General features: G+C 46.3%; 1 protein-coding gene across 1 annotated transcript; it reads left to right on the top strand.

The window, feature by feature from the left end:
• The first annotated feature begins 15,699 nt into the window (after positions 1-15,699).
• LOC142585007 (cuticle protein 10.9-like) lies at positions 15,700-30,855 on the top strand. The gene is made up of 3 exons (XM_075695427.1): positions 15,700-15,984; positions 20,380-20,436; positions 30,383-30,855. The coding sequence occupies exons 1-3, from the start codon at positions 15,982-15,984 to the stop codon at positions 30,650-30,652; spliced, it is 330 nt and encodes a 109-aa protein (XP_075551542.1). The 5' UTR covers positions 15,700-15,981; the 3' UTR covers positions 30,653-30,855.
• Positions 30,856-60,948: the final 30,093 nt, after the last annotated feature.

Genomic DNA, 60,948 nt, shown 5'->3' with positions numbered 1-60,948 from the left:
GGCTCCCTACAAAGACAACGACGACCACCAGACCGCAAGGGGTTCCCCATTTAAGGCCGTCCTGGTCCCCGTGTTAATCAGAACCGCTTGACACTCGCAGGAGAGTCACAACGATGTATCAATGTGCTGAATACAATCTTTCCTATTCTTTTTCATCATCACGATGCCGGGCTTTGTCGTCGTTTCCTGATTCTTGTGGTGAAGACCCACCTCCCCCGGTCGAGATCGTATCAGTGCATGCTAACGAAACCCAGGGGGTCAAAATTAATCCAAGGTCTCCCTGCCCTCGGATCGGGCGACTTTCTCCCTGGACACAGAGACGCTCCTATCACGCACAATGAACTTGCGAAATTCTTTTACTTAGAGAGAAGGGTTTTCCCGCCGCCTCACTCCAAGCTAAGCAGGCCGCAGACGGTCACGTTGAGACTCTTGCAAACGAACTCCTACCCAAATCCAGCGTCCCTTAACAGCATATATCCCGAGATTTATTCGAATTGTTCTTGCGTGGCCTGTGGTGAGGTTGCTACTTTGCCTCATATGCTCTGGGAGTGCGGGTCGCTGGGCCCGAAGTTCACCAAGGAAGAGTGGGACGCGCTCCTGTGAAGTCCCGTTTTTGAGGACCAAATCCTGGCCGTCCAGCACGCCCGCGATCGGGCCGGCAGACTAGATCTGCCAGTCCCGTCGTTGGATTAGCCGGGTGCGCGTTTTATCGCGTTTTGCTGGACCCAATAAAAGCGTGTCGCGTGTCGAAGCTATAATGATGATGATGATGAAACGACCGCAGCGGCATCCCAACGATCGTATGACAACGCATGCATGGTGATGACTGTATGACGACGATGCAGTGACAGCGCTGGCATGACCATGGCATGAGGACAATGAAATGACAACGAGTGTATGACGACAATGCCAAGACGATTACTGTATCACGAAACCTGCATGTCAATGACGGCGATGCAAAGGCCACGACAGCACGACGACCGCAAACGCGTATCGAGTGGCCCAAGCTATTAGGCAACTTAGACCGCTGTGTCGGAATAGAAGGCTTAACAACGATAACATGACGATAGTCTGATCCCGAGGCTGGAATGACGACGACTGAACAACCGCGACTGCATAATTTTGCCAGTGTGACAGCGACTGCATGACAACTGTATGGCGACGATGGCATGACGACGACTGCAAGTCGAGTGTCGGATAACATAGCTATAGAATGACGGCGGTGCAACGACCATGACGTAATCGCGATCCCGAGCCCATAGCTAGTGGCCTAAGCTATTAGACGACTTGGGTCACTGGGTTGGGATAGAAGGCTTGACGATGACTGCGTGACGAGAGTAAGATCGCGAAGCTGGAACGACAACAGTCGAACGACCACGACGACATAAAACACAACTTGGGCGACTGGGTCAGCGTAACAGGATGATTGGACGGACGAACGAACGAACGAACGAACGAAAGAACGAACGAATGACTGAATGAATGAATCAATGCATGAATTAATTAATTAGTTAATCAATTATTAATTAATTAATTAATAATTTAATTAATTATTTACTAGGCTGGCTCAGGAAGGCTGAAGTAGGCCAAGGAACGCTATTCGCATTATTAACATTTACAACCAACCACAATGTGCGAGCTGTATTATATACGCTCGGAACCGGTTATATTCGCTTCCCTTCATTCCGTGGTCTTCAGAGGCAGCGTTTAGTGGATGGGCACTTGTGGAAGCGCACCCGTGCTTTTCCGCGTAGGAAAAAAGGCTTGCGGTGCGGGAGGACTCGAACCGTTCATACGAAATTAGCGCCGCATGTCACGCACGTGAAACGGCATAGGAGGTCGCTCTATAAGCTCTTTGAGATTGCCAGAAGGCAATCTGAAGACGTATAAACGTGACTATATTACATTAGGCAGGCTCTCTCAAGCCGTAAACAGAAGCTTATACCAGATGTATGAGATGTGGTTATATAATCACCGTGTTTTGCCAGTATAACCTATGGTTGGTAGGGGGCAGGGATTTTGGGATAACAGAAATTTCTAAGCCCAGAGACGCGCGTTATGTGACAAAATGAAAATTGGTAGGCGTTGCCGTAAGAGAGAGCTATCATCGTGCATGCGTCGCCGATGACACGAATAAATGAGCACCCTAACTTGTGGCTGGCCTAAGATTGCGCCAATCGAGCAAAAATTTTCCGAGATGCATACGAAACCAGCGCATTGAAGAGAAAAAAAAAACAATAGGAGGGACATTTGTTTTCCGAATCCTGTGCTGACAAGTCTAGAGACAGGCTTGAAAGTTAATACGGAGGAAACTAAAGTGACAATTTATATGCTTGCGAGGGAACAAAAGGTTTATTTTGGTAGTCAACCTTAATAAGTAGCGATCGAGATCAAGTAGCCATGGATGGCGGAGACTATGCAAAGAAGCTGCGCAATAGAGAACACCTTGTATAGGGTCAGGACCATAGTCAAATGTCATGAGGACCTTTAGTCCTTATCTTTGAGTGTACTTGCATGCGATGTAGGGGAACCAATAATTGTAAATAAACAAATAAAGCCAACAAGTAACGTTAGGGAAACACAAAAACATGTTGAAGTCACAGGCCTGCGCTGTACACGCAGCACAGTCACAGCATAAGCTGGAGGAGCGGCTACATAGGAGCTCCATTTTCGGCACCGCGTACTACAGGGTCTTCGCGGCGAAGTCTCTTCGCGTCATTTTCACGAGAACGATCTAAACTGTCCGCCCGGCGTCGATGGCGAGCTGCGGCTTGGCCCGCTTCTGCACAGCGGTCTGCTGAGCCCGATGTTGCCTGGTTGCAGCCGCGCGTGCAGCTTTACGATTCGCTTCTTCCGCAGTGGTTCGAACTTTGCGCAGAGACGCCATAACGTGTACCGAAGAGTGAACACAGGTGTCGAGACTACGTGGGGCACGTACCACATCCCTGGACCGGTGGCACGGTACGTTGCTGTTGCCGTTGATGACGATGATAACGATGTTTAATTGGCATCCCCTACAGAACGGGTTGGTGAAAAAATAGCCACCTAGCCTGCTTTAGTTAACCAAGTCCAGCTACGCGCGCAGCATGCAATTGCTATATGAAACTCGTACATTTCGAGACACCTTGTGGAATATAAGGAAACTGCAATGAAAACTTTGTATGTATCAACGCTACGCGGTGCGCATGTCACATGGCACGATACGATGCTAACGTTGATGATAGTTTAATGGTATTCCTTTTAAAACGGGACGGTGAGAAATAGTCATCTAGATTGCTTACATTAATCAGGTATGCCACACATGTTTTTCGTTACATCCATATTTATACAACTCCATTATCTTCCTTTTCTTCCCTATCTACCATGTACGGTTACCTCTGCAACTGTTACATGAAGTGCCTCCTGGTGTAATAATGCGCAACTGCAAGGCAAAGCGCGCACGTATAGACGCTACGCCACGGGCATCTCACCTCGCAAGGCAAGTGACATGAAATGATGGTAATGATGATGATGATGATGATTTATTGGCATCCCCATTGAAACGCGGTAGTGACATAGTCACCTAGTCACATAGTCACATAGCCAGCTTGATTTATTCAAGTGCATAATATATTTTCTAGTCTTGTCGTATACATCTCCTTAAACTTCTTTTTCTTCACTAAACCTTCTTAAATACCTACGTGTTCATCTGCTACATGGCATTCTACTTGGTGTAATAGTATGCAAGTGCAATGCAAAATATGCACGCATCGACTCTACACGGCGCACATGTTGCATCGCGTGTCTCCTCGCACGCTAGGACGCGTTTGTAGAGCATTTTTCCGTGGAATGCTAGCAAGCGCTTTTGAGATGTGATGCAAAGAACCCTGAAAAAAGAATTCCTCATAAACCCTATTGGCATAAGCTACCTACCCGTGGACAATGAAAACGGAATACCGTATTATATAATCATACTTCTGGGCCTCCATGGCTTGTGGACAACACGTATTGCCGTCAGGCACGCTGACGTTAACACTCGATCAGCTAGGGAGAATTTTGGGGAAAGTGTGTTACATTCGCCATGTGTATCGATCACAAGCTGAACCTCCTCACTGTATTAATCTATTTAACGAACCGTCAGAAATGAAAGAGATTTAACGGATTTTGTCCCCGCTTTATGTCTAGTTGTTGCAATAAAGAGTCTAAAAAAGCGCTGGCGTGACTCAGTGGTAGAGTAGCTGACTCCCAAGCAGTGGGCCCGAGTTCAATCTCGGCAGGAACTCGATAGTTCTTTCCCCATTCGCGGCGATAGCTGTTACGGACACCGGCGGCGGCGGACACCATCACCAACTGAACCGGCTATTGGAATGAGCCCATAATAGTTTACGCTGTAAAATACGTCGAAGTGCTTTTGGAAGGACATACTGGAATCTCAAATGTCGTGTGACGAATATATTTGCAAAGTAAACGGCATAATCGCTGTATTTCCCGGAGCTGACTTGCAGAAGTTGAAAGCTTGAAAGAAGGGCGACCACTACGCACTGAACGAAGTAGAGGAATATGAGTGGTGTATAGGTACTTTGATAGACAGAAAGAATGCAGCATAGATTATGGATCAAACGCGAGTAGTCAATATCTTACGTGTGATTATGAGGTGTTTATCTCTGGGATAACTGCAATTTTCCGATTTAAATAAATATTTAACAGACATGCTCCCATTAAAAAAGAGCAGTTGAAGTGATTTGAATGAAAAATCCGGCCCTTCAGTTCCCCTTCTTTTTCTTTACTGAATCAAATTTGTTGCACTTAAAAGAGAAAACCAAATTCTGATGACAGGCGGGACTTAGTTATTTATTCCGTTCCTCACATCTGTTTACTTAGGTAGCTGCAGCTTGGTAAAGTAAAAAAAAATCAATTTACAAGTTTTTAATCATGTGCACGTAAGCAGATCTCAATTCTGTAAACTGTATTTGTGAGCAAATCCGTTGCGGATAAATATGATTTATGATTTACAGCTTACACAAAATAGTTCCAATCTTTACTGTGAAGCTGTTAGCCTCTCAGTGGTCGGCATTTTGCGTGTCCATCCTTGAACAAAAATTATCGTCAGCAATGCTTCATACACCCGTAAGCAAGCAAAAAATTGCAATGGCTCGCCCCCCCCCCCCCCCCCCCCCCGTAATGCAGAGGCTACAAGCACACAGCACAGTGAAACGAACAGCGCATACATTCATTGGCATCACCCATATAAACACACAGAGCAGCATACGTTTCAATAACGGACTAGCTAAAAATAATCATCTATCATCATCAGGAATGGCTAACATACCCCCCTAAGCAAGCTAAAATGCAATGGTTCAAATAACCGTAAGCAATCGCTCTGTAAAGCAATCGCTCTGTAAGCAATACCCCTGTAAAGCAGAGGCTACAAGCGCTCAGCAAAGTGAAACGAACAGTGCATACATTCATTGAACTCACCCACACAACACAAAGAACAAAATACGTTTCATACAGAACGAGCTCAAAACAAGCATCCGAACCATCATTAAAACATTGCATACCCCACTCAGCAGTTTTAGTTGTGGTTTTGCAACAGCTTCGCTGGACATACACTTTCGCGGGGCCGGAGTGGCAAGTCAATTTTTTCATCTGGTGACCACTGATATCAAGTTATCGCTTGGCGTCAGACGCGCCTACTGTAGCTGAATGATGTATCCAATTCTTACAGCGGGGGATTTGTCTAACCGAATGGTGCGCATGATGCAGAACGTGCTGTACAATCTCAAATGAACGCGAACGCCGGCAATTTATGGCGAGACAGTTATAAATAGACGACGAACTTCATATGGGAATTCAAACTTTCTAACCAACGACTACAGTCGACGCTATATCGTTGTGGTTTGAGCATATTGCTTGTTTTTCTGGGTGCAAGTTCGCCCGTTAAAGGGTAAATTCTCAAATCACAGCTCTCGTGGTACTTGACTGCTCCCTTTCAATACAACGGGACAATGCATACTGCTGAGATGATGAAACTTTCAGGTATAGACCCTTCCAACAACGGCTCCCTAGACTCAGCACTGACCTGCACTTGAGGCCTCAGCACTGTTGTAAACACGCGTGAGCATCTTCAAAAGCCCTGTAGAGGCTTCAAAAGTAGTGTAGAGCTCGTGCCTCTGTACTCACGCGCTACAATACATATAGGAGGTTCATATAGATTGCCTCGCCACTGGCCTCTCGAGGCACTTTGAGTGTATTCGCGGGCATCTTTCACGCTCGGAAAAACACTTCTATGTAGCACGTATTGAGCAAGAGAAAGCAACAGTTTCTCATGTTGCTCTACAGTTTTGTAATTGACACTCTTCATCTAGATATAATAATTCAGAAGGTGAATAATTATTTCAGATTAGTTATATAATTTGGCGGAATGCGGGAAATAATCTGAGTGTCTCCAAGCGGCACCAAACAACATTACGTTGGTGCTGTCCAGCTACGTAGCATTTACATATCTTTGAATTTTGACCCAAGTTGAGTCAAGCATACAGTACACGAAAACAGCACGCAGCACTAGCGGAGCTCTGTTTGCGTAATGCTGCTGTGAATCGCGCGCACGGGTCACCCACGCGTTGCTTCTCGCGGTCTCCCGATTAGCGAGGCAGTCGCCCCACACTTCGCTCTCTTTGCAACGTGCCGCACGAGACAGATTTGTCCGCGCCAGCTGATGTACAGCGAAACAAAAACACGTATAGAGCTGCGCTCAAATTTCGCATGACGGAATGTCGTAATCGTCCGTGAATTTTTTTTTACAGCGAAGCTGTTAAGGGCTAGTTCCCCCATGATCGTGTCCGTGTGTAGACAGAAAACTCCCCAGTCAGTCTCACTGCTGACGGGGGGATGAGAAAACGGGAGCGAGGTGCATTCCCACATTATGTGTGTGAGTGCCCCTGTTTGTCCGGTCCGGGGACGTCGACCGACAGCTTGAACTGGTGGACTGGGCGGAGAAGGCCAAGCAGGCCCAGGGCCAGGGCCTTACTTGAGCCCGATCCCTCAGCCGCCTCCCCCTTTCCCTTTCCCCCGTTCAATAAAGTTAACCACCTCCACCACCACCACCACCACCACCACCACCACCACCACCACCACCACCACCACCACCACCAAAACTCCCCATATGCCAGCCGATCCCGAAGATAGTGTTTTCGTTTATCTGTGCCTTTAAAGTTTATAAGAGTCAACTATTTCATCTTGTACTGTCACATACTTTAGGCATTCTTTGAGTTCTGTTACCTTACAAAGTCCGCAAGCTCGCTTATAAAGTATATTGCACATTATGTTTAATGTAGAGGTGCAGGAAACGTGAACTGCTGTTTACGACCCTGGAAGGCTGGGTTTCAGAAACTGCGTACAAGGGTGGTGAGAGCTGAACAAAGCAGACGGCGGCGTAAACGTGCAGGGTAAGGACACGACTTCACGCCGAATCAAGGCTTCAAGCCAACCGCTGCGCGCAATTACTTTCGCGTAACCTTGCTATACGCACAAGGTCGTCGAGTGGGTACGTGCACAGGGCCATGGCTGAGGGCATCTTCGTGGCCTCCATTGTCTACGGAAAGAGGTGGATGCGCAGCTAAGGCAAATTCTAGTGTTTTTTCCACGCTCTCACTCACTAACTTTCATATTGTGACGTGCGGGATATGTTGGCAAGTGGGTCGAAACCAATCAAGAGGTCTTTATGACTAAGTCTCTCTGTTGCTTTAGCGTTTTAAACCTAATCAATCAAACCATACTGGCAACCGATTCTGCAGGATAATAAGTTCAGTTGGCTATGCCGTGGCGAGCTGGTGCAGTGTAATCGAAGTCATTAAAGCAATGACTTAAATAAAATAAAGCGACGTGGGTGTTCATTGGATAGTGTGTGTGCGCGCGCGTGCGTGCGTGTTTCCACTGTGCTATAATTTCCCGCAATATTTACCGAAAATGAGCAGCAATGTTTGAAGGACAGAGAACTTAGAACGTGCAGTCGAAAACACAAAAGGAGAACGATCAGTTGCGAAGGTTGGCCCGTGAAATTCGTGCTCAAAATAAACAACCAGGCGCCGATATTACAAAGCTTTTCGTTTGTAAGTGATGTTTGGGATCAGATGAACGTCTTTGCTGATATGTTTGACACCACGATTAGGTGGCATGTGCTGCGAAGACGGGCCCAGAATGTTTGCACAAGAAAGTTTAGGTTTGAAGTATTGAAAAAAAAATTTTTTGGCTCTGTTCACTGAGTCGATCGGTGGGTGCTGCCTCTAAGAAAGGGTTTCTTTACCTACCCTCTATCGACAATAAGCTGGTCACGTGCTATCGTAATTTGTTCGACGGCAGCGAAATTTGGTTGGTCTGTCGACGGCCACTGAGGCAGAACAGTTTGAAAGCGAGACAGACGTTCTCGAAGCGCTGAGCAGCTCGCAGGAAACGGATCAATAGCTCACTTACCGAACTATTGCGACAGCATGCACTATGGTTCTTGTCATGCCACATGCGAATCAAACGCAAGACTCGGTGGAACCGCGCTCAAGTGAACGCACCGAGTTGGCGTGTCATCTTTTTTTTCCCTGTTTCAATTCCGGACACCACGCTCACGAAGCCTCGCAGAAGGCCAGGACGCATCATTAAGAGCGCGTGTTTTTCTCGTAGAAAGATGACGTCTCTTTCGCAACAGTTTGCGGCGCGCCCCTTCTTCGGGGCGTAGTCCTAATTAAGTGAACAGCTTCGATCGACCCTCCGCGCAAGTAATTGGTGATGGATATCTGTTTGCGGTTGTTTACAGCAGCCCTGCACGGCCACGAAGAAAGCTGGCCTTCTGCGAGCACGAAATTTTCCCATGAACCGAAAGTGCGGTCGTTACGTTCATCGATTCGCTGCTCAGGGCAAATTGATGCCGTGGGCAGCTGCCAAGAAATCCTGAGATGTCTCCCGGCCAACTGCCCTTCGTGTTGCAAAGACTTGCTGAACGACGTTGTAGGCACGAGGAAGCGCGGTATCGTGAGGATCAAAGCGAATACACGCGAGGTCTACACACGGCGTTCACGTGACGTATTGCGAGCAGACACTTGGAAACATGTACGGGCGTAGAAATCGCTGAAGCAAATGACACCGGAGCAGCGCGCGGATGCCCGGGACAAGCGCGCGGATGCCCGGGACAAGCGCACGTGGGCGATCGTTCTTTCTTTCTTCTTTTTACCACGCGAGTTGTCATATGGCATATTATAATGCACACGTGTTTTCTTCATTTTCCAACACGCGGATGTTGAAACATTACGACACGACATTCTGGATAACCATGAGCGCGCATCGTCACACTAAAGTCCACTTTGGTGTAGCCATTGTCATGGCGAGCGCGATCTAGTGGATGCCTACATACCCCACCCTTCATTCCCTCCCCATTCGGTGACCGCTTGTCCTTGCTCGGTAAATGAAGGACTTTATTATTATTAGTTTATCACTCCTCACTGTAACGCCTCTGGTGTTCATAGTGTTTTAAATAAATAAATAAATAAATAAATAAATAAATAAATAAATAAATAAATAAATTTCAGTGAAAGCGTGACGCCTTCTTGATAGACAAGCTGCATATGTGGCCTGCGTAGCTTATTGTCCAAAAATGACTATTCATATGTGGGCTGGTTTTTCCGTATGCCGGCGCCTCTAAGCACTTACCTCGTGATCCTAATTTCTGGACGTAGTCACACGAGCTTTACTCTGCTGCTTTCTTCTGTGGAAAATTTCATACATAATGTGTTGGCGATAGGGCCTATTCACGCTATTAAGTGCTTGTCCTGTCTTCATATATGGGGAATTTGCATAGCCTATTGCGCCGAGCATCTCTGCACAAAACGAAAAAAAAATGCAACCGGTCACTTAGAAGAAAACCTTATGGGCCGCCCGAGGTAACTGGCAGCTGGGCCGATGGTGACGCAGGCACGACGACGAAAACGCCATCGTGACAAACGTCATTTCAAATTCCATCCGATTCTTGGCCAATACCACATAGCGAGTGCACGGCCATATCCGAAAGGAAAGCCAAGCAAATCAAGTCAGCAGTGCCTACATTGGCTCCATGGACGACGACGACTGCACTGGCGGCACGAGAATAGTGGAACTCCGGCTAAAAGGTCAAAATAAGATTCTGTTTTTCATCCTGGATTTGCTCAAATACCGGTGCATGCAGTTATGCAGTAGTCAGAAACGCTTATCCTTCAACTATATATATATATATATATATATATATATATATATATATATATATATATATATATATATATATATATATATATATATATATATATATATATATATATATATGTCGTGGCACGACCTTCTGACGAAGACTGTGCCACGGCCGAAATTTAACGAATTAATTTTCGTAAGTGTGCTCCTTCGTTTCTTCAACTACATATGCACCGGACCTACAGAACTTTTCTTTGAATCATATATATATATATATATATATATATATATATATATATATATATATATATATATATATATATATATATAGGGTGCTAGTCTGGCCTTTCTCAGCATGTTGTGCTTGATAGCCTGAGCCTCTGGACACAGCCACTGCAGGTGATGAGCACCCACCGTAGGCGCAAGAGCCAGGCACTTGGGACACGTTCCAGTGTTTTCGGCTGTTTTAGACAAGACCTTGGTCTTAGCAGGTGTCACTGCCACCCCAGGATGAAGCCTACGAAGACAACGTTTCTCCAGGCGGGGATTGTTTCTGAAAAGTAAACAGACCAATTCTCAGTGGGTCAAGGAGCGGGTCATTAGGCCCTGAGAAAAAGCAGGAAGAATTACGTTTAAACTAAAAAGGTATGTTAAAAGAACACAAGCAATGCTTAAGAGAGTAATCAATATTGCAAGAGAAGAAATGTCTATGAAGAATATCCAGCCTATAAAATTGAGAAAGGACGTGCTGTGTTGTCCTTGGGTGACGTGGCGCATACTCGCTATGGGGCACTGACCTAGAAATGGGCTGTGGAGCAGAAGCTTGCTCTATAGAAAAAAAAACGGGGGAAAAAAGAAAAAGAAGTGATGATAATATAGGAACAGTAAAACGCGAATATAAAAGACGAAATGCTGCCAGCGTTGAATATGCTGCAATATAGGGTGCAAGTATTAAAAAAGCTTGAACGGCACCAACACAAACATTTTGTCAATTTGACCGCTTTGAATCAAAGGAAACAACAGCTCTATACAAAACTGCCAGAACGCCCCTAGTACCAGAGCTGTGTCATTGCTGCTCCGTCTCTGTCATGTGCAACGCTGTTGGTTTCCTTTGCGCCGACATATACTAACCAGCTCCACTTAGCACTTTCTTATATATCCTTGAATTAAAGAGAAAATACTCAAAAGCTGCTCGAATATCTCTGCAACAGTAATTCTAGTGTAGGTGCCCGGTATAGCTAGGGTTTGGTATGGTAGAGGTAGGTGACGGCAAAGTGTAGTTTATAATAACTGTTCACGTTGGGAAGATAAGCGGCCGCAGTACAAGAACAAGCGGCCAATCGTTTTACTGCAAAAGCCAGGAAAAAGCCAATTCCGTATACTCGTGGGTTCCCGCATATACCTAAGAATGTCTCGAAACGGTGTGGCGTAAAAGACGTTTTTGCAGCACCTAATAAACGGAGAAATATTAGTGGGATAATTGGAAGGGCATTGTCTAATATGTCGGACATAATAAGCATGCAAAAGGGCAAACTGAAGCACTCCTTTGCACTCCTCTGGCATTGCGCACTTAGTGCAACTATCTTACAGCTACATATACGTACATAAAACAGTCGGGAAAATCTATATATCAGGATAATGGAACAGAGGTGTTTATAAAAAGGCAATTGGGGATCACAGATGGCGCAACACTGCAGTCAGTGCCGATACTCGGCATAATTCAGTGATAACTGAAATTGTCGCCGAGCGCATGTATTATTTGGCGATAGAGATAGTTGAGGAATAAGTAGACCCTCATGAAAAAAAAAAAACGTCAAGTCAGTTAAGTCAGCCTTAAATTGGGCTGGATGGCGCTGAATTTACCTTTTTTCTATTGCTCGAACGGGCAGTGTTATCGCTCCCACATGTAGCGAATTTTATGCTTAAAGGAAGCTTCTTTGTTTTTCTGTTATCTTAGCGTCCTTCTCTTTATTTAAATGTAAAAAATGAGTCGTTTGGCCCCAGATAGGTCTAGCTAGCTCATAATCGCAGGCAGGAAAATCAATGGACAATAAGGTTAAAGAAAATGCAAAACACCATGAAATGTCTATAACATAACGGCAAAACACTAAGAGAGCAAGTCCGTGCGTCAAGGCGGGAAGAATGAAAAAAAAAATGGATTGTAACACCACAAAAACCACACATGACTGAACAGGTCATATGAATACAGAGATTATTCAAAGTGCACAATAATTACTGTTCACAAGGATTTTATCAATTCCCTGCCTCCGAGGAAAATCTTGCAGAGGCTTCAGAGCTAGTCTCCCTTCGTTGAGGCACGACCAAGGTCCAAGAAGTTTTTGCGCAGATAAATAGCATTACGCCGACGCGCAATTGCGTCAGCATTGCGTTCTTTAGCGTCAACACTTGGTTGGCGTGCTTCATTTTTTAACCAAGAGGCCAGGGGAGGTATTCTGTAAGAGTACACCTAGTGGACTGTCCATTTCCGCCGCTACTGATTGGATGCAGCTGTATGAGCGAGGAGGAGATGAGCTGCGGAAATGGACAGTCCACTAGGTGAATTCTTACAAAATATCCCCCCTCCCTCCTCCAGGTGGGCCGATCCCGGAGATAGTGCAGTTCACGGTGTAATTTAACCATTCGAGTGCTAACCACGCCCGTACCGTTAATTTTATGTGACTCGTTCTAGCTTCTTGTCTCGTCGAGACCTACTTTTTGATGCCGTTTGCGACTCGCTAAAACACCGCGAAAGTACGAAATGGCTTTCTTACTTACAATTAAGCTGTTTACCTCTAGCCCCCGTATGCATTACCAGCATACGCTCCCGCGTGGGGGGGGGGGGGAGGGCATGGCTGGGGAGGGTACCCGCGGCTTACGTCCGTATCACGGCGCGTGGACAGGGATAGGCGGGCCGATCCCAGAGATAGTGCAATACCAAGCCGACCCGCGGTGAAGGTGAAGCAGGCTTCAAGCACTCCACCAACCTCCAATAATATCTTGGGTCCAAATAGAACCACATAAATTCACCGTCGTAAGAGAAACACATGTATGCCTTCAAGCGCTTTCTTTGTTTTAAATCCTGTTTGAAGAATATTGAGAGGGAGAAAGAGTGTGGCGACGCCGCCTGTGCACGTGGCCTGCGCGTCTGTGGTTATGACGTCACGCGCTCGGAGGTGCCGGTGCGGCTGCAGCAGCGGTTGCGGCAGATGCATGGGAGGTGCGGTGACCGCGGTGGCCCTTGTGTAGGCGTAGTGTAGTGCCGTATGCAAAAAAAAAAGTATGATTTCATAATGCATGCAGCCCATGTATGCAGCATAAACAGCGTTACTGGTAATGCGGTCCCATATGAATGTTGCGGCCCCACGAATTTATACGTCAGTAAACGCTGTAACAACATCTGTACGTCTAATTAGAAATATCATAACTAACTAACTAACTAACTAACTAACTAACTAACTAACTAACTAACTAACTAACTAACTAACTAACTAACAGAACTAACTAACTAACTAACTAACTAACTAACTAACTAACTAACTAACTAACTAACTAACTAACTTACTAACTAACTAACTAACTAACTAAACAAACAAAACAAATAAACGAATAAACAAACAATAAACAAATAAACAAATAAATGCTGTGGCTAGCACCATTCTCTAGAAACGCGAGCTGAAATTGTGTCCCAGCATTTTTCCACTCAGCAACAAACCTTTTCTGGCGAAATTTAGCTTGAATCGCAATCATTTATAACGTGCATTAGTAAATGTCACAAATATCCTGAAACCCGCTGCCGCGAATGACGTGTTTCTGAAATAATTACGTCATTCTTGATGTAGTGCGCTTAATGATCTTTGGTAATGCACCGATATATACTATATTGGCATATAATTAGAAAGACAATTAACAGAACGCCGACCATTTGTTTTGTCGAAGGGGCTAATCGGTGGTCGTTCTGTTAACTGTCTTTCTAATATGAATCTACTTTCCAAACGGAGGAGATGTCGTTCAATTATGGATTTCATTTCGCTATATTGGCATGGCGGTAATTATTGCCGGGGACGTACGATGAGAAGGTACAAATAGCAAGCGTTGTAGTATGAGCAAGTGGAGTAAAAACGTGGATACATTAGACGTAACCCACCTTGACGTTACAATGCGGTGAACTTCGCAGAGAGAGCGTTAGACACTGCGTTGAAGCCTGGACTTTGGTTTTGCTTCATCATGCTAGAACCTGAACTTTGAGATTCAAACGGTTTTGCTTCATTGTTCTAGTTCCTGCCGTACGGGTTACGTAGCTGCCTTGAACCGCAATTTGCTACTTAGCCAGCTTATTCACTGACCTGTGCGGAGTATCACCATAAAACGTTCAGTGAGGTCACAGTGAGGTCAATTGAGACCGCTACGATCTTTCCTGCTGATTCGCTTATGTTTGGCCCCTTTACACGGTGCAGGAACTCCGATCCTATACGCAGGAGAAACATATCGCTATGTCGCCGCATTTTCGATATCATGAAGCACACCACGAGTTGATGCGGCTCAGGAGGTCAATGCCAAAAATCTCACGTAATCAAGGAACCACGGCCCAAGTTCCCCAAGAGAAGGAATTAACGTTCGAAACTTATGCAACCACCCCGGCGTTTCTTCATCCGACACATCCCACCGTGGCGCATCGTCATCTGTCTCGGCGCCAATTAACCGCTTGCCTTTTAACCCTCGCCGGTCGGTTACTGCTCGCGCTTGGGGCACGCTTTAACAGGTCCCCATTCTGTAGTACAATTGAGCGCGCCTTGCTGGCGCGCCGGAGGTCTTTCCCAGCGTCGGTGATTGAGGCCTGCCAACCGGGCTTCGCCTTGACCCGACGATGGCTAAGACGGGGAAGAACGAAGGTGAAGCCGGCATACGTTCGCCTCTGAACAAGTGGTGCGCACTCTACTCCCACACGAACAGGAGGTTGCACGCAAACGAGCAGCAGCTTTATAGGCACACACTTTTCCTTGCCGTTGTTTTTTCGCGCTCGTTCGCGCTGGCCTCACGTTTACCGGCAAGTGGCGGTTGAAGGTGAAGGCCACGCCGCGTCAGCACGCGACGGCGGCCCGAACGTATGCGCGACTGGGCCGCTAAGGAAGCGCGCGCACACATTGGGGAGCGTGTAATTCGGGTCCGGCCGTGACTGTAATGCATGCATCTGCAGCTGATAGCTCGCACTGTTGAACCTGTTCGCAGGAAGGAAGAGACGCTATAGCTACTACGCATGGCGGCTACTACGTACAAGCTAACAGCGGCCCTCCTTGAAGCGCGGCGACCGACAGCGATGCGCTAGCGTCTCGGAGGAGGGACACCATTATGTCCTCCCTTCGTCTTCTTCCTGCACTCTCGCTCCTCGAAATGATGTTGTGGTCTTGGCCCCTCTCGCCGCGTCTTCACTGTCTCCTCCTCGACGGCATTCAGATCACACGCTGCACGAAACGGGGCTGTTCTTGTGTGCGCGCGCGTGTGCTGCTGCGAGTGTTAAGAATGACGTCTTCGCGGTCAGCGATGAAAGGGGGGGGGGGTGCAGAAAGAGAAAGTGACCGTCTATATGTATAGGCTACCGGGGTGAACAGAAGGGGTTCGAATAGGAGATTCGGCGAGGGGGTGCATAGGACTTTCCCGGCTCCGTATAAAGGCCGGTGATCCTCCAGGGCACGGCGTCACTTTGTGCGAGCTCTGTGCGCAGGTACGAGCAATTCCGGAAAGTCCCGTCGTGGTTACACTGCTTTGCTGTTTCGTCACGTGAAGCCGTTCAAGAGGAATATGGTGAGCATGCGCCGTCCACGAGCATTGCACTGGATTATATCACGACGAGGGGCGGTACGCCTGCGGTTAACTTAGTAGGATCCATTGCTACAAGGATGTATGCCACTGAACGTTGTAACACGAGAGGGATGCAAAGTTTCGTGGATCTATGAACTTCCTATGAGCTCTGATCGGCTACTATAGGAGAAAAGACAGATCGCTGAGCAGCTGGGAGGCGATGGGGTATCGGAGTTCGAACAACATACCTGTGACTTGGAATCTCTATACTGGAGACTTGGGCATAGCTTAATTTGCGCATCGATGGACGGAATAGCGTAGTGAGCTGCGAAAAATCGCCGCCTGGCTGTGCTCTCTTCACTCGGCGCACACAATAGCAAAGAAACAAGAAGTTTGCGAATGAAACCGCAGGAAACAATGCAATCATCTGCAGATGTAGATGTTTCGATAGCGTTCTACGTGTATCACATGTAACACGCTAATGCGCGCGGAGGGATGACGATGGCACACCTTTTTCAGTGGCGCAGCTTGCCGCACTAAAGTTACTGACGGGAGCATAATTCTTACGAAAATCCGGCGGTTCATTTAAAGGCATATTTCCTTACATGCAGCAGTTACCTGACTTGTTTTTAAACGACACCTTAACTATAACACAATAAATAGATCGGGATTTTGACGGGGAAATAATAGGGACAGCGCGAAGCAACTGAGCCAAATGTATAGAGTGTGACTCACCGGAGTGTGCATTGTAGGAGAAATCGGGAGCAGTTTGCAGATTTTACTCAAAGTGAGAAAGAATCAGCACACTGTACCTTCAATTAGCCTATTCTGTATAGGAACATACGGTAAATGGGGTGTAGAAATTTAATGCAATTTTTTTATTTCGTTTAAACAATATTAAAAAAATAACAGTATTGCGTTATGCGTTATTTGTGAAGCACAAAAAGCACAAGGTGAAGCACAGTGCGCAGTGTTAGTACAATTTTCAGCACAGTTACATGCGCGCACGATTAATTTTGGAAGTCAGTGCGTCGTAGAAATTAAAAAGTGAAGAATAAACGTACCGTATCTAAGTATCGACAAATAAGAAAAAAAAATTGCATTAGGCGGCAGTTGCGGAAACTGCTTTGTAATGTGTTCCACTTCGTAGCTCCGTTTTAGGTGCCGCTTCACGATGCGGGCCGTCCTTGCAGTAACGACAGTCCTTCTACTCGAGTGCAATTTTAGGTCAGATCTAGACGCTGGCGTTCTATATAACGCTTGCGATGAGTCCGACCAACTCGGCATTGCTTGCTTAGCGAAATATTGCTCTTTCACATAGTTGGATGCTAAGTTTTCTAAATCTCTTTCGGAAGCCGACCATATGTATCTGTGTCCAATATACGGGTTGTATTTGTGCCGTCCTACGCAATTTATTTTCGAATTAATCCGGTGCGAAGGTTGGATAAGTTGAAGTGGTTTAACCATTGCAATAAGAGTATATAATACGCTCCCGCTTCACGGCATGAAGTGTATACTATGCGATTTTGATAATTTTCACAAATATCAGAGAATTATCCGCGTGACACCGCGCCAAAAATTATTCAACGTACGCTGAGAGAACTTCCAGGTTGGCGCAATTTCGTACACTGTACTGGGAATACGAATTCATGTTTATATACAGTGCAAGCAAGGCTCTCTGAGTAGTGTGAACAGCGCGTTCTTGACGTAATGGAGACAATTAAAAAGTCTTTAGTGAATGTATAAATAAAGGGAGGGAAGCCTAGTACTTGACAGCGCTTGAAAGAACGACCGTTATTGTTTTTTAGACTTGCAAGAGAATCTGATTATGACGATGTCAAAAACAGCACAATAACAGTTGCATCAGCACGAGGATACATGTAAAAATGTATCTGAAATCATAGCAAACTAATATATAGCTAGAATAACGTAAGAATAACTTTGTTCTCTATGTTGGTCTTCAAAATGTGGGTAGCGCGAGGGCTCGGCGTTACAAAACTGCTCAACCACCAAAGCGCAGGTACAAAAAAAAATATAGAAAGAAAAAGAACGCTCAGATACTGACTGGCATCTATAGCGTACAAATGTGTTGTTGCTGCATCAAGAGCTGGAAGTTCGTGTAATTTTCTTAGTAACATCTTTTAGTAATGAAAGTGTCTCACGTCACGTCATATGTGCGACGTGGATTACAAATAAATCATTTTTTTCCCCATTGCATGCATTTATTTCGGGTGACTTGAAAGCTTGAGGAAATTAGCTATTGTAATTCATGCCGTCTTCTAGCTTCAACCGCGGAACGAAACACTATAAATACGGATAAAGAGGAATCACGCGCGCTTTTGCCTGCTTGTTTTTCGGTTTGTGCCTCACAAGCTTCCTATACCAAAATGCGTCACGAACTTTTTCCGTCGTCACTTGTAGCACGCCATTACAGCACTTTCGGTCATATTGCTCTCATGTGCTTCACCCGCTCGGTACATATTTGTTGACGCGTTTTGCCGCTGGGCGCTAGGTCGTCGGTTCGGTAACTTGTTTCGGGCATGAACGTTCACGCACTTAGCCAATGTGCTTGTTAAGAAGCCCACGATCGTCAAACTCCAACACGACGTAAACCTCTTAGCCCGTAGAGTATATGGGCGATTAAGGAGAGGTGAGGCCCCATCAATTCAATGCTGCACACTTAACTCACTGCAGCTACGACTGCGAGTAAACGAAGATTCGCCGACCGTTCACCCCTGCACTTCTTGAACTGCCGTCCTACTCTGGCAGACTCTTGCAGCCATTTCTGTTAGTAGTTCTTTCTTTCACTGTAACGTTTCATGACCAATTACTACAATCGCAGACTTACTTTTCAAATAATTGAAAACACTTTATCGCTGTCAGAAATTATTATCGTTTTGCTTTTTGCATTTAGCGTTTTGCATTCGAATTACTTGTACGTGGGCACAGACTGTTGAAATTCGAACTTCCTGAGTTGATCGACGTGGATGCCTCGGGGCAACGAAAGTACAGGTTTTGAGAAATTCCACAGCACAAGTATCCGGAATAACGAATACATTTAGACGCGTGCTTGCGTTATATGCACAAGGTTTTCTTTTATATGTTCTTATATTTTGTCTCGGTAGCAATGCGGTCGCTGTGACTCTGTGCCAAACCCGAGACCCCATACTCTGCAGGACGGCGGAGGCACTCAGCGTCGGCAACACGCCGCACATTACGACTTCATTTACCCCGGAATCAGATTGTCATACACAGTTATTTTTCCTAAAGAACAAGGTTGTAAATGTGCATTTAGTGTTCGTGTAGTAAAGATTGCACGACCACACACTCATTCGAAATGTTTTCAACGCATGTAAATCATCATATTTTATCAGTGTGGTTTAGACGCTGGTGCCATTAGGACCAGGCCTAAGCTATTCGTGCCCACAGTTACCATATTCGGTTTATTAATAGCCAAATTGGGCTACTTCTTGTCCGAGTTGGCGCCAAACATTTTCTCTTTGGCTATGTGGTTGTTCCTGGGATGCATTTCTTGTCTATATCATAAGCCAAAAATATATATAAATTATGGAGTTTTACGCGCCAAAACCACTTTCTGATTATGAGGCACGGCGTAGTGGAGGACTCCGGAAATTTCGACCACCTGGGGTTCTTTAACGTGCACCTAAATCTAAAGTACACGGGCGTTTTCGCCCCCATCGAAATGTGGCTGCCGTGGCCGGGATTCGATCCCGCGACCTCGTGCTCAGCAGCCCAGCACCATAGCCACTGAGCAACCACGGCGGGTACATAATAAGCCACCACCGTTTACAACTCGTCTCTCCTAAAGCGACTAAATAAGCTACGCCGAGGAGAGGGCGGACGCCAAATCATCATTTTACCGGATGATCATTTGAAGTTGTCCCTCGCCTACGAAATTCGGCGGCACCAAAAATGTAGCAACTCATCGATGGGGCTGCAAATCACCACCAAGTGCACTGCGTTGCTGATGAATTTAGCAAAGTATTGCAGTTGCCAGTGTGTTAATATTTCTATTTATGAGGTGCAGTAGCCATCTATTTTACTGCATTTTGTCTTGTAATCTATTGTATTGTTTCGTGTAATGTGATGCATTGTGTTTTTGTTAAATGGTCCTTAGCTATAACTATCGAATTGCCATTAGCTGTAAAAAAGAAACAATCAAGTCTGGCAATTTCGGGTCTATTTATGATTTTCGCTTTTGGCTATATTGTTGGCCTGCTACGCATGCCGATTTGGTGATCTGGGATTTGAGTGGTCTAGTAACCCTGTTCGAGTCTGTGACACGCCAAGCGAAAGCAAAGCGCACCGAATATCAAACAGAAAAAAAAATGTTGAAAGTTATTTTTTTTTTGCCTAACGTTATAACTGTTGTTGCAGGGCCCCCTGGTGAAACTGTTTCTTCTAGCCGTTCTGGCGGTGGCGTACGCACAACAGGTAAGACCGATGACAGCAACCGCAAAGGACAACGCTGTCGACAGATGGTTAATAATACAACACACAGTCATGGGAACTAATTGAAGGCAGCTTATGTAGCACTTGTGCGCTTTAAATAGTAACCTACATTTTCCCTTGAGTACTTACCCTGTTAAGTCACAGAAAAATGTTTTTGTTTATTTATAAGCACAGAAAAATACATACATGTATGTTGATCAAGAAGTACTCTCTAAAGAACAGTATTAATGCAATAGCCTTAGGGATCTCGTGCCGCAGAAAATCCGGCGTCGGCGTCCTACGTCAACAGTCGCATCGACAAAAATTATTCCGAACTATGCAAACCCAACCACGCATACCCGACCACGCAGACCCTCCGTCTAGCGCAAAGAAGTTACTGAATTAATTGAAATTTCCAAAGTAAAATACTTCAGAAAAATCGTAAAGTACGACTTACACGCAACCTACAGACATGATAGCGTCGGATTGTAATCTGAATATGCGAGAAAATGTGATTCTGTTACGTGAAAAGTAAAAAAATATCCCTTTTCCGGCGTTTCTAACATTCATAAACCGGCCATGGCACCCGAGATTTGCGCGCAAATCTCGGACACCACGAAGCGGCGCCGCCGTTTCCTTTGAACACCTCCAGATGGCGCTCGCCTCAGCCGCGTCGCAGACAATGGAACGCAGTCTCTCTACACTCTAAAAAAGTTTGCCTCTTTTGGGGTGTATATCTGCCACAGAACAATAATCGTCATCTGCCTTGATGCGTTTCCTTTCTTTAACGCTGCGAGCCCGGTAATTTCCAGTAACGAACGGCATGCGCGTTATCAGCATAACATAACATTCCCCACAGGAAAGTAGCTTGCACGGCGTTTTCAAGAAAAGAAACGCATCAAGGCAGATGGCGATTATTGTTGTGTGGCAGATATACAACCCGAAGGGTGCAAACTTTTTTTAGAGTGTATGTGACCGGAGAGAGCGTGTCAACAAAGCACGTGGAATGCGCGCAACGTGGGGAGGGGGTAGCGGGAAAGAGCTGTGCCTACGTTGATGCGGCCCAAAGGAAAAGCAGGAACGCAGGTGTCAATGCCCCTTGTAAAGTCCAGATCACACAGAAAACCATGACAACGGGTAGGAGGGAGAGTCCTCTACAGTAGGAGAGAGTGAAAGAGTGATTATCGCCGGCGGCTCAAACCTGGCTAGGTGCTCAGAGGTAATTATGAAGAGGGTGAAACGTGAGAAATGAGTCGCACCATGGACATTTCTAGGACGGACATTGGGCACTGTCATGGAGCGAGCAAGGGCAAAGCCAGCGGAAAGTGCCCACGGAAGCAACCTTGTCGTAGTAGCAAGTGAGCTAAACGACGTCCTAAACAGATGAGGGACAGGATTAGCCCAGCACTTAACGAAGGAAATAGACGACTTGAGCGAGCTGTCCCCTTGGGTGCAGCTCGTGGTGCCTGTACCTGATAATATGGTACAAAGAGCCGTAGTGACTACTAATGAGGCTATATGGACCATGAGCCGAGAGAAACATTTCGAGGTTGTAGAAGTAAATGGGGAAGTGAGAAGGTGCCGTGGTTTCAAACGATACGGGATCCACTTCAATCACAGTTTTGGACGAGAAGTGGGCTGGCGACTTGCTGGTCGAGCGGCTGCTTTTTTGGGAGGCCCACAGGCGATCAGCAAGCCACTGTAGGCAGCAATGAAGAAGGCCCACTAGGAGCACATCAGAATAGCATCGCCGTCAATAAGAGAAAAAGGAGGAAAACAAGAAAGAGAGCTCGCCATGCAATAGGCTACATAAAGATGCAGGGTGGTAGAAGAAAGGAAAAGTGGGTAGAGATTCAGGGGCAGTTAAATAGAGAAAACATAGTGGTTATGCGATTGCAGAAACGCACTTTAGAGACTCAGAAGAGCCGTCAGTAATTCAGAATTATGCATGGAAAGGGTGCAACAAAACTAGATCGCAAAGAAAGGGACAGGGGGTCGGAATGCTCATCCATCTGGGAGCCAAATGAGAAAGGAAATTCTGAATGTCAAGAGCATCTCTGGTTATCATGTACAATGAGTGGAAAGAAACTTTGCCGGGGCGTAACGTATTTGTGGACCGAAGATAATTGCAGAGAGAAGAATCAAGAGTTAGTGGATTGTCTAAGTGCCGGTATTAGGTGTTCCGGGAATGGGGCCGAAATTATTCTATTAGGTGACATGAATGCCCACATATAGGATCTAGATTGCTATACCGACGACAACGGGAAGTCAGTGCTAGATCTTTGTGAGCAACATAACCTCGTTATCGTGAAAACAGGCCCTAAGTGTGACAGGCAGACCACGTGGGACGTGGGAAACCGGCAATCGACCATTGATTACTGTCTGATGACAGAAGGAATTTATGATAAGTTGAGAGAAATGGTCATTGACGAGGAAGGGTATAGCAGCATAAGGAGTTAATGGAAATAACTTTATTGAAAATCCTGCAAAGTTTAACGACCCGCGCTCAGGTCTCCCATGAGGGGACTTCGAGACCTTGCCTCGTCGCGGCCTCTCGGGCTTGTTGGCTGGCCAACTCTTGTGTCTGGAGATTGGAGCTGCACAGAGCGGCAGCCGACTTCGACGCAAGAGCCTCGGGAGCTACCGCCATTTTAGCTGCTATTACAGGACACTCCCACAACCTGTGCGAGAGCATCGCTCCAGTTGCCTGACAGAACTTGCAAAGAGCACTCGGGTATTGCGCGGGGGAAATGTGCCGCAATCGCACTGGACTGGAAGGTGGTCTGCAGTTGTCGCCAGACGACTGCCTGGCGACGTTTCAGTTTGGGGTGAGGTGTGGGCAATATACGACTGCCTAACTGGTAGTGCTTGGTGATGTCGTGACCATAAACGCATAATTTTGAAAATGGAATATGTGGTTGGGAAAGAGAGGAAGGAGCCAAGAATGGCCAGCCCAAATTTTAACGCTAAACAAATAACATATATTGTCACAAGAGTCGACGAATAACTTGGTAAACGACCAAGCAAAGAGTAGGAATATAGTGAGCTTTCAAGTGTAATAACGACAGAAATACGGAAAGAGCAGCAACATGCTCATTGGAAAGGAAAAAAAAAATAAATCGTTAAGGTGGTGGAACAGGGAGATACGAGAAGCGATCGCCGAATGACAAAAAACACCCCGAGAGCACAGGCAGGCAAGCAAAACGCAGTTGCGGCAGGATGAAGTAGCCAGAAAATCCGAAATATACCGGCAGTAAGAATGTGCAGTTTAAATACTGGTTCAAGCTAAGGTAAAAGGTGAAAGTGAATGTTGGTTATCAGAAATACGTGAGAAAAGGAAGGCGGCACCTAAAATATTGTGGCACCACATAAACTTATTTGGCAGGAAGTCTGGAACAATACAACAACATATCCTAGACGAAGATGGAAACAAACTGGAAAGCAGCGTGTTAGTAAACTACATCCGAAAAATAACAGCCGAATATTTCCAGGACAATGACGAGGTCGTACTTGAGGAAAAGAAAGAGCATGAAAGATAACCAGATGGAAAAAGAGCTGATACTCACACATTTCAACTAGAAGAGAGCCGAAGATAAAATTACGAAGCGCACAGCCACAGGTCTGGGCAAGGTTCCCGTGAGGCTCATTACTGAACTACATTCAAAAAGTAGGGAAGCTGTGTTGCAAGTTGTAGAGAAAAAGTTTCAAGGAAGACGAATACCAGACAGTTGGTGACAAAGTAGAATGAATTTAATTTATAGAGGTAAGGGGGAATAAGATAGAATTCACTCATATAGGCCGTTGACCATTACATCGGTAATGTACAGGTTAGCAGTGTAGGCAATTAAAGCTGCAAGCATGGACAGAGAGTAATGGCATTTCGGGAGGACTTCAGAATGGCTTCAGAATAGTTAAGCGTCTGGATGATAACTTATTTGTCTTTACTCAGTGTATTCAAATACCCAGAGTAGAAATCAGACCGTTATATGTGGCCTTTTTATACATTGCAGGAGCGTATGACAAAGTAGACCGTAAAATCTTGTGAGACATTCTGGAAGGGGAAGGCTTGGGCGGCGATTGTATACATATTCTGCGAGAGATTTACGTAGAAAACACAGTCTGCATTGAATAGGAAGGAATGAGGAGCGAAGAGAGAGTTCATATCAACAAGGGACTGAGGCCGGGGAGTCATTATCCCCACTGGTGTTTATGATGTGCATGGTAAGGATGGAAAGGGCGCTAGAGGGAAGTAATATCGGGTTTAATCTCTCATACAAACAGGCGGGTACAGTAGTAGAGCAGCAGCTTGCAGGTTTTGTTTTATGCGGTCGTCATTGTGTTGCTAGATAACAGGCAAAGTGATATGCAACATCTGGCTAACATCTGTGGACAGGAAGGCGAGAATTTAGGACAGAAATTTAGCGTTAGAAAACAGGTGTTAAGGTATTCAATGAAAACAGTGAACAGACAGTGTCGATTCAGGGCCAGAAAATAACTCGGGTAAAAGAAAGAATATAAATACCTTGGTATATGGATAAACCAAGGCAATAGATATATGGAAAGACAGGAAGAAAGAATAACAGCAAAAGGGAAGAGAAATGCGGCTATAATAAAGAACAGAGCTCTATGGGGATACAAAAGGTACGAGGTACTCCGGGGTATGCGGAAAGGTGTAATGGTTCTAGGACTCACATTTGGAAATGCGGTTGTTTGCTTTGAATCATTTGTACAATCAGGATTGGATGGCAACCAAAGGTCAGTGGGACGCCTTGCAGTGGGCGCTCACGGGAAGACTACGAATGAAGCTGTGCAGGAGGATAACGGCTGGACAAGCTTTGAAGTGAGGGAAGCTCACAGTAAAATTGATTATGAAGAGCCACTGAGGAATATCGGAGAAAGTAAATGAACTGGGATAGTTTTCAGGTATTTGCACCGGAAAAACATTGATTTACAACGGAGGAAAAAAACTCGGAAGCTTGCCAGCAAGTATGCGACCTGTATGGGGAGCAACATGGCAGCAGAGAACGTCAAGCGGAGAGGCAGGGAGACTGAGATAATCTCATGGGTGGCAGCAACCGAAAAAAAACCTGCTATGAGTAGCTACTTAAGGGGAAAAGACTAAATCAGGAAAGAAACAATTTATGATGACTGGAAGGGAAGCTCATTACGTTTCAAAGCGAGATCAGGATGCCTCAAAACACGCCCTTATAACGCGAGATATCTGTAGGAAGAAAAAGCGTGTGCTTACTGCGGTAAAGCTAGGGAAACGATGGAGCATGTTTTATTGGAATGTGAAGATATCTGCCCAGTGGTCGATTTAGTCATCTGTGGCTTCCTTGAAGCCCCTGGGTTCACCGAGCGCTGAGGGAAAGTAAACATGTCCGCAGCAGAGATTAGTAAGCGGCGATTGGAATATTGGTGGTAGTAGGAGAACGACAAACAACGGAGGCGTGCAAAAACAGAGTTCACAATATATGGGTCAGAAAGTTTGGTTACTGGGAATTCATCGTGGGTTTATTTTGTTACTTTTCTTTTCCTTTTCTTTTTATCATAGGTAATGCACTAGGCAATATAGTAACAAAAGCTTGGTGGGGTAACCCACCATCCCGTTCCAAAAGGGACCCTAATAGCATCCATCTATCCACCCATCCATCCATGCAATCGCGGCCATTGAGTTTCTCCCTATATTACCTAGAGGGAAATCTGGCGCTGCTGCGCTGTGGTATGCATGGGAATGCCGGTATATTGTGACTTCGGATTGGCATCGTTCTCGGAGAGCGAGGCAAGCACCGTTCCGTCTGTCACGGTGATTAAGTTTCTACTGAAACAGCACCTAAAAAGCTGTTTTAGCTTTATGATTACACAAAAACATGTTTTGTTTAACTATGAGAACTTGTTATTGCATGTATAATTATATGAAACGTAGAAAATATCAGCGGGCCGCTAAACTGGGAGGACAGACGACAAGATTCGCGCTCTCTTTGAAACAGTTTGTCGTTCGTTCTTGCTTTTCTTTGCTTGGTTATGCATGGTAGAGGAGTAAACTTCACTCAAAGATGTAATATGCGCGAATGGAAACATTTTATGAAGGTTTTACTTTAAGAACGCGTTATTTCTGCAGCCATATCCACGTTTTAGACGAAGCCTCTTACAACACCAGCCAACACAAGCCTCACAGGCACATATACCGTCATTCCCATGACGTCACAGCGCCCCTTAGGAAACTCCCATAGACGGTTGGGCCAGATTTCCCTCTAGGTGTTATAGTGAGAAACACTATGATCGCGACCCACGCAAGAGGCCACGTTTCTACCAGAAAGGTCGCCTTCGTGCATAGCGTTCGCCGCCAGCGTTTTCCGCTAAACATTACGGTTACGTAAGCTGCAGTTGCCGGGAAGCGTGAGAAGCAATCAGGAATCTTTTAATGCTATCGCGTTCGGCTCTAACGAAGCTTAAGTGTCCTTCAGAATTTTTCTTATGGTATTTTCGACTGGTCGCCGCCATCCCCCAAAGCAGAGTCGAGCATAACCGGCGTTCCCCGAACTCAGAGGTAGAGGACAAGCGCGCAAAGCTAACGTTCTACTCGCTATCGGAGAAGGAAATGGCAGATGCGTAACCGCGTAACTACTGCCAACGTCCGACGTTTCGCCTATCCAATGCTCCCGGCGCTGCCGGGGAAACCGGCTGACGCGCCGGTCGTACGAGCATTCGTCGAGACGCCAGCATGCAGGGGCATAGGTTGCTTAGGTTACGGTGGACCGTCGCCAACAACGGCGACGCTGTGCTTTGATGTCGTCGCGGGAAACGCTTCAGTCTCGACGAGTGCTCCGACGACAGGACTCGGAGCGCCTCGGAGCGCTCGAAGATGGAGGAGAGCGATGGAGAAGAACCGGCCGAACGCAAGGCGCGCACCCTCTTTCAACGAGCCGAAGACAACGCCGCTCGCGAGAGCGGTCTAGAGTGCTCCGAAACGGCCAGCCGAAGATGCCATTAGTTTCTTCGCTCAGGGAACGAAATCTACATTTGGAATACTTCAGTGAGGAAGACAGAGACAACATTTGTAGTCTTGCGCCGCTTCTTCAGAAAAATACTCAGCGAGCTTAGATTTGCTTAATATTTAAATAAATAAATAAATAAATAAATAAATAAATAAATAAATAAATAAATAAATAAATAAATAAACAAACATAATTCCATGAATCCCCACACGAGCAAGGGACCGTAATTTGAAGCAAAATTGGTGAATATATGTTGCAAAGACAGATTCCATAATTGTACAATGGCATCGCAATCGGGTTCTTATATTATGCTTCATTTATCCTACTCGTCAATGCGAGAGCGATCAAAGCGCGTTCTTGTAATGTCTTATTATGCCGCCTCTGCTTTGATCTAGCGCACATACCAGCGAAAAATAAACGCATATAAGAGGAAGTTGTGAGCGGTTATTGCGGGCCTCGATAACATAGAATAACACTGGAAGGAAGCCCGTTGTTTTTGTGGGACGTGCCACGCGCTGCCGCAGGCGAACACGACACACATCTATCACGCGCGCACTTGTTTTTGTACTTCATGTACACACTTGAGTCGGCTATATTACCGTCCCATCGCGGTACAGAAATTACTGCGTTGTGGGACTATTTATGAGGGGTTAATAAAAAGCCCGGAAATTATCTCTATTTTTATCACCCGACAGCGGCAATTTTGCTTCATTATCGATTTCACCTTTGCTTTCGATATATCTTCTATTGCCTATCTGTAATATATTTGCGTGCTTTTCAGTTTCTTAGAGGATCTTGCTTCGTTCTTGGTCGGCAGTTGGACAAAGAAGTGTGTTAATGTCTTGTGAAGTGTTGCTTTTACTGCAGATTTCATAACCTCCAGCCAATGAATCAATATGCAATATTTTGGGAATATGGATAGCTCTCGTAGCTTTTGATCATGACGTCAGCTCACAAGGTCAACTGATAAAGGGAACTCGTGGGTTCAGTGGGTAACGCTGCATTTAATTACATTATTACTTTTTTTTCTCATCGCATTCGTATTTCTTTAAAATTATGAAATATTGCATGCCAAAACCACGATCTGATTACAAGGCACGCCGAAGTGGGTGACTCCGGAATAATTTGGACCACTTGGGGTTCTTTAACGTGCACCTAAATCTAAGTACTCGGGTGTTTTCAAATTTCGCCTCCACTGAAATGCGGCTGTCAGGGCCATTCGTATTCTTCATTCAGAAGTTCATAGCTGTGCAAGGGGCATCCCGAAATCTACTTTATTTTGAACCTAAATACAGAAACGACCGATCAGTTACGCAGTTGATAAATAAATAAATAAATAAATAAATAAATAAATAAATAAATAAATGGAATGGCACTGTTACAGCAAGAATTTCTCGGGAAATGTTACCGTATTTACCGAAATGTCATGTTCTTGCTGATCACATATGAGCTCTAGTGCTCCTGGTTTTGCTTCTTTAGCTGCCTGCCTGGAGTCCGTACGTTTCCAGTGTTCATTTGAGGATTTCTCCTTTTATCTTTCGAGTCTTCACATTTTTTCAAACCTGATTGCTTTTGTTTTGTTACCCTTCCCTTGCATGTTCAGTGCTGTGTTGCTATTTATTTATTTATTTGAAATGCCTTACACGGCCGCTGGACATTGTGCGAGGGGGCGCCAAAATCCACTGTACGCAAAAACAGTGTAAAAACAATGTCAAAACAGCGTTAGTGTCAAACAGCGTCAAAAAAAGTGCATACACAATCAGAATAAAAAAAAAGTGAAAACAAAGTACAATATATGGTAAATAAAATTTGAGCGCATAATCGCAGTACAGAAGAGAAGACCAAGCAATGCGAAAGTAACAAGAAGAAATATGCAATACCAGTTAGAGCACACGATTAAATAGAAAGAGAAACAAGAGAAAAAAAGAAAAAGCTCAGGGCACATGGATCAGTGCGCAATCCATCGAAGCAAGACATAGCACAAGTAGGGCAAACAAGAAGATGGCCAGAAAAGGAAACGAAATGCGTAATAGGAAGTCAGAAGTAAAAAAGAAAAATATTGGGCTACCCTATTCGCAAGTACAACGCAAACGTTGGGTGATGCAACATTTTTTTCCCTTTCCCACGTGTATGTTTTCCTTAATGCGGCGATGAAGTGATACGTCAGACAATACGAAAGGACACAACACCACACTTGAGGAGCGGGAAAAAAAAGTACTTAGTTTGGGTATTAAAAAAGTAGAAATCAGCAAGCACTATAGTAAACAATTACAATAAGTACACGTAAAACATATAACTATATAAGGTGTACTCCTGCATGCTGGCGGTAATAATTTGATAGCCCTAGAAGCCTGTTTGTCACTTATTTACATATTTTCGTTTTGCTTAGAAGGAAAGGGTACATCATTGGTGCCTTTTTGAGGGTTCTTTTCAACAAAGCGTTTGGCGAAAAGGAATCATCTTAGAAAATGAGAATGAATGAACTCCCATATTCAAGTTACCTTTGAAGTACGAACGATCGTGGGTATACTTGTAATGAATAATTACAGTCCCTGGAACAAATGCGTTCGCAATAACGTTGAATGTACTTGTGCGCGTTAGGATAGTGAGCTACTCTCCAAGAGCCTCTAGATCGGGCTTAAGCTTAAGCTTTACCGCTTAAGCTAAGCTAACGGCACAGCGTTCCGTTTATAATCAATTTTCGTCACAGTTAGCACGCCGCAGTCTGCCCAAGTTGGAGGGTGTTTATTTTTCCTGGTGACATCGTAAAGTGTTATAGCATTGCAAGCAGAAACGGATAAACAAGGAGGCACACAAAGGCGCACGCCACTCTTGTTTTGCCTTTCTGCGTCTTTTCTACGTCCTTTTCCAGCTTCAGCAGGTATCGTGCCTCACGACGTCGTGCTAACGTTAGCCGGCATTGCAAAATCCGCTGCCCCTTTGAACCGCAGGACTACGACAACTCTCCGCCCGAGCCGTACGAGTTCAAGTACGACGTGCAGGACGAGGAGGGCAACACGCAGATGCACCAGCAGTCCAGCGACGGCTCGGGAACCGTTCGCGGCTCGTACGGCTACACGGACAAGGACGGGCTGTTCCGCATCGTCGAGTACGTCGCCGACGCTAACGGGTTCCGAGCCATGATCAAGACCAACGAGCCCGGAACCAAGTCCGGAGGATCGGCCGACGCACCCGTGGAGTCGTCGGCGCCTCAGCAGTAACAAGCCGACGCGCTGACAAGGCGCGGTGTACTAGAATGAAGGCGTCGAGGGTAGAGGAGGAGAGTAGGGTAGGGTTAGGAATTAGAATCAAACAAGGGGGCAGTTCATTTCGTCACTCCACCTGCACACCGCAGCGTGACGCTGACTGCGTTGCCTTCAATCGGAAAAACCAGCAGAACTCTCTTTGTCGCGGCCGCTGTAGGGAGCCTATACATGCAAGCGCTTGCACGTACGCTTGCATGTAGGCTCCCTATCGCCGCCGGCTTTTACTGCGCTACCTGACGGGAATGGAGCGTAGTTTACGCGGCATGTGTTTCTCGGTTCGCCCAGGTAAACACACGGAAAGATACTCGTGTCTTGGGTGGGCGTGGTCTAAGCCTAACGCATGACGTTCGGGGGGACTGGTTGCGCTCGCTTGCGGTTTGCCGTGCATCCATCTGGACTGCCGGCACTCGTTCCGGTGCTTTGCCACCCAGCTGAGGTGGCGGGGCGCCCGGTGGCATCCGGTCCGTGTCTCGGTAATAAATGCTTGAGAGTAGACACGCTGGACACCGAAATTGCCGAGCGATACCTCGTGCCTGATGCGTTCGGAGTATGCAGCGTTTATCACCGACACACAATAAAAGGTTGGTAGCGAATTGATCACTTTAGGGGCACTCAGGTCTATAGCGTTTAAGGGCTGGACTCGCTTCCCTGCGTTCAACCACAGTGCGTTGTGACGCGTCTGGCGTTTCGCTTCCAAACATGAACGATGCATTCTTATTTTACAGCCGGAGCTGCGTCGACTTGCGTGTAGGTTAAAATTTTCGTAAATGGATGAAAGTGCGTTGGCTCTGTATTTTTTCTGGTGTCGCGCTCCTTAATACTGAGGCAGGTTTTGAAGCAGCCTGCTGCGAAGAGCTGGCGGAGGCAATTGCAGTTCAGGGATAAGGTCGGGCAGCGTCAGAGTACCTGTATCCGAAACGCTTCTCTGATCACCAAATGCAAATGCTTTTTCAAGTTGGCAGGTTCCATTTAACTGCTAAAGCCTTACATTCGAAAAAAAGGTGACTTGTTCAGCTTCCTGTCTCTGCTTGTAACATTTAAGCACTGCTCCTAAACGGGTTTTATTTCTCTCATTTTTGTGCAACACGGCGCGCACAGGAAGAGGAATTGTTATGTGATACACGAAGTTTGCCGTTGCGGGTGATCGCGACTGCTTCTTTTTTTTTGCTTCTGTTGCTTTTATTTTCCTTTAACGATCCGCGCGCATTAACGCCCGTTTTCTACTGCCAAATGCGACTAACCGGGACAAAGTGCAAGCTTTGTAGCTTTTCGTGCGCGTGATGTGTGTCGTCTTGTCCGCAGTGTCATTGTCGTCAAGAGAAATTTATTTATTTATTAGCGCTTCTGTGATGTCAACGGGAGTATACTATGTCGCTTACATATCTGTGATGTGCGTGCTTTTAACAAGGAAAAGAAAAGTAGTTCCTGTAGTAGGGGTTTATGTTGTTTGCCTACATACTGGTTGTCGCTGTTGTGGTACGCGGTAAAGGGGTTCTTGTGGGCACAACTTTTTTTCTTCTCCGGGAGTCATGAGCGTTATCCCACCTAACACTTTTGTTTGCTGCAACAGTTTGCTTGCTCATTCATTACGACCAGCACTGCTGCAACCCTCCAGCAGATAGATACTTTCTATGTGGTGATTAACATTGCTTTCGTTCGTTTTGTCGCGGAAGTTACTTTTCAGCGCACCTTTGGTGAAGTAGTGTTCTGTTCTTGGGCCTGTTAGTACGCTTAATAAACTTCTATTTTCGGAATGTTTCTTTGCTTTTCTGTGTCTGAATCACCGTATACCGACTGGTCCCTGCCTCGAACGAGCGCAGAAGCCCGAAGAATGGCGTCGTGCTGTCAATAGGTGACAATGAACATCTTGCTTAAGAAAAAGAAAATATAGTAAGAAATGAGTTAATTATACAGCTAACACAGCAAAAGAGGGATTTATATTTAATGCTGGCTTAAAGGATAAAGGTTAATTCTGACTTAAATGCACTTACACACATCACTGTCTTTTTCTTTATTAGGGGAACTTAACGAGATATCGAAGCCTACAGGGAACTATCGTGTACCTTTCCACTGAGGTAATTGTGGAGAAAGCGCTGCGACCATTAGAACAATAAAGCGAGATCACTTCCATAGTTCAAGAATTACTAATTTCCCTGGCCAGATCGCAGATGTGGTCCCCGCATATGAGTTCCACATTTCAAACAGAACACTGGGGAATGCAGAAGCAAGTGCCATGACTGTCGTGTAGAAAACGCGTCGTCCGCGTGCCCTGAAAATAGTCGTGCATCGTATCATATATGCATACGATTCAGTCTCAAACTAAAAAAAGACTGAAATTCTCATTGAAGGAATGTTCGAAACCATGTTATCGCAAGCACAACCCTGAAAACAAACGTGATATTGTTATGCGAACAAGGGATTAAACACTGAGGGCTATTTACAATGTATATTTACAAAAACAACTACAGCGCTGGCCAGTTCAGCCGACAGCTCGAGGCCCACGAGCAGTTAGTCTTCTTTGTCGGGGCATCCGCGCGCATCGTCCAAAAGAAAATAAACACGCAGTATGCATGCAGCAATACCCCCGCGGCAGACGCATCGACCTGGTATGTTTAAACGTCGGTGTTAAAAGAATAACAATCGGGTATGAGGCACGCGACACGAACAACGTCAGGGGAATGCGGGTCATATGAGGCACTGGCGTTGACTGGGGATATTTCATACGTAACTGGAGCAACGGCACGCAGCACTCGCTATGGGCCTGCGTACCGAGACGGGAGTTTTTCTGACAGCCCAACGTGTAGGGTCGAGGACCACAGCAGTGCCAGCGACCCAGGTAAAACGTGCACGTTTCTGTGTAGTCGATCGTACAGACGCCGTTGGTTCTCTTGGGAGCTCAGCAGGCGAGCGTGGGCAATTTTGCGTGCTTAGGCTGCTGCCCTGCTGATCGCGTCAAGTGCATATTCGCTGGCCTCTGCAGCGGCGGATAGAAGGGATGTGTCTAGTGGCAATGCTGGTTAATTCTCGGCCGAACAACAGAAAGAACGGTGATTAAGAGGTAGACCTATTTAATAACGGCGAAAAAATACGCACTCCTGCCTTCTCTCCACAGACAGAAGCATTTGTGACTATTACTGCATGTATAGGGAGGTTCCCAAGGTGATCATCTAAGAAACTTTTTAGGCACCTAATAGGCAGAAGCTTAGCGTTATTGGGAAATATACTATCGATTTCAGCGCTTACTGTCGCAGTAGGCAAGTTTGGGAAAACCACATCAGTGATCGATACTTGCAATGGTTCTAATAGCTTCTGCACCAAAATTACCTGGGGACGATGCAGTCGAGACTACTGATTCGCAATGAATGCAGTCGGCTCTCGAATGAACACACAGGAGGAGCGTGCCTGGGGTGCAGCAAAAATATTCAGTAATGTCTGGAATGTAAGTATTCGAAATCGTGTTTGAAGAGAAGGCAGGTGAGTTTCACGATAGACAATATTACTCGCTACAAATTTTGGAAGGCCAAGACAGAGACATAATGATTCCCGTTTTAAAAGAACGAGAGGACGTAATTTATAAGCAAGGCCGACAGAAAGTAATACGCAACTAAACTCTAACATGGGGTGGACATAGATACAATAAATCATCAGCAGAGTCTCCCTGCACATTCCGAATTGAGTGTTGCTAACTCTTCGTAATAAACCAACAGCCTGTGCTCCTTTAGACACGATGTATTTTACGCGTGTCCACCAATTAAGATTTTCTGTATAAATCATTCCCAGATATTGTAATGTTTGTGCCTGTGTAATTATCCCCTGATCATACTCCAGTGTTATCCAGGCGGAAAAAGTTAAGTGGTAAACTACGATGGCACTCTTGTTGACATTTAGCGACATTTGTATTACCTTAAGCCGCATTTAAATCTGATTCAAATACGACTGTAACGCGTTATAAATGCTATGTATATTGCTTGACACACACACAAAAAAAAAGCGATATCATCAGCGTATACGTTAACCTGCACATCACGGTGTGTAGGAATATGACTTAGTAAAATAATAAATAAAATGGGGGAGAGTATACTGCGCATTGAGGAACACCCTTTGTATGTTTGTAACATTGAGGAGAAACATCGTATTGCTAGTAATAAAATGTACGTCCGCTCACGTCCGATTACGTCCATGCAATGATATACTATGGGAGATTCCCACTTTCAAGTCTGTCGATGAAGATGGTGTGCTCGACACTGTCATACGCCTTCGCAATGTACTGGTTGTTGCGGCGAGCGAGTTGAATTCGATTCTTCAGGTCAACATGAGCACACCAAATCGAGCACCCAGGCCTGAATCCTATTTGAGGATCAATGTTAGGTTGTCGCCTATCCATCTTTCGATATGAACATATAATTTTCTCTCGATTAACTTTACAAGATTTGAAGTCAGGGAAATAGGTCTAATGTTATCTATTGTATACAGGCAGGTCCATCGCCCTGCTTTTTAAGTAGCGGAATTGCTTTGGCAATTTTTGCAATCTGAATAAATCCATGAATTCTGAATTGAAAAATTTATAAACCTAAGCAAATCCTGGGGACACAATTCGAATGTTATTTTTATCGTTGCTGTAATTGTGCGGCCACACCTGGAGCTGAAGCTGTTGTTGTTGTTGTTGTAGCCTGTGGCACGTGTGGCTCCTACCCACGATGGGGGATTGGCCAAGAAATGGGTGGATTATTCCAAAATAATATAGAGCATAAAGTTCCTCATATCTATGGGAATAGCATTGAATAGGGTGGGATTACCGGCTAAAATAAAATCAGGAAGGTGCTGTTGAATGAGTAATAATTAATTTAAAAGTAATAAAACAATAGAAATTAGCAGGGCATTCGTTTAGATTCTGTAAGGAATGTTTGGACAGCGAAGCATGCATCTCTGTGGCTGAATACCAAAGTGGACGCCCCGAACGAATGAATTGCAGGTTCTGTCAAGTCTAGGCCAATTCTTCGAAAAGGTATCTCGAACAATCTTTTTCTTAACGCAGCAAAGCGGCGACAAGATAGAAGAAAGTCCTGTATCGTCTCCTCCTCCTCACAAAAGAACAAAGGGGAGAGGGAACCAAACCCGACCTGTGTAAATAGAAATTTAGGGAGGGAATGCGGCAGCGTAATTTGGTGATGCAGACCTCAAGCATCTTTGTCTAACAAGATTCGCTATGCCAGGGAAATGCCAGGTGTTTATACTCTGGAGAAGCTGTCAAATGTGGGTTTGATAAGGCTGATCTAATTTATCTCATCCGAAATCTTGCCGCCGTGATCTGTGCTGTCACTGGTAGAATAGGAAGAACAGGGCCGGCTAGTGATGCATGTGCCAGTGAATCGGCAGTTTCATTAAAAAACAAACCTTTATGACCAGGCACCCAAATCAAATGAATACGTTGCACATGGGCAGGAAATAGTAAGTGGAAGTAAGTGAAGCTGTGGCCAGTTCAGCCGACAGCTCGAGACCCTGGAGAATATATTCTTCTTCAGCACGCCCGCGAGGCGGCGGTGAGGCAAGCCCTCGACGTCCCTTTGTGGGAGGCTTAGGCCCGGCCATCATAAAGTGCTGGTTCTTCAATAAAAGTTTATTCCTCCTCCTCCTCCTCCTCGAGGCGCCCACGCGCACTGTGTAAAAGAAACACGTAATGTGAATGTAGCAATATGTATACGGTTCCCTTCTTATCAATATATGCGGACATCAATGAGTGCGTGTATGTGTGCGTGTGTGCGTGCGTCCCTGTGTATGTGGTGTGTTCCTATGAATGCGTATGTACTTTCGGCCAAAAAAGTAAACAGCTGGCCAGAACGGCTGCGGGGCCACACCGGGCCGCTGCTTTTGGATTGAGAGCGCCGCCGCTATAGCTTCGGACGTCCGCGCAGCGCCTCCCGCTCTCTAACCTATATCGCGCCGACGCGAAAGAGCGCGCATCACCGTAGCCGCCGTTGCGGCTACTTGCGCGATGTTGCCTAAAATTGAGAAGCGGCGGACGCCGGCGACATGCACTAATATGAAAGATACGGTCAACATAAGCAAAACAACAATCAGAACGGGTCTTCGTTCCTTCTCAGTGCCGCGGTTTCATTCCCTGCCGCCACCCGCTGCTTCACGACAGCGGCATGTGCTGGACTACCGGCGATGCACGGTCCCCTTCGTCGCGACAGTCGGCAGCAGAGCAACCGAACGGTGCACTAGAAATTTATCATGCGTGATGAGACCCCGCGTGAGATTGAGGGCGAAGTCACTTGGGGCAATCTCGTCGACAGCGCGCGAAGCGAGATAGCAGCGCTCCAGTGTGGCCCCGCCGCTACTCCGGCCACCTAAGCCGTGGTTCGTTTACTTTTTGGGCCGACAGTGTGTGCATGCGTCTGTGTGTGTAACACATGGTAACAGCGTTGACAAAACGCCCAAAATTGGCGAGTGAGCATGCGACCAGCACCACTGACCACCACCGCAGCGGCCATATTGCTCACTGCGCAATGTTGATATTAGTTTTGATTTTCATTTCATTTAATGGCAGTGCCATCCTTCGGTCGCATACTTTAGTTCCCGACGTCACCGCCGTTGTTAGTTGACGCTTCACTGTGGAAGGCACAGTTTTCCGTTTCTAGGTTTGTTGTAGGACTTCTTTGAGTGTATGGTCATGGCCCCCGAGATTGCGTGCATTGGCAGGTTCTGCTCCGGCCGTCCCATTCGCATGGAGAGAGCGTAAGTTGCGTGTGCAGCTGGTTCCTTCGGCGCCCCGCCGCCCTCGAAGCCGAGGGTATTTCGTGCGTCTGGAAGGGTTTGTGGCGCTCTTGTACTGTTTCTGCGGCTTGTATGAAGCGAAAAAGAAAAATCCTGGCTCTTCCGTACTCGAGAGTAGATGTAAGCATGAAATTGGTACCGGCCAAGCAGATTGGTGGGAGATTACACTAGCCACGATCATGAAATGGGCGTAGTGCATGTTCGCGACGGAACACCCCACCCCACCACACCACACCACACCACACCATACCGCGCCATCCTGTGCACGTACTGCTCCATATGAACGCAATAGTTTCCAATCAGAGGCAGAGCCTCATTGCAAATATCATGTCGGCCAAGCAGTCATTCCCGGCGCGCCGGACGCGGTGCGTGCGCCGCGGGACTTCCGGACCGCTGGCGTTGAAAATAGCACTCAGCGCCGAAAGATGACCGTCAAGTGTATAGTGCCTTGTATCTTCCTTTAGAAAGTCGCTATTGGAAATGACAAATAAAGCTTCAGCGTACGAAAAGTTATAGCGTGAATGATATTACTGTGAACAAACATTAGGAAGAACTCTGAAGCAATATCTTTTGTAACTTGTTCGGGAAGTAACTAACATATGTAATGCGGTCTTGTCTGGTTGCCTAGATGGTCTCGTTTTGACCTCGCAACTTGCGCGGATGTTCTCGCTTGAGTGACCGGATAACGGCTCTGGCTTTCGGCTCAAGGTCATTTGAAGGTCGCCGACAACGGGAGCTAAAAGCATGTCATGCTTAAAAACGCCCTTGCGCTGTTGTATGGCCCCTTACTGATGTGGGAATGATCGCTAAATTTCAGGAGAGATAAAAGTGCATGCCGGCGCCTATTTATTCTCAAACGCGTACTTTTTAAAACGCGTGAGCATTTCAACGCCTACCCAACGAGGAAACCCGTCCGTCCGTCCCTACGTCCGTCCGTCACGTAAGACGATCGCTTTCACGATGGGGCCAGTGGCAGCGAGCCAATTGACCTTCGAGACAACTGACCTTCGGCGGCCGCGGCCGCCGCCGTACTACGGTTGATCACGGTCGATAATGGTTCGACACGGATGGATAAGGCACCAAGGAACGCTAACGGCTTATAATGATTCATCAGCGCACCTGGCGCCGCCAGTTGCAGTAGTTTGCTTGCGTCATCAATTCACATTGTGCCGTGGTCCGCAGCAGTTCGTGTCGACGCAGCGCTGTCGTTTATACTGATCGGATCAAGTTTTATAGCATTGATTGGGCTGGGTTGCGCGTAGATGAGCAAGTGACAGAATACTTAGGCATGCTTAGACAACTCCCAAAGGAATTTATGCGTAATATTTTCTTTTTTCCACGCACATGCTTCCACTGCATTCACGTCGCACTTGTAGAAGTGGATTGTATCCGAGTTCGTCATGTGCCCGAAACGTGCTATACGGAGACTTTGCGGGTTATATGTATGATTATTGTTTTGTGGGTGGTTTTCAAAGATCTGAAAGATCCGCCACGGTGGTTCAGCGGCTACGGTGTTGCGCTGCTGCAGGCACGAGGTCACGGGATCGAATCTCGGCCGCGGCCGCATTTGTATGGGGGCGAAACGCAAAAACGCCCGTGGGGTCCCGTGCAGTAGGGGCACGTTAAAGATACCCTGGTGGTCAAAATTAATCCAGAGTTCCCCGCTACGGCGTGCCCCATAATCAAATCGCGGTTTTGGCACGTAAAACCCCACAAAAATTCAAAGCTTTCACTGAGTCACTTGCTGGTGTCGGCGCTTGCTTTCGTCTGTGCAGTTCGCCATCGTGATAGTGCGTGAAGCAAGACATAGCATGATCCGCCCACAGAAATGAGCCTGCCGCAGTCGCTCGTGTACTTTGATTTAGTTGCACGTTAGAAAACCCCAGGGGGTTAAAATTAATCCGGACCCTCCCATTACGGCGTGCCTTATGATTATATCGTGTTTTCTGCCACGTTTTGTTTCTCGTTTCTTTCATTTTTCTCTCCGCTGTTCTTTCAGTCTTTCATTTACTCTTCCCATTACTCCACCGCAGGGTAGCAAATCAGAATCTTATCCGGTTAACCGCCCAGCCTTTCCCATCCCGTTTATATCTCTCTCTTTGCACGTACACCCAAGATACGTACATCCCTACCCCCCCCCCCCCCCCCCCCCCACCAATCGCCACAGTAACACTTCTTCGTGCTATTGGGGGAAAAATCGCCACAGTAAAACTTCGTTGTGCTACTCTATACTCCCTCTTTCTCCCTTCTCTCTCTCTTCCCTTTCTCCCTTCGCCCAGCGTAGGATAGCCAGCCAGACTCTTGACTGGTTAACATCGCTGCCTTCGTTATAGCCTTCTCTCTCTCTGTGGTCGGGCTAAGTCATCAATTTTATTAGGGTAAGTAAGTATTTTTATTGTAAAAAATTGAACCCTGTTTACAGACAGGAACCAGTGTTGCATTTGTGGACATGCATCAGCTCACAAGCAAAGTCGTTAAATATTATTTACAAGAGTACAGAAAGAAGCCTTGCATACTTGTATATCTGTCTAGTTTTGACTTTGTGAGAAAACGAACAAACCTAATACGGTGCCACACAGCGCACTTTTGATTGGGAGGGAGCCAATTGCGGTCTAAAATTTCGGTCCAGATCGAGCTGGACAGTGATCGAAAGTGGTCATGTGACATCGGTTAACTTGCATAGTTTAGTATGCCAATATAAAGATAAATATTGAAGTGTTCCTGAAATGTTTAAACGCACAAATATTTGTTTCAGCTAGGAGGCAGCAAGCTTTAAGAAAAATTTTAAGCATGAAATGCTTTTTGCTCCTGTTGTTGGCGACCTTCCAATGACCTTGAGTCAAAAGCCAGAGCCGTTATCCGGGCACTCAAAGGAGTACATCCGGCCAAGTTGCCAGAACAAAACGAGATCACCCAGCATGTGTGCTTTAGCCTATGGAAGAAGTGGCTCTCCTTCACACTAGTCGCAAGCTACATTTCCCCATCAAGTCGCTTAGAGTGCAAAAAGGCTTGAAAATGTTCTGACGACGACCCCCCGTCCTTGGATAATCACAGGAGATTTTAATGCTCATCGCCCACCTTGGGGAAGTGGAAGGACCAATTTGAGAGGAAGGGCTCTCGTATATTTTGCTTGGGATCCTGACCTCTGCCTCTTGAAAGGAGGCAGCCTGACATTCTTGAGAGTGTCGTCGTACAGCAGCTGTCTAGATCTGACTTTGGTGTCCCGATACCTTACTTCAAGCGTTTACTGGTTTACTGATTGGAAACCTGTGGAAGTGATCATATTCCTACTTACGATGCCATCAAATGCCTAAGCAGTGCGCCTTTCCCCATATTCTTTCGAACAATTGATTTGTCTGCATTGGTCAGCATGCTGCAACACGCTGCTTGTCATCAACACGCTGCTGCTCGCACGGACTTTGACATTGAATTGGAAAGGCTTCATGCAGTACGTTGGCGAGCCGAGAAGAGATATAGACGCACGGAGTTTATTCTAGACCTTAGGGAGGCCAGGCACATGCAGAAGGAAATACGTCGTCGCATGGACAAATTGGACAACGAACGATAGAAATCATTCTATAACTCGTTGGAATGCCGCAAACCACTCTCTCGCGTTTGGTGAACTCTCTAGGGCCTTCACTCTTCTCCTCTGCAATGCCGCCCTTTGAAGGCATTGGCACTCCACCAAGGCTGTCTAGAAGCAGATGTTGGAGAAGGCTTCTGTGAGGCAATTGTAGATTACAGAGTGTTACTAAAGGATCTCGAACTGTACGAAGTTCCCTTCATGCAAGATTCGGCAATGGCCGTCCCTTTCTCCACGGAAGGACTGGAGGCTGCTCTAGCCATTCTCAGGCGTTCCTCTTCGAGCGGGCCTGACAATACAACGTACGCTGCTCTACGCTACCTTGACCACGAAGCACGGGAGAGCCTGCTGCGTCATCTCAACGTTTCATAGAGTGACGGTTTTGTTCCTTCTGACTGTAAGCGTAGCCGTCTAGCCCCATTCCGAAAGCAAGGAAAGTATTCCCTTAAATTAACATCATGTCGTCCTATTGCTCTTGCCAGCTGTGGTGTCAAGTTGATGGAAAGATGATCCTCACGCGCCTCGAGTGATTTCTTGAACATTGTAATGTTTTCCAGGCCCGATGACAGGTTTTCGACGTGGCCATTATTCGGCCGACAACGTCATTGATCTTGTGTCCTCGAGTAAACAACAGAGATTATCCAAGCGTCTCTCCTTAGCGCTATCTTTAGAAGCGAGGGTCGCTTATGATGTTGTGCCTCATGAAGCCATCCTTGACGCGCTCGTCGCTGCTGAAATCGGAGGCCGCACCTTTTGGTGGATTTGGAGCTACCTGACCCGAAGGAGCTCCTCTGTATTCACTGAGGATGGTCAAACTACCGACCACTACACCAACCGTGGAGTTCAACAAGGTGGCCTAATTTGAGCCCAGTTTAGTTCAACCTAGCTCTGATTGGGCTGGCGGAGTTCCTGCCACAGTTGGTCAGTCTGCCAATTTACGCAGATGACATTTGCATCTCAGCTTCAGACGTAATTTGCTCGCAGGTTCCCGCAAGATTACAAAAGGCTGCAACGCTGACGTCTGCTTATTTTCAGAGACAAGGTCTCGCCGTCTCAACAGCCAAATGTGCATTAGTAGCCGTCACGCGCAAATCAATCGCTAGATACCCGGTTTCTATTAATGGCCGGCGTGTCTTGTGAACGATAACTCATCAATTGTTAGGGATCATTGTCGACCGCGACCTCTCGTGGAGGCCCCACGTATCCTAGTTAAGGAAGAGACTCCTCTCGATCAGTCAGTTGTTGAAAACCATCACTGGAAAAGCATGGGGACCACCGGTGTGTTCTATGCTTGCTCTGTACAAAGCGTTTTTCATGGGTTTCATGCGTTGCAGCACTCCGGTGCTGTCATGCACCCGGAGGACAAATCTCAGAGTGCTTGAGAGCGTGCAAGTACGTCACAACGTAGGCAGGGTCCGAACTTTCCGTCCTCCGTAGCGCAGTGCTATATGTGCAGCAAGTCACCAAATTACGGGGCTATATTCTGCGATTCAAAGGAAACCTTCAATCACTCTTGTCAGCTCTGCGCCGCAGCCCAGGTGAACAATTGATAGCAGAGATACGATTAGGCTACCGTCAAGCGGTGGACAGAGGCTACAACATTGTATTTCAGTGGATACCTGGGCAATGCAACGTTACTGGCGATGAAAGTGCTGACCAAGCTGCCCGTGAGGCACATGGTGAATGTGACAGCACCTCGTTACCATTCTCGAGAAGCGATGCAGCGCGTCACCTGGGCGGTCTTGCCCATATTATTACTCTAAGGAAATGGAACACACCCGACCTCCCTAACCGGCGCCTATATACCATGCATGCACACCATGAGATTACAACCTTTATCTGGTTTTAACCGACGGGAAGAAACGTTACTGTGCCGCCTTCGAGCAGGAGCTTCTTTCGCAAACGCCTACTCACTCCTAAGTGGAATAGCGGACAGCCCAAATTGCATCACATGCGGCGTTGAAGAAACGACCGAATATCTCGTGTGGGACTGCCTCATGTACGAAGATGAGAGGAGTGCCCTTCGGACAGCTTTGGGGCACTTATAGGACAGGCCCTTGACAGAGGAGGAGATCTCAGGCGCACGGCCTCGTGCGTCTACTATGTGCAAGGCCATAAAGGTGCTGGTGTGTTTCTTGAAATGCACCAGCTTGAATGACCACTTGTGACTGACTCAGCGATGAACGCTTGAGTGTGTAAGGATGCAAACTGTGAATTTCTTTCTTACTTCTCCTCTTTCGATCTCGCCCCCTTCCCCTGTGCACGGTAGCCTGGTTAACCTCACTGCCTTTCCCTTATGACCCCTCTCTCTCTTTGACCTTGGACGTGGTCACCGCCGATGATGCGCACCCGCTGCAGATGCTGCGGCAAAGTATTTTGAGAACGTGTCGCAGGGTCTTCAGATGCTGGTCCTTAGGCCCAAGTAACCGACCCTCCTGAAACTCTGCACGTACACAACGCATAAGATGCCCCCAATGCCCTCGATATGCAACTTAAGGGGCAGGTTGTTTCATGACATTGCGTAAACCCTGTACGTTGTTCGTAAAAGAAGGTCATCGCTTAGAAACGTTTGTAAAAGTACGGCAAAAGCCAAAATTCCACCAAACACTTTGAACTTTAGCTACGAGTCACCGATACTGTTCTCCTGATTCCAGCAAATATAAACAATGCGGCTTGCCTTGTTCTCTTAGTGCAACGGGCAAAATAAGTACGGGCTTCGTATGAAGGCTCTATAGACGAAGACAACGATCAGTTAGTAATTATTTACATAAGCCTTAATAAACTTACGCTTGTGAAAACTTCCAGCGGACATCACCCATAAAATTTCTCCAATTTGCTTGAAAACGTAAGACTGCTGCTACGTTTGGTTACCCCAGAGAAGTGGTCAAACATTGTAAGCCTTTAACATAACGCCCACTAACCAACGTCGAAATCAAACAGTACGAAAAGGAGGGACAATGGACTCAGGCAACACGGGCGCTGACTCAAAACCAAATGACCTGCGATTACAAGGCTCATCAGTGAATCATGCCCCTCACGAAAAGTACTTGGTTGTCGGGCAAGGCGACAGAGGTTTAGCTTACGCACGAGTCAGAATGTTTATGCATCAGGTGTGTCTCGACTAATTCGCGGTGTTTTGGTTCTTATAACGAAACAGAAACTTAGTTCCCTGAAACATGGTTTCGCTAAGTTAGTGCTTAATATGTATGGCTAGATTTGAGCGTGCCGATTTATTTACCGCAGTCGTAGTGCACTCTTAGGTGAACATTAAGACAACGCCTCGCTTGTCGGCGCCACACTTTTCCGCACGATATCAGCATGACGAATACAACGCCCACAGAACAGGAAACAAACAGCCAACCGCACGCGGCAGTTCGGCGGCATTACACGACGAAGCAGCCGCTAAAAAAAACATGCTTGCGTTTACAGCCGTGCAGTGTTATGGATCACTCGGATGAAAATTGAAGTCTGTAGCTAGCCAAGGTTAGCGGCGCCATGGCTGGTCGCACGTGGCAGTTCATCTCCGCTAGCTAACGACGAAGGAACGCCCACGCGTATAAGGAATACGTCGGAGGCAAACTACATAAAGGGTCCAGCAGAGCGCGCATTCGTCGGCAGTTAGGCGGCAGTGAACGCCTGAACAACAACGAAAGATTCTGTGCTTGCTTTTGCAGGTAAGGGGATTTTTTTTTTTGCTATAAGAAAATTGCGGCAGATCGAACGTACCGTTTCTTTTTTTGAATCTACATACAGCGGAGCTCTTTTAAAGGCAAAAAGGGTGCTGAAACCTGTGTTAATTTCTGCGTCATTGCAATATAAGAGCAGAGTCATACCGAAGGTTCTCGCTCACACCCCGTTACCACATAGCGAGCTGTCCCAATGCAGCCTTTCGGGTCTCTGCTCGAGAGCGCGCGCATGAGTTTACGCGCACCTGTGCTGTACAATGTGGCACGTGGTGATAATTTCAAATAGCTAGCTTGTGTCATGACGATATAAGTGTACGTGCGATTGTGGCCTAAAAGCAATAGTAAAAAAAACAAAAACATTTTTCGCCTCGCCTAGTGGTTAGACCGTCGGGCTGGTGTGCTGGGGTACCGAGATTCAATCCTGCCATCAGACTCGCAATCCAAAACTTCTTTAGGCGTGAGTTATGCGGGAAGACAGCAGCAGCACATAGCAGCACGATGACATGCATGCTATTTTTGTAAACACAAGAAACGTAGAAATGCTGTCTGAGCGGAAGAAATGTAGTAATGAAGGAAACAAGGTAAAATTCCTGAAAAAGAAAGCACTGAGAGGTCGTGTTAATAAGGTAAACAAAAATAACACCGAAAAGCTATGGGAGGAAGTAAAAATTTAACGTCACAGAAAAGCCAGCTTTCTCAGGTGAACATAGCAAGAAGTCCAGGTGACGTATCAAGTTTCGGAGCAGCAACCCCATTGAACGAGTATTTTGTGACCGCAGTGATAACTGCACTGATGCTAACACACCAATACCTTCCCGGGGCCTGAACGGGCTCAATTTGTATGCATACCTATGTATGCCAACACGACTTTTTTCTAAGCAAAGAAAACATCAAGACATAACGAGAAGTAGCTGAAGCCTACTGAATACAGAAAGCCACAGATAAGTCTTTGGCGCTGCATGAAAATTCTGACAGCCACAACCCAAGATAAACGTGACGTGATGCGAAGCACTGGTGTATGCTTAGAAGAAGGGTTCTAACAAATTATGTTAATTTTCTGAAACGAAACGGTGACCGCATTTGTAACGTGTGTGTGAAATGGATGTGCAGCGGGAAATATACAGTGGTTGCTCAAGATGGAATGTTCGATTACATTGAAGTGTTAAAGATGATTATGTACATTATGTTACAATATTATACATATGTGCAATGCCGATATCTCCGCGCTGTGTTCTGTCTGTAAGGTAAGGCTCGAGGAGTGCATGAGCTGTCCCACAGATGCCGTGGTTCTTGAACTTTGAAAGAATGATGGGGTGTATAATGAGGTCAAATGCTTTCGAAAAGTCGATGTAAACACCTATTACGATTTCCTTGCTATCAGACGCTTCTATCCAATGTCCACTGGTTCACTGGTTTAATTGGTTTCATTGATTTGTATACCGTTTACATCGTCGATCCGTTTTCGTTCCAGCAGAGCAGCGCAGGCCTCGTATGCCTGATCCGCATGACGACGACAAGCAGCCTCGGCGCGCGCTTACGCTTACGTTCCTCGACCTCGGTTGGGGTGTGAAGCTTCTCGGGGCGAAGCATTTTGGCGAGAAATGGTCCTGTAAGGCGACGTGGAGACCACTGTGGTGGAAGCTCTACGCAGATGCTATAGGGCGCAATCAAACGGGAAGGAGCGAGCATTTTTTTTTATTGACAGTCCTGACATCACTTACACGCGACTAGGACGTCTAGCGTCAATCGTCACATAGGCTAACGTGAACAGTCATCCCTAGTGGAAGCGCACTGACGTGCTTTTATCGAAACCCGAGAGCGGTTGTGTCCAACCACAATTGATTGCACGCTGTTTGACTGACATTTATGGCGCTCTCAAGGCGTTCGGTAACTCTAGGGGCTTCCCGAAAACCGTCAGACAGATGGCAGAGAAAGTCGGACTACACTCGACAATAATGAATCCCACTAAATATAGTTTTACCTTTTTGAGATACATCTGCAGATACGTCAATTTATTGAATCATGCAATATTTCGAGGGATGATGTGTGCCTTGTGTGCTGTAGAGGATCCGGTTCCGGCGCCGCCGCCGTGAACGTCTGCACCACGAGAGGATGTTTTTGTTTGCGGCGCCGGCCTCCTCGGCGTGGAAGGCACGTACAATAAAGTTCCAGGTTGACCGCCGCTCGACTGCTCGTCGGTAGCTCTCAAAGTTCGTTGTTTTCTCTATGCGCGCGTCTGTCTATAGACCTTTTCATCGGGCGAGGAGGATAGGGCGCATGGAGAGCCTTTTATAGCTTGGGCGATCCGGCGCGGCGCTGCTTAAGGTATTGCTGTCGCTTGCTGCGGAACAATTTCGAGATGTTTTAGATGGTACTTTGTGAAATTTACGCCATGTCCGTTCATATAAGGTCGTCAGTAAAGCATTTCGGTGCATCGGTAACTACAGTAGGCGGAAATATCTCTTGGGGGCGCAAAAATGTGACGCGCTTTATCAGCCGCGGTGTACGCACATTATCAGTCACGGTGTGTGTATGTGTTGTGAACGATTTTGCTTATATCGGTTTTAATTCAACAAAGAAAAGCGGTGTCTCTGTATTAGCAGCATGAAGTGGTAAATCTGCTCGCTATCTGATCGCTTGGCGTGTAGGGAGTAAAACATAAAGCTCTTGCGCATGCTAGTGCACGGCCAACCTAAGGCAACCACGAAACATCTAAACGGCAGGCGCTAGCAAATATTTGTGGTTCACCGGTATCGTTCTCGCGCATTTTAAATCAGAGTAGGCTTCAAATTACCATATGTCTACGCTAGCCTTCCTGTATGAGGCCGATGGCGCTGCTCAACACAGCGATCTCTGCGGTTGGTGAACCAGGACGACACATATGTAAGCTGCGCGCTTCGGCATTGCCTTTTTGGCCTGTATACAGCCATAATATATGAGAGGGATCGCATACAAAGAATTCGATGCCTATTTTTGAGGACAAGGTTTCCATAATACGTGTGAGCGCGTTGTAGAGAACGGTACGAACACAACCCCCTCGAAAAAAAAAATTCAGTTATCATCCTTTTTCTCGAAAAAGCAAGAGAAAACGGGCTGACGCCGCAATACGATCTCGCATAGTCACGACGCACAACGTTTATACATATATAACCGCTGATACCGTATGCTTGGACCATGCGGTGTATAGAACAAAGATATCTGTAATCCAGCACCTACCACTCCTTAGGACGCTCGCGCAGTTCGTAAACAGTCCCTTTGCTAGACAAGCTTAATTCAGGCTGTAAGGTATGCTGCTATTACTTGCCAAAACTATTTTATTCAGGGGCGGAAAGATCATCCATCGAACCAAGTAGTCACGCAATGTAACCCGCAGCGAACAGTTTGAACGCTTGTCAAAGTATAACATTACAGCTCCTATCGTAGCAGAACGGCACCCACGCTGTTACGATCGTCGCGTATGTTTCGTGGCTCCTAAACCGCAGCTTAGAAATGGAGGATAATACTGCAATAAGGTCACATTAGTGACCTTCTTGAACATTCAGAAATACACAATTAATCTCCGAGGCTGATTGTAGGCTCAAATATGCGCGCAAACATCGCGCTGCGTGTTCCGTCCACCTCAACGCCAGCAGAAATTCCGGCCATGACGCCTTAAACCACTTCAGCACGTCTCGCAGAACCGTTTACCACGTAGACGACGCACGTCATACGAAACAGACCGCACGGCCATGAAAACAGACGCCAGAACCTACCTCCTGCCATGCAAAAGACCGCTTTCACCCAAGCCAGTTTGGCGCTGCTCATAGGCGGCGCCACTGCGTTCACAATATAGCCACGCGCGCTTGTTCCCTTCGTGTATGCCTGGGGTATAGGTGGCTCGAACCGTACGTATTGAAGGGTATGTCGGCTTCTTTCTGCTGCCATGCCTGAACCACAGTTCATTCTTCAAAAGTGCGTGAGTCGAGAAAATTTACGGCTTGGATATCACAAGCTACGTAGCGTTGAAGGGCTCTACTGGCTTTACAATGCATATTTGCGCCGAGTCGGTCCATAAATTTTGCGTAAAAAGAATGTCTGCAAATTCAACACGCGAAGTTGTGTATGATCCTTCGCTAAACACTTAACACACCCTTAGTATTTAGCTATGAGAGACATTTCATTTTACATGGAAGAAATATCTTGGTAATTGGCGTCAACATGTTATCCGTCTTAGAAAGACACAGCCCAGGGAAGCTGTCATCATGATTCTTATTACTCTGGTGAGTCTTTCTAGTCAAGTATGGCCATTTATTAATGCGTAAAAGAAAGAGTTAGGCGCGAATTAATGCGCACCTATCTCTTTCTTTTAGGCATTAATAAATGGCCGTACTTGACTATTTCTTATGAAACGGTTTCCTGCTACTTTCACAAACCCTCTCTGAAACAGGCCTCCGAAAAACGAATTGCTCATGGCTGCTAACACGACGACGCGTCATGTAGAGTATTTACATAGTTAATTCACAAATACCATAGCAGCAATCACTTGAGAGAAAAGTCTCGTGGTTAAGATCGAGAGCCAATCAATTGCAAGCGATGAAATGTTTCATGATGTCCCTCAGTGGCCTTTATCGACAATATGGCGCAGACCTCAAAAAACGGTAGCAACCGACTGTACTTATGGCGAGGCACGCATTGTTCGCGAAACCCATCAGTTCACTACAACTTCAAATTGAAACCATAAAGCATTTACAGCGCCAACTGGAATGCCTAAAGTATTCTCGAGGTACTACAGCGCAGCTTCGATTGTCTAGGAAAGGAAAATTCAAGCACCTTCTGCCTTACCATGTCTCGGTCCAGCGTTGTTTAATCATACAAACGGAGAACTGTTCGCTTCGTCGGTACATAAAAGAGAACCTCGCAAACCTTCATAAAGAAAACACCACAAGCCTTACATATTTCGCTTGATTTTGGACCCTCCACCGGGGAATTATGATATTTTCAATATGTCCCATACTACGCATGATTGACGCTTCGACTTCTTTCTGGCTACAAGCATATGGTCCAAAAGGCATATATCACTAAAAAATTTGGGCCGAGCAGACTGTGTCAGTTCGCCAAACAGATTCGTCAAGCAACAAGCACCAGTAAATTTCTCAAGTGATCGAGTTGAACGTGTAGCACGGAAAAGCGAATATATATTGGTACATTCGTTTTCGTATTCCGCAAATTCGTTTTCGTATTCTGCAAATAGCTGTAGGCCTTCATTGACTTTACTTCAAATTACCGCCACTTAAAATAAACACGTGAAGAACCGCCTAATTTTGAGAAGCAGATAAAGAAGCAAGTGGTGATTGTAGAATCTAAACTGCAGTGTTAGTTAAGTCCTCATGTTACTGCCCAGCGTTTCTCTGAAGCAATTCAAAAATTCGATATTATACCATGAACCACTCGTCGTGAGCAAACCTGCTTTAGCGGATTAAAATCAAAGTAACTGTTGTAGAAGTCATATATAGCCAGTATTTGTGACATACTTGTTGCATCGCAGCAGGTATGTTATCATAACTGGATTCTTATATGCTACGTTTTTGCGGTTGTCGATCCGCGCATGAAAAACCCGCAATGAGCTGGTCTGCGCCCCTTCGGCTGGCGCTGTAGCGTTGACTTTGAGAGCTGCATTGTCGTCTAAGAAATGAGCTCTTTAAATAAGTTTTCGCGAATGAAGACGTCGTAAAATTATATTTGAGACAACCGCCATAATTAATATTTCAAGCAGAGAAAACGACAACGAACAAGCGAAAACACCGCAGAATGCGCCCGGATACCACCCGAACTGTGGCAGACGACAGGCGCGAGTCCGTGCCCTGACGTCACGCGAGCGGCGCTCGCAGCGCCCCTGTAGTTCGTTCTCGGGGCTAATAGCGGAAGCATTTCGCGCCACTATAGCCTGGTGACCAAGACGTAGCAAGCACATGCAATGGAAGACGAAATGAACACTGCACCGTCCAGCAACGACGCCCCGGCTCCTTAGCCCCAGTCAACAGTGATGACAGCCGACATCCCTGCCCCCAGCGCTGCCATGGACGCCATTTCCAATGCCCAGCTGCTGCTGCCGCCGTTTTGGCCGAAGAATCCCGCCGTGTGGTTCACGCAAGTAGAATCCCTCTTCGATCTGCGGCGCATCACATCGCAACGTGTGATGTACCTGCATGACGTCTCAGCACTTTCCTCCGAGGTAGCTGATGAGTTCGACGACGTCATGACAGCCCCACATCCGGCCGCACCCTACGACCATTTCAAGGCCACAGGGCTCACACGCAAAACCGTGTCCGAGAGAAGTCGCTTGCAGTAACTCCTCAACGCGGAAGAACTTGGCGATCGCCGACCGTCGCAGCTATTACATCGGATGCGACAGCTACTCGGTGACCGTACGTAAGACGATGAGAGTCCACTATTGCGTGAGCTATTTCTGTAACGCTTGCCTCAGACACTTGTCGTGGTTTTGGCAGCTGCGGATGATCTGCCTCTTGGCAAACTGGCATAGCTCGCGGACCGCGTGAACGACTACTCCGGCGCAAGCTCCGCGGTGTCCTCGACCACTGTCATATCAGACCTCGAGGCCCGGCAACCTCGCCTCGAGGAGAAAATTGACAGGCTGATGATGGACACCATGGCAGCAATGCAGATGGACACGCCTCGTCGCTCTCCACTGGCTCGGTGTGAATCACGTTCGCGTTCTCGTTCCCGCATAATACACACATTATTTATTTATTTATTTATTTATTTATTTATTTATTTATTTATTTATTTATATCATAATACTGTGAGCCTTTCTCAGGATCTGACTTCCGACGGCTTCTGCTGGTACCACACCAGGTTCTACGCCAGCGCTGCAAAATGTCGACAGCCTTGTCGCTGGCGGGGAAACATGGAAGCGAGTCACTAATGGCGGCGCGTGACTCAGCCGCTACGCCAACCCGCCTATTCTACATCACAGACAGGATAGCAGGCCATCGCTTTCTTGTGGACACTGGTGCAGAGGTAAGCGTCATTCCTGCCTCCCGCCAGGACCGATACCGTTGTCCGAGGACTGCGCCTTTGCAAGCTGTGAATGCATCCACAATCGCAACATATGGTCAACACTCCCTCACCATTGACCTGGGCCTGCCTCGCATATTTCGGTGGATTTTCATCCTAGCCGACGTGCGCTTCGCCATACTAGGTGTGGACTTTCTTACCCATCTCGGTTTTAACGTGAATCTGCGCTCCCGTCAACTTGTGGACTGTACGACCAGCCTCTCCGTGCAAGGTATCCTCGCGCCGCTGTCCGCCTCTACGCAACCAGCTTCGAATTCGCCATCATCAGAATTTACCTCTATCCTCAGTGAATTTCCTGGACTTACGAAACCTAGCAACCTGGAACTTCCGGTGAGACACACTGTGACGCACCACATCGTCACCACGGGTCCTCGACCGTCCTGCAAGCGAAGACGTCTTGCTGGAGACCGCCTGTCCACAGCTCGCAGAGAATTTGATCACATGCTGAAGTTAGGCATAATCCGCCCATCGTCAAGCAGCTGGTAATCTGCCCTGCACATGGTGCCCAAGCGTGACCCTGGAGATTGGCGCCCTTGTGGAGGCTATCGTGAATTGAATGCTTGCACCGCCCCCGACCGGTACCCGCTCCCGCACATTCACGATTTTGCTACCACTCTTGCTGGAACAACCATATTTAGCAAGATTGACTTAGTCAAGGCATATCAACAAATTCCTGTGAAACCAGCGGACATACCGAAGACTGCCATCACAACCCCTTTTGGCCTATTCGGGTACGTCCGCATGCCTTTCGGGTTACGGAATGCGGGCCAAACTTTTCAACGCTTCATCAGTGAAGTCATACGTGGTCTGCACTTCGTCGTCGCCTATCTTGATGATCTGCTGGTGTCAAGTTCTTCACCAGAGCAGCACGCTAATGATCTGCGGTTGCTGTTTTCGCGACTGCAGGAACATGGCTTGACTATCAACACAGTAATAATAATAATAATATAATATTTGGGGTTTTACGTGCCAAAACCACTTTCTGATTATGAGGCACGCCGTAGTGGAGGACTCCGGAAATTTTGACCACCTGGGGTTCTTTAACGTGCACCTAAATCTAAGCACACGGGTGTTTTCGCATTTCGCCCCCATCGAAATGCGGCCGCCATGGCCGGGATTCGATCCCGCGACCTCGTGCATCAACACAGTCAAATGTGTCTTTGGTGTTGACAACGTCAAAATTTTTGGACACCTTGTCACACCTGAAGAAATCAAACCATTGTTCAGGAAGGTTCAAGTTCTGGGGGATTTTCCACGGCCAACTAAAAATCCCACTAAAAATAGTTTTCATTTTTTGAGGTACATCTGCAGATACGTCAATTTATTGAATGCTGCAATATTTCGAGTGATGATGTGTGCCTTGTGTGCTGTAGAGGATCCTATTCCGGCGCCGCCGCCGTGAACAACGAGCGGATGTTTATGTTTGCGGCGCCGGCCTCCTCGGCGTGGAAGGCGCGTGCAATAACGTTTCAGTTTCACCGCCGCTCGGCTGATCGCCGGTTGCTCTCAAAGTTCGTTCTCTTCTCTCTGCGCGCGTCTGTCCATAGCGGACGCATTTCGTGCCCCTATATGCACAGTGTCTATAATATAGGCGGTCATGTGAAATAAAGGGTAGTTGTAAGTTTAGCGCCCGTCCCGTACGTTGTATGTGTTCTTTTCGTTCTTGTACTTAGCGTTGTTATGGTACGACCGCCGGCTTTCGAGGCGCTACGTCATAATATTTAAATGAGCACACTTAGAGAGTGTGGTGTGGATGGCGCGGTATTAAAATTACCGATGAAACGCTTTGCCGCTGTCAGTATGTTAGCATAAATAATAGCGCATATTTTAAAGCTAAAATAAAAACGGTATGCCGCACTACTCAAGCGTAGGACCGGTGTGGCGTTTAACTTATATAAATGACCTATGTGATATTGCAGCACCTCCTAAGCTAATAATATTACAGACAATACAAATATTCTCTTCAACGGCATATGTGTTCAAGACCTTGAACATCAGGTAACTAATTACCGAATGAAAGTGTCATGTTGGATATAGTGTATTAAGGTGCAAAAGAATGATAGTCAAGCTAACTATGCATTTTTTTGCTACTACAAGTAAGCCAACAAACTTCGGTACAACTGTTGTGTTTTAGGGCAAAAAAGTGGAACAGGTAGAAAGTAAAAAAAATTCTTACGTGCCTGGTTCCGTGACGGTTTAACGTGGATACAATGAAAAGTTCGCGACAGAACTTATTAAAACTGTTACAGGTATGTAAAAATAAGTTATCTAATTTCTACCTAACTGATTGAAAGATGTGTTATACCACGTGCTCTTCTACTCTAGGCCAACATATTCTACTTTGGTATGGGGCATGACTAGGCAAAATAATTACCGGAAATTATTAGTTGTGCAGAAGAGGATGTGCACTTGAACCATATAAACGGCCTTTTAGAGGCGTACATACGGGAACACTTTGTAAATAGATCAGAATTTAGGGTGTTTTTGTTAGCTGCATGAATTTTTTTAAAAATTGCCCATGGCAGAAAGCACGATTCTCACCCTTGAGGTAAATTACTCGTGAAGCGACCCATTACGTCGATGCAAAATCGATGCTTAACTGAAGGACTAACATATTTCCATTAATTAGGTTTTAATTAATTACCTTATAGCACGTATCTTAATCTACGAATATTAGCGAGTGGGTTAGCAAGGCATAGCCATTCTGAACGAATTTCGAGGACATGAGTGGTTTCCAGATTAGCAAAGCAGAATCTTATCCGGTTAACCACCCTGCCTTTCCCATCGTATATATATATATATATATATATATATATATATATATATATATATATATATATATATATATATATATATATATATATATATAATATATATCAGCCATCAAACCATCTGTAAAATATGCTTTTTTAAGAGAACGCTGTTCAATACATTGAAGCACAAATGTACCTGGGGCGCCAATGCATTGCGTCGGGCACTTCGAAAATTAGTATTCAATACACGTGCTGTCTTGACAACTCATTCCAAGTGAATACCCCTTTCCATCTCACCGGCTACATTTCGTAAAGTAATTAATTAAAAATGTATTTAGTGTGATTACTTATTTATTCAATGAGCCATTTTAATTCCTCAAAGAAGTGATGGCCGCCTCTTCAAGTAATATTGTTCAAGGTGCCATCTGCCACAGTTTAGTGCATCTGCCACAGGCAATTTGAAAAAGAAAAATTGGTGCGGCTAAAAGAAAAGAAACACCTGGCGGAGGATATCCCAAACTGAGGACTAATTATGGTAAACAGTGTATAGAGTACCAAATATGTACATTGCTAATTGGCCTAAACAGCTTCGCTGGTACCAGTATCAGGTATACAAATGCCGCCTTCAAGTATACTTTGATAGAACACAACAGCGGGTTTGTATAATCGCAGTTGTTTTACATTGAAGCAGTTAGTGCGATCGGAAACGATGACAAACAATATATGCCTGCATCGACAGTTTTGACGAAACAAAACTAAATTACTGACGTAGTTTATATCTTGAGGGAATGTGGAAAATGTTAAGGGTGATATAAGGACAAGTTCGAAATGGCCCAGTAATTATGGGCTGAATGAAAGTTAACGCACCTTCCTTGTCGACCTGTTTTAAGCTGCTTAACAAAAGTATTAGTCTCCCAGCTGCCCTAGAAGGAGCAAGTACGGTAGAAATTCTAAAATTATATGCAAAGAGGATTATGATATGGGCGACATGTGCTGAATGTTTGAAGGGTGTAGGGTAATTCTCTGCTTGCTTGAAAAAAAATTACTGAATACTCACTTTCTCGCTATCAATGCGCGATACGAGGCGTGTAGTTGGTTCTGTAGTTGTTAATATTTCCTTGAAGTAGGAGGCATGTTGTGGGTGACGTTCGACAAATGCTTACCCTACGTAGTTTAATTACATATTCTGATAAGAAAGAAACATGAAAATGTGCGAAGTATGCTGAAACACCTCATAACTGCGATGAGTTAACTTCTCTGCGGACTACCGACAACGGTTGCTGGGACCACGCTGCATGTTCTAGATACTTTGGAACCGCTCCTCGCGGCTCTACAATAAGACATAATGGCGCTATCTTCTGAAAACCAGTTACGAAGATCTGCAATAATGCAGTGGAATGCCAGAGGCCTACGACGCCGCCTCGCAGGCTCTCGGCAATGGATGTTCAAATACCAGTTTCCCGTGGCTGTAATATTTGAACCAAATATGGCGCCTTTACTACGCATATCTGGATATGCGCCACTGTTGTCAAGGAATGACCACAATTTGACCAAAGACCAAAGCAGAGTGCTCACTTTTATTCGTCGGAGTTAAAGACATTCCTCCACATGCTTCCAACGAGTACGTTCGCATAACGCTGAGTACAAGCGGCGCACATTCTCAGTAATTGGAGGATATATATACCCCCAACATCAAGCACAGACTGTTCATATTTGCTGTCCATACTGCAAACTGGTCCGGGTCCCCACATAGTCATCGGCGACTTTATTGCCCACCATCCCATGTCGGGCTCTGCTTCGACGAACGCCCGCGGTAGAGACTTGGCTGACTTCATGCTCAGTCAAGGCTTGATGGTGATCAATGATGGCCCGCCAACATACCTTCAAGGCTCTTACTACAGCAGTTGTCTTGACATTGCGTTTGTTTCAAAGAGCCTGCTGAGTGCTACGCGATGGTGTACTGATCTCGACGCCAATGGAAGTGACAAGCTATCAACATATATTCAGTTGAAATGGTTACATCCCCCAGCTCTGCACCCTGTGCGCTCTATCGATTGGCCAGCATATCGAGAATCTGTGAACACCGCATGCCAAGCCATCGAATCACCATCCCATATTGAAGATGTAATCGCGACAACATTACGCGACAAAACAAAACACATCAGCGCACCTTCACCTAGATCACCTATAGATGACCAGTACAAGCAACTTCGCGCGATACGGCGTCGAGCAGAACGGAAATACAGAAGAACCAAATCACCATTAGACGTCACTGCATCACGCCGGGCGCAGCGTCATGTCCTGCGCCACCTTGACGAGTTCGACAAACAACGCTGGAGATCACTCTGGGGCTCTCTGGATCCGAGAACACCTCTCTCTAGAATTTGGAAAATTGTGCGAAGCCTTCGATCGCCTCCACAACAGCTGCACCCGTTCAGCGCTGTGGGCATACGGCAAGGCCGGCGTGAAGTTGAGGTCACCGATGACTTCTGAAAATTACTTGTGCGTTCCTCTAACGGCATACCAACGCAACCACGACTGACTTTTCCACCATCTATTGATCACCGTCTCGATGCGCCTTTTACTATGCACGAGCTCGAAGCTGCGATATCTACTTCCCGCTGGTCATCTTGTCCAGGACCAGATGGAATTACATACTCCGCGATTTGTCACTTTGGAGTAGAAGCTCGAGAACTTCTCCTGACGCTCTACAACTCTACATGGGACACAGCAACTGTGCCTGGCCACTCGACGTGCAGTCGTCTTGTGGCTTTGCTAAAACCCGGGAAATGCCCACATGATCTCTCATATTATCGGCCAATAGCTTTCGCAAGCTGTGTCGGTAAACTGATCGAGCGAATGGTACTGAGCAGGCTGGAATGGCTACTCGAGAAAAGTGGTGGACTTCCTGATTTTATCAATGGATTCAGAAGAGGCCGATCGTCCATTGACGGTGTGATCGACCTAGTATCTTCTGTTTAACAGGAAAAGAGACGCCGTCGTCTGGTATGTGCAGTATTTCTGGATATTAAATGTGCCTACGACAACGTCTTCCACCATTCGCTTCTTCGGGCGCTTGGGGATATTGGAGTTGGTGGCCGGATATATGCATGGCTGCACAGTTACCTCAGTGGCCGCATCATTTTCATGTCCACTTCGGATGGCGATACTGATAGACATGACGTTCGCAGGGGTGTTCCGCAGGGTGGCGTCCTTAGCCCAATATTGTTCAATGTCATACTTGTGGGCCTTGTAGACGAGCTACCTGAAACAACGCATACCAGCACGTACGTGGATGATATCTGTATCTGGTCATCTGGGGTCACACGTCCACAAGTGCGTGCAAGGCTTCAACGTGCGGCTACCATCACGGCGAATTACTTGTTCTGTAGAGGCCTGGAACTCTCAGCAACTAAGTGTGCAGTGTTGGCATTCACGCGCAAATCAATGTCACAATATCCAATCGTTGTCGACTGAACGGCGCTCCCTTTAGTCAACCACCACAGATTTCTCGGCGCGATAATAGACCGTAATCTTGCTTGGACCAAGCATGTTGCTGCGCTTAGGGCTAAACTGACCAACTTCACACACGTTCTTCGTGTAATATCTGGACTGAGATGGGGCCCCTCTGAGCGAAGTTAGCTCCAAATGTACCAGGCACTTTTTGTGGGCTACATACGCTACATCATGCCTGTGCTATCTAACATAGGATCATCTTGTATACGCATGCTGGAGAGCCTTCAGGCACAAGCAGTGCGGATATGCCTTGGCTTGCCACGCTACACGTCTACTAAAGGCACAATAGCAGAAGCACGGGCTTGTCCAGTTGACATATACAGGCCTTGTGAACCTGTGTGAACCTATCTTTGCCTGCTGACCAGACACTCACACCATCCTCTGTCAACACTTCCAAAAACAAATCTTGACTGTGGTTTTTCTAAAGCAATTGCATGTCACGCAAGCATTATACCTGCCAGGTTCCAGGCCACCAACATCCCCGAGACACCTCCATGAACATTGCCAAGACCACTAGTGAGGCTGCAGATACCCGGAATTATGAATAAATCCCACGTTTCCTCAATTGGCTTGAAACAGCTCACCCTGCCGCATATATTTACATTATGTAGTGGGACTGTACAACTATATAGCGATGGTTCGGTCACGCCATCTGCGACAACGGCCGCATTTGTCATCCCACAACTTGGAATTACTCGGCTATTTCAATTAGAACACAAATCCACATCTACGGCTGCGGCACTTGCGGGAATACGGGAGGCTGTCCGTTTTGTGAGAATGCAGACACGTCATAAATGAACAGTATTCTGCGATGGCAAATCAGCGCTACAGGCGCTAAAATGCTTTTTAAAGAAAGAATCATACTACCTGCTCGTGCTGGAAATAGCCGAACTTCATCACATTGCCGAGTTAAGTGGCCACGTCATCAATTTTCAATGGGTGCCGAGTCATTGTGGTGTGATTGGCAATGAACTCGCTGACGGTGAGGGAAGATCGGCCTTCTCCTCCTCTGATAAAGTACGGATTGCCTACTTGCGACCTTACACCACCTTCATGATCAAGGCACTCATGCAGGACTTTATAAAGGCATACAGAGCCCACGATAACAACATTCACAGACGCCTAAATATGATCGACCCACACGATAAACGTCATTGCTAGACAGGATTTGGCTGGGCGATGCTTTCACCCGTCGTTACGCGCACATCATCAGACAATCGAACAGCCCTGATTGTGAACACTGCCAGGTGCCTGAAACACTGGAGCACATACTGTGCCAGTGCCCAGCATATTTGCTGTAGCGAAGGACGTTAGAAAGTTTCCTAGCCAGCGTTGGCAGGCAACCACTGTCGGAGGAAGCTATCCTGGGCCGATGACCTGACTCTGCAACTTCAGTGCGTGCAACTAAGGTGTTGTTGAAGTTTCTGCAGGACACCAAGCTTGATGAGCAGCTCTAGCACGGCAACTGTCGCACATACATAAGCACTGACCGCTTCTCTTATCATCATCATCATCCATCCCAGTACTTGCACTCCCCTTTCCTCTTTCTCAGTGCAGAGTAGCAAACTAGAGCGCGCTAGCTCCGGTCGACCTCTCTGTCTTTCCTGTCAATAAATTCCATTCTATTCTTATATATTCTGTAGGAAATGAGTGGAAAGAAAACTTGGCTGGGCGTAATGTATTTGTGGACCGGAAATAATTGCACAGAAGTGCTGAGATTAGGGGTTGCGGGAATGACGCCGAAATTATCTTATTAGGTGACATGAATGCCCACATAGAGGGTATAGATGGTTATAACGAAAACTACGGGAAGTCAATGTTAGATATTTGTGAGCAACATAACCTCGTTATCATGAATACACGGTTTAAGTGTGATGGGCAGACTACGTGGAAAGTGGAAAACTGGCAATCGACCATTGATTACTGCTTCATGACAGAAGGAATTCAGGATAAGTTGACAGAAATGATCATTCACGAGGATATCAGCTTAGGGAGTGACCACAAAAGCATCATTTTGAACATGGTATATGTGGTTGGGAAAGAGAGCAAGGAACGATGAATGGCCAGCCCAAATTTTAACGCTGAACAAATAACATATATTGTCACAAGAGTCAAGGAATAACTTGGCAAATGGCCAAGCACAGGGTGGGAATATAGTCAGCTTGTAAGTGTAATTACGGTAGAAATGCGCAAAGGTAAGCAACGTGCTCGTTGGAAAGGAAAAAAAAAGAAAATGAGAAGCTGGTAGAACAGGGAGATACGAGAAGCTATTGCCGAACGACAGAAAGCATCCCGAGAGCACAAGCAGGCAAAAAAAGCGCCGTTGCCGCAGGACGAAGCAGTCAGGAAATGGGAAATATACCGTGAAAAAAAGAATCTGTGGTTCAAATACTGGTTCAAGCAAAGATAAAAGGTGAAAGTGAACGTTGGTTGTCAGAAATACGCGAGAAAAAGAAGGCCACACCTAGAATATTTTGCAACCATATAAGCAGGAAGTCTGGAACAGTACAACATATCCTAGACGAAGATGGAAACAAACTGGAAGGTGACGCGGCAGTAAATAACATCCGAAAAATAACAACGGAATGTTTCCGAGGCAATTACGAGGTCGTACTTGAGGGAAAAAAAGAGCATGAGAGAGAATCTGATGGAAAAGGAGCTGGTGCTGACAAATTTCAACTAGAAGAAAGCCGAAGAGAAAGTTTCTAAGCGCACTGCCACAGGTCTAAATGAGGTTCCCGTTAGGCTGAATAATGAACTAGGACCAAAAAGTGGAGAAGCTCTGTTGAAAGAAGTAGAAAAAAATCTTAGAAAATAGACGAATACCGTGGACAGTCAGCGGCAGAGTAAAATGAAGTAAAT

The sequence above is a fragment of the Dermacentor variabilis genome, chromosome 6 (assembly GCF_050947875.1).
Source record: "Dermacentor variabilis isolate Ectoservices chromosome 6, ASM5094787v1, whole genome shotgun sequence".
NCBI lineage: Eukaryota > Metazoa > Arthropoda > Arachnida > Ixodida > Ixodidae > Dermacentor > Dermacentor variabilis.
The sequence above is the reverse complement of the archived record's forward strand: the minus strand, read 5'-3'. Positions and strand labels throughout refer to the sequence as shown.

What these genes read in the sequence shown, in the direction of transcription:
- LOC142585007 (XM_075695427.1), top strand. An exon ending in CGGTGGCGTACGCACAACAG is followed by an intron (nt 20,437 to 30,382) that starts GTAAGACCGATG and finishes TTTGAACCGCAG; the next exon opens with GACTACGACAACTCTCCGCC.